We start from the raw sequence: 72089 nt of genomic DNA on the forward strand, positions 1-72089 counted from the left end.
CATGCAATAAAATAAATTAATTCTAATTTCTCCCACAAATTATTGTGTATTTTAGGATAACTATCTTTATTCTCAAAATATATATATATATATATATATATATAAGTCTAGATTAGTAATATATAAGTCTAGATTATTAAATTTTTACTCCATTGTTTCTTTTTTGTACATGTATTTGATAGATATATGCGAAGATATCAGTTAAGTATAGTGACTGAATTGAGTCAATAGTATGAATATTGTGAGGATTGTGAAAAATGTCAGGAAGATACAATGCCTAAAGACCAATTCACATATACTTAGTGTTTTTCATATATATATATATATATATATATATATATATTATTTTCATCTTCATATTATCTTTCAATTTTTAAAAGAGACTATACTATACTTAATATTTTAGCAAATACTATCTTTTAATTTAATAGCAATGTTTATCTAACAAAACTTTAAGACAAAACTAAAAATTTAACTTAAATGTAAGTATTAGTTTAACAAATGAATTTTAAGTATAATTAATTTTACACATAAAAGTTAACCAATAATTGTAAGTATATTATTTATTTGTAATTGTCCAAATAAAAGTGGAAAATTATTAACTTAAGTTTATAAAAGCAAGAGTTTATTTTTATGAGACCCATAACTTCTCCCCCTTCTCTCATTTTCCTTTTTCCCCTCTCATTTTTCTTTTCTTCTCGTTCCCTTTCTTGGCTGAGCCATGATGTGGTGGTTGATCTAAAAGTTTGAGCTGGTGAGAAACAAGGAAGCAACAAGGTTGTTAGATCCTCCTCCCGAAGCATTTTCATCCTCTTCTTCTTCATTCTTCTCTTCTTCTTCTTCGGGGAGCTTAAGATTGAGGAAAGGGAAGCTGGAAAATTTGAGATTTTTATTTGCATGTTAGGTTGTTGAATAAATTGAGACTTGATTCTAGGCATGGCAATCTAACCCGTCCTCGTGGGTACCCGCCCGAACCCACCCCGATTTGGACGGGGAAAACTCGTGTTTATCGGGTTCGGGTTCGGGTTCGGGTTTTCCCCGATTGATAAAATCGGGGGCGGGGCAGGGACGGAGATGTTAATACCCACCCCGCCCCCGCCCCGCTTAATAATATAATTAAAAAATTCTTTATATATACATATAAACCAAAATTAGAAATATTTATATGTAAAAATTTATATTATTTTTATTTTCTTTTATTTTTTTAAAATTGTTCATATTTATTTAAAAGGAAAAAAAAAAAAGAAGAAAAAAAAAAGGAGCGGGGGCGAGGGCGGGGAATGTAAAACCCGCCCCGTTGCCATGCCTACTTGATTTTGAAAAATTGTAAATAGGGGGATGAATCCGAAGTGATTTTCATGTTGAACATTGGGGTTTTGGTTTCTTGATAGAAGGTTGAACATTGATCATTTTCCTTGAGCTTTGGCTGCATGCATGTTGATTTTTTGGTGTTTTCTGGGCTGTATGAACAAATTAGGTAGAGATTTTGAGCGTAGATCATGTTTAGAGGGAAGATTGGTGAAGAGAAGGAGAAAATTGAAGGTGAAACCCATCGATTTTCTGAAATTCTGAGACTGATCACAGCCATGGCCGTGGATTCACAATCATGGTCGTGGAGGAAAAATGAAGTGGGTGAAACTCACAGCCATGGCCGTGGGGGAGAAATATGTGGTGGCAGAGACTTGCAGCCATGGCTGGGGGGAAAATGGAGTGGCAAAAACTTGCAGCCATGGTTGTGGATTCACAGCCATGGCCGTGGAAAGGAAATTGAGCTGGCAGAAATCTAGCGCTAAAGCTCTGATTTGAGCGCTACAGCGGTGAGAGTAGATGGCCGAATTTTCTCTTGAGATCTTCGTGAAATTTGTAGCCTTGGATGTTAGCTTTTCAATGGCGCTGAAATCACTCAAAAAGGTGGTCTAGAACTCTAGTTATGACCTTTTTAGTGAGCAAAGGTCAAGCTGTCAGCATTTAGGAGAATGGTTGCGGTTTTTAAAATTTTTAAAAAGGTAGATGATGGAATTAGGACTGGGTGTCTCCATAAGAGTTGCAGGAAATTCTTTTATCTTTCATATGAGACAGGGATGAGAATGATTTTAGTAGTAGAACACCCTATGGGTTGTTTTAGGTGAAGGTTGTTAGTGTAGAAATATGTGATTTTGATAAATTGCATGTGGTACAAGTTGTATGATTGGTGAAATTGGTGAACATGAATATAATGTTTGTGTCTATTGCATGTTGTGCATTATAGGATGATGAGAATGAACATTGATATGTTATCTTTGTGTACTTGAAATTATAATAAGCATTGGAATGTTGTCCTTGTGTATTTGAAATGGTGAGAACATTGGTATGTTATTCTTGGTTGATATGTTAAGCATTGGTATGTTGTTATTGGTTGAGATGTTAAGCATTAGTATGCTGTTATTAGTTGAGATGTTAAGCATTGGTATGCTGTATATGATTGATGTTGATGATATCTATATGCATTGATTGAATGTAATGTATATAGTAGATGTTTGATGAGGTGTGGATGCTAAGAATGCAGTGTGACATTATAGCATGATGGCTAACTTAGGATTTAAGGAGAGAAAAATATTTTGAAAATTGAAGATCCCGCATAGGGTATGATGGAGCTACTTGGAGGAGATTGAAGTTCCTTCAAGCTCTCCATGCTTAGGACCGAAAATGCTCTTGAGTTGACCTTGAAAGAGATCCGAAACTCCTTGAAGAAAGCTCCAATGGAGTAGAAGTCTTTGAAGATGATTCAGTTCTCCTTAGCTTGTTGTAGAAGCTTGAGGAACCAAGACAAAGTTTGAATAAACTTTGAGAGAAACCTAGAGTGGAAGTTCTCTACGGTTTAGGGACTCTTGAGTTGAGAGAAATCTGAAGATTTAATCTCATTTATGTTCAAAAGTGATTACAAATGTAGTGTTTAGGAATTTATAGGGAAAGGTAGCTTGTAGGAGAAGCTATCCTAAACCATGGTTCACTAGGAACCATGGTAGGGTAAGCTTTAACCCCCACGGTTTAGGAAGCTTGTAGGAGAAGCCATCCTTGACCATGGTTTACTTAAGAACCATAGTAAGGTTGCCTTAACCTTCCAAGGTTTAGAAGCTTGCAAGGCAAGCTTCAAACCTTGAAGAGTAACAAGTGAATTTCGGCCAAAGAACAAGTAGGAGAGCTAGGCGGCCTTGGTTCATATTTGCTCCTTGAATTAATTCAAAAATGTTTGATTTGGTTTAGTTAGGTTCATCATATGATGATGAGACCTAGCTAAATCAAATCTATGAAAAATTAGGAGCAAAATGAGTCCAATATGTAAAATTTTGCCTAGGCCCAGTTCTGGCCCAATTACTTGTCACACCCCAAGCTTTGCTAAATGTCACCCCCTTTTCCCTACTGAAAAAATAAAGAATGAGTGTGTCAACTAGGGAGGTTAAATGGAGTTAAACTCTCCAAGTAACCTACCTCAAAATCAATATACAAACACTAGAAAAAGCTAGTAAAGTGCCTCACAAATACAAAGGCAAAAATAACCTATACACAAGACTATGTATAAACTGTACAATATAAACAAGTAGAACTAAGGCCTTCTCTTCATGATAGAGCATTCCAAGTGAAGATTATCTTGGGCCTAACAAGCCCATTAGTCTTCTCAAGATCCAGCTCTTCCTGTATCCTCCTAGCCATAGCTCTGGTCACTGGGCCCTTGGCCCATGGTCTATCATCCCCTCCTTCTTGAGAAGGATTTGTCCTCAAATCTGTAGGTTCTTCTTCCTCATCATAACCTGCAAAGGGAATAAGATCACTTATATTAAAAGTGTTACTTACTCCATAATCACTAGGAAGATCTAACCTGTAAGCATTATCATTAATTCTTTGGAGGACTTGGAAGGGACCATCTCCTCTTGGGTTGAGTTTTGACTTTCTTTGAGAAGGAAACCTTTCCTTTCTCAAGTGAAGCCAAACCCAATCCCCTTCCACAAAAATGAGGGCTTTCTTTCCCTTGCTTCTATCTAAAGCAGTTCTCTCATTTTGTTGTTGTATTTGAGTTTTAACCTTCTCATGCAATTTCTTAACAAATTCAGCCCTCGATACCCCTTCTTTATGAAAATAATGAGAAGAATCTGGTAGGGGTATTAGGTCTAAAGGAGTAAGAGGGTTAAAACCATATACAACCTCAAAAGGTGAAATTTTGGTAGTCTTATGGACTACCCTGTTGTAAGCAAATTCAATGTGGGGCAAGTACTCATCCCAAGATTTATGGTTACCCTTAAGGACTGCCCTTAACATTGTAGATAGGGATCTATTAACTACTTCCGTTTGCCCATCAGTTTGTGGGTGACAAGTAGTAGAGAAAAGTAATTTAGTTCCTAGCCTACTCCAAAGAGTTTTCCAGAAATGACTAAGGAACTTAGTATCCCTATCTGAGACAATAGTTTTGGGTAGACCATGAAGTCTAACCACTTCCTTGAAGAAGAGTCTTGCTATGTTGCTTGCATCATCTATTTTGTGGCAGGGTATAAAGTGGGCCATTTTACTAAATCTGTCCACTACCACAAAAATAGAATCCATGCCTCTCTGGGTCTTGGGCAAGCCCAAAATAAAATCCATACTGATATCAACCCATGGAGAGTTAGCAACAGGCAAGGGTGTATAGATGTCATGAGGCATTACTTTAGACTTTGCTTGTAAACAAGCTATACATCTAGAGCAAAACCTCTCAACATCCCTTCTCATATGGGGCCAAAAGAATTTTTCTTTTAGAAAACTTAGAGTCTTTTCAACTCCAAAGTGCCCCATGAGACCACCCTCATGACTTTCTTGAACAAGGAGTTTTCTTATAGATCCTTGGGGTATACAAATTCTTCCCTCTTTATATAAGTACCCCTCAGAAATATAGAAACCTCCTTGAGGCTTTGCTAAGCATTGGGTATAATTTTCTTCGAATTCGAGATCATTAGTATACAATTCCTTAATGTGATTAAATCCCAAGATTTGAGATCCAAGGGAGATTAACAAAGTGTGTCTCCTAGAAAGGGCATCAGCCACAACATTATTTTTCCCTTTCTTGTATTTAATCACATATGGAAATTGTTCTAAGAACTCTACCCACTTAGCATGCCTTTTGTTTAGCTTGCCTTGGCCCCTCAAATATTTAAGTGACTCATGGTCACTATGAATGACAAATTCTTTGGGAATAAGGTAGTGTTCCCAAGTTTGAAGGGCCCTAACCAAAGCATAAAGCTCCTTGTCATAGGTAGGGTAGTTAAGAGAGGCACCCTTGAGTTTTTCACTGAAATATGCAATAGGGTGCCCACCCTGTAACAAAACCGCACCTATGCCAACTCCAGAAGCATCACATTCTAACTCAAAAGTTTTTGAAAAATCTGGTAGAGCTAGAAGTGGTGCATGAGTAAGCTTATGCTTTAAAGTTATGAAGGCATTTTCTTGTTTCTCTCCCCATTTAAATTCCACATTTTTCTTGACTAAATCATTTAATGGGGAGGCAAGTGTGGAGAAATTAGGAACAAACCTCCTATAGAAGCTTGCCAAACCATGGAAGCTCCTAATATCTCCAACACTTTTAGGAGTGGGCCATTCTTGGATGGCCTTGATTTTCTCGGGGTCCACATGAACCCCTTTTTTGCTAATTATAAATCCTAGAAAAACTACACTATCTACACAAAAGGTACATTTTTCTAAATTTCCAAAAAGTTGATTTTTTCTAAGAATATCAAAAACTTGCCTTAAGTGTCCTATGTGATCACTTAGGCTCCGACTATATATGAGGATGTCATCAAAATAAACTACAACAAATCTACCTATACAATCCCTAAGGACATGATTCATGAGACGCATGAATGTACTAGGAGCATTGGTGAGCCCAAAGGGCATCACTAACCACTCATATAATCCAAACTTGGTCTTGAAAGCGGTTTTCCATTCATCTCCTTCTTTGATTCTAATTTGATTGTATCCGCTTTTAAGATCAACTTTAGAAAATATGATGGCTCCATGAAGCTCATCTAACATGTCATCAAGCCTAGGGATGGGGTGTCTATATTTCACAGTGATGTTGTTGATGGCTCTACTATCACAACACATTCTCCACTTGCCATCTTTTTTTGGAACCAACAACACTGGAACAGCACAAGGACTTAAGCTCTTTCGAACCCAGCCCTTCTCCAACAAATCTTGGACCTGAGACTCAATTTCTTTAGTTTCTTGGGGGTTGGTCCTGTAGGCAGGCCTATTAGGTAGGCTAGCTCCAGGCACCAAATCAATTTGATGTTCTATTCCTCTAGAAGGAGGAAGGCCCATTGGACCCTCAAGAGGAAATAAATCATCAAATTCCTTTAAAAGTGTTTTTATCCCCTTAGGTAAAGTCTCATGTCCACTAGATGTGGCAGTGCAAGAAAGAGTTCCTTTACAGAGAAGGAAATAAGAGGGTTGTTGAATCAAGAGGGTTTGTTTGGAAATTTTATTCTCTTGACTATCTAGGGAGGGAACTCCTTTCTCCCTAGATTCCTCTCTATCCTTAAGTTTCACAGACTTTTTTTTCTCTCTCTTTTCTTCTTTTTTTATAAATCTCTTTTCACTATCTCTTTTGAGTTTCATTTGTGCTTGATCCTCAGCCACCTGTTGAGGAGAAAGAGGATGAAGCACAAATTTTCTTTCCTTATGTGTAAAGGTAATCTCGTTAGTAAGGCCATTGTGCATGGTTTTCTTATCAAATTGCCATGGCCTTCCTAATAAGATGTGACAAGCTTCCATTGGTACTACATCACATAGCACCTCATCTTCATAGTTCCCAATGGAAATTTTGACCTTTACTTGTTGGTCAACTGCTAAATCACCATCCTCATTAATCCAATGGAGTTGATAAGGTTTAGGATGGGAATTAGTAGTTAAACCCAACTTCTCAACCAGCCTAGTGCTACAACAATTACACCATGAGCCACTATCAACAATGAGAGAACATGCACTGTTTGAAACTTTGCATCTAGTATGAAATATGTTCTCTCTTTGTGATAGAGTATCACTAGGTTGGTTGTTGAGGAGTCTCCTAATCATTAAGAGCTCCCCTTCATAAGGAAAAGTAGACTCTACACCTTTCTCTTGATCACTTGCTTCTTCCTCACTATTACTAGAGGAAGTAGTAGCCTCATCTTGGCTACTATAAATGTCATGCCCCCTCATGATCATTACCTTCTTTGTGGGGCATTGGGAGGCAATGTGGCCTCTCCCTAAACATTTAAAGCACTTAATATCACTAGTCCTAGAACTAGTGTGTGTAGTGTCCTTTCCCTTTCCCTTATCTTTTTCTGTGGCTAGATTTTTGGAGGGTTCAAAAGATTTCTTCTTTTCAAAAGTTTTTCCCTCCTTCTTGGAATCTTTCTTTAGAAATGAAGAGTTGGAGCTATTTTTGTAAGATTTTCTCATTCTTTGTTGTTCTACCCTTACACAAAGTTGGACCAAGTCATTTAGGTCCCTGTAGGGTAGTAGCTCCACTTGGTCTCTTATTTCTAAATTAAGACCACTCAAAAATCTAGCTACAGTAGTAGCTTCCTCTTCCCTAATACAAGCCCTCATCATTAATAGCTCCATTTGTTGCCTGTACTGTTCTACAGACATGTCTCTTTGTTGGAGCCTTTGGAGCTTATTCATAAGCTCCCTCCCATAGTAGGTAGGAATGTGCCTCCTCCTCATTGCACTTTTAAGATCATTCCAGTATTGAATTGGAGGATCATTGTGGAGGCGTCTCTCTCTCTCTAGGGCTGTCCACCAATACATGGCATGCCCTTGGAAGCTAAGGGCAGCCAAAGGTACTTTCCTCTCTTCACTTACCCTATGGCAAACAAAGAGTTGCTCAACTTTCATTTCCCAATCTAAATAAGACTCCACATCATCTTTGCCAAAGAATTGTGGGAGGTCAACCTTGACTTCCCTTGGCCTAGTAATTCTCCTAGGAGTATGTTGGTAGTGATCCCCTTGATTCATGCTTTCATTAGGGGATGTGTATTGGGAATGTGAGCTCCTACTCTTTTTCCTATGTTTCTTCATATCTTCTTTCAATTTTTCCTCCTCTTGTCTTAAAATTCTCAACTCTTCCTCAAGATAAGCAAGTTGTCCTTCTCTTTCAATTCTTTCCTTCTCTCTTTGAATGGACTCTTGCTTTTTCCATAGTTTAAGTGATTTGAGCTCTTTAGTAATGTAAGAAAGACTTTTTGGAGAGCCATCACTTTCACTATGGGAGGAATCTTGAGACATTTTAATTCAAGAGATATTTTTCACACAAAAATAGTTTTTATGAAAATAAGGTTTTGGAGTGCTTTAGACTTGGCACTTAGAGGTCTAAGAGTACAAATTGAACTTTGGAGGGAGGTGAGCTACTAAAGAGCCACTTAATAACCAAGCCTCTTCAAGTAAAAATCTCTAAACCCCCTTGTACTTTTGTCTTGCACAAAACAATTTTCACAAAGAACTTTTCTAAAGAAAATAACAAGCAAGTGCCTATGTGTACAATTTATAAAATGCTTGAAAACATAAAGAGCATGAAAACATAAATTGCTTGAAAACTTAAATGACTGAAAACATAAATTGCTTAAAACATAAATTGCTTGAAAACTTAAACTAGACGTTGAAAGCAATTAAACCTAAGTGAGAGCTTGAAAGGCACCAAAGACCTTCAAGGACCACTCTCACAAGTACTACACGTGATTACTATAAAAGTTCTTAAGAAGAGATGGAGATACACCAAAGGCACTCCAAGACACTCCTTAATAAAGGCCTTGTACAAAAAATTTAGAAAATAAAAATTACAAGGTAAATGAAATTCAAATTTGCTTCAAATGAAATGTAAATTTACACTCCAAATGAAATGTAAATTCACTCTCAAATGAATTTAGTGGCTGCACCTAATTTCAAGGAAAACAAATTAGCCACTAATTTAGAACAAATTTAGAGACGGATTTTGTAATGAAAAACTAGGTTTTAGAAACCAAAATTTCCGTCACTAAATTTAGTTCTAAATTTTCACAAAAATTTTCACAATTGGTTTAGTTTCTTGTTGCTCCAAATCAGCCACCAACTGCAGCCTCACAAGGTGTTTCACTCCTCTCTTTAGAAGCAACTTTGATGTTAGTCACTTCTAGGTGTTTCCAAGAGCCTAGCCACCAAGAGAGAACAAACTCCCTAAGCAACCACTAAAGCCTTCAAGTGGATGTCCTTTGCCTTGGCCTCCTACACCTTTCAAGAAGCACTCAACCACCTTCAAGACTGAATATTAGTGCTAAAACTGAAAATGAACAATTTAGGAAAGCTACACCAATTGGTAGAAGAGAAATGAGACAAAACTAGAAAGAGTTCCACAAAATTGACAAGCAAAAATTAAGGCAAATTTTGAAGGCTAGCACACAAGGATTAACCTAGGAATGGTACTAGAATGGATTACCAAATCAAAAGCTAAGATTAGAAAACAAAATAAGACTCAATAATGTGGCTGGTCACAAAGAAGTACATGTAAAAAAAAATATACCAAAACCGAGAGCAATACAAACAAGTTTTCACTCCTATTTGGCTTTTTCTTTTGCTTTTTCTTTCTTTTCTTTTTAGCAAAATATTTTTCACTTATTTTTCTTTTGATGTTCAGGAGTTTTTAATGCCTTTTTATCACTTATAAGTCTCGGTTTCAATATAGAAAAACTGCAGAAAAAATTCACACAAAACAAGAGGTGTTCACAAGTAGGTTTTTCACTAGTGCTTCACTATTTTGTAGTATTTTTTTTAGGTCAAATTTTAAGCACTTTGTTTCTTTGTTTTTCTCATGCAATTAGGACACATACACCTCTGTTTTGCCTCTGTTTTATAGCTCAAAAAATTTCAATAAGTTTCAGCCACACAACAAATCACAAAGGAACCTAATAGGAGAGTGTTTATGAACTTTTCTTGACAAAACTTTTAATATGACATAAAGGAAACCTAACTCTAAGAAATTTGCTAGAACTAATAGCAAATTAGGAACTCAAACATGTAAATCAAAAGCACATTTAGGTAGGTTCAGATTTAATAAGGAAAAGACTAACAAAAATCGGACTCAACAAACACAAAACAAAATTAGGTCAAACAAGCTAGTCTAGGAATTTTCAACATGTAAAAGGACTACACATGACATTCTAAGACAAAACAAGTGATTCAAAAACAAAATCTATGCAATATGAATGTTGTCCAATCACGGACACATGTTATAGAATGGATAGACTCAAGAAAAATAAAATGCACAAGTACAAGAACCTAGGCGCACAACAACAATTGATTCAAGAAGAATAGGAACAAGTAAACAAGAATCAATCACTTCATATATGACATATAGGATCCATCAAAAATCATATTAGAACTATATCCTTGCAGCAAACATAGATTTAGACATAGACAAGGAAGAAACAACACGGATTCAAGTAGGAAAAGTTAGAACAAAAAACCTCAAGAGCACTAGGCTCTAGATACCAAAAATGATGGAGCTACTTGGAGGAGATTGAAGTTCCTTCAAGCTCTCCATGCTTAGGACCGAAAATGCTCTTGAGTTGACCTTGAAAGAGATCCGAAACTCCTTGAAGAAAGCTCCAATGGAGTAGAAGTCTTTGAAGATGATTTGGTTCTCCTTAGCTTGTTGTAGAAGCTTGAGGAACCAAGACAAAGTTTGAATAAACTTTGAGAGAAACCTAGAGTGGAAGTTCTCTACGGTTTAGGGACTCTTGAGTTGAGAGAAATCTGAAGATTTAATCTCATTTATGTTCAAAAGTGATTACAAATGTAGTGTTTAGGAATTTATAGGGAAAGGTAGCTTGTAGGAGAAGCTATCCTAAACCATGGTTCACTAGGAACCATGGTAGGGTAAGCTTTAACCCCCACGGTTTAGGAAGCTTGTAGGAGAAGCCATCCTTGACCATGGTTTACTTAAGAACCATGGTAAGGTTGCCTTAACCTTCCAAGGTTTAGAAGCTTGCAAGGCAAGCTTCAAACCTTGAAGAGTAACAAGTGAATTTCGGCCAAAGAACAAGTAGGAGAGCTAGGCGGCCTTGGTTCATATTTGCTCCTTGAATTAATTCAAAAATGTTTGATTTGGTTTAGTTAGGTTCATCATATGATGATGAGACCTAGCTAAATCAAATCTATGAAAAATTAGGAGCAAAATGAGTCCAATATGTAAAATTTTGCCTAGGCCCAGTTCTGGCCCAATTAATTGTCACACCCCAAGCTTTGCTAAATGTCACCCCCTTTTCCCTACTGAAAAAATAAAGAATGAGTGTGTCAACTAGGGAGGTTAAATGGAGTTAAACTCTCCAAGTAACCTACCTCAAAATCAATATACAAACACTAGAAAAAGCTAGTAAAGTGCCTCACAAATACAAAGGCAAAAATAACCTATACACAAGACTATGTATAAACTGTACAATATAAACAAGTAGAACTAAGGCCTTCTCTTCATGATAGAGCATTCCAAGTGAAGATTATCTTGGGCCTAACAAGCCCATTAGTCTTCTCAAGATCCAGCTCTTCCTGTATCCTCCTAGCCATAGCTCTGGTCACTAGGCCCTTGGCCCATGGTCTATCAGGGTATCTTGGAGTGGTGCTCAGGTAAGCCACTGTTTGGAAAACCCTTCTTGAGTAGGTATATCTCTTGGAGTAGGTTTTGAGGTTTATTGAATCTCCTCCAAATCCTTAGTTAGTGGTTGAGTAAGGTAGACGGTCGAGGGCTACAACCTTTAACCAAGTACCTGGAAAGGTTGTGTGGTTCCTTGAAGATAATCAGTGGGTGAATTCCATATGTGACTTGGTAATGCATGCCAAGGTCGTGGTAAGCCTAATTAATATGTTTACTCTTGACGGTGGAACCGGACTTTTCTAGTGTAAGTGATGAGACCCAAGAAACCAGAGGAGGGATTGGTATCTCATTTTGTTGTGATCGAGCTGGCGCTTTGGGCGTGAAAACGATTGGGTTGGTTTGGTAGGGTGGAAATCACTTAGAATGCTCATGCTGTTAGGAGATCTCCTAGTTGTATATGCGTGATGACGCATTAGTTGATGTTGCATGTGTTTTTGCATTCAAGTTGCATATAATGTTATATGAATGAGCTGATAGTTGAATTATTGTGTTAAAAACTATGTGATTGTGCTATGATGATGAGTTGTTGATCACTAGGACTAGAGGAGAAATTTTCGAAGTTGCTCATCCCATTGTGCGGATTGAGATAGTTGTGGTGTTCTAAGAGCCAAATTTGTTGAAAAACCCTCCTTAGAAAGTTGTCCCTTGGAGTGGATGATATGTTGTTCTCCTCTATGACTTAGTCGGTCCCGTGTGTGGGCAAGGTCGAGGCACACGTGTATGAAGCGACCACTGTATAGGGGCCAGGCCGAGCTATACCGATTACAAGCGGCCAATTTGAGTAAAGTACGATGTGTTGAAAATGTTGTTGCTATTATGATGAGTTGTCTAATAGTTTGCATTGAGGTGTTCATACTGTGTTGATTAGTGTTGATGTGTTGAATTAAGTTGAAATGATCTTAAGATGTGTAGTATATGTGTTATTTGTCCTTTGTGTTGGACGTGAAGATGATTATATAGTTGTTGTGTTGCATATTTAATTATTATGAGTTGTTTATTATTTCTAGCTTACCCTTACATGTTTCCATGTGATTTGGACTGCGATAATCATACGATGTATGGGAGCAAGGCAATGATAGGCTGAGAGATAGCTGCTAGAGGCCGCAGGAGGTGCTTGGAGTTGGATTTTTATTTTGTAGACTAATGGTTGTTGGTAGATACTTTTATATATATGTTTGTATATAGTTGTTGGACAAACAACATAGTTGTACATATTCATGAGATGTAGATATGCTTATATTATATTACTGTTTCAGTATATGTATATGCGTAATTAGTTGTGTGTTGCGTAGTGTAACGGACATAACAGGTCGTTACAATTTTTATTCTACCTTTCAATAATTCTTCTCCCTTAATACTTCGTACCTTATTTTCATATAAAATTAATTTATCAAGATTTAAATTGAATAAATTCATGAATATTATATGATACACCATCACACTTAAAATGTGCATTATAATTCAAGTCACAAATTATAATATAAAACTTTAAAATATATCTTAATTTTATATTACTAGTTATAATTTTTTTTATATATATTTTTTGAATCCTTTAAAAATTATTTTACTATATTGTAAGATAAATAAATATATGATTTAGTTTAATATTATAATAATAATTATTATATTAATCAAAAATTTATTTTTATCATCTAACTATATTATTTGTGTTTTTTTATAGTACATTAAATTATTTTATCATTATTATAGTTTGACTTGTATAGTACTTTTAAATTTTAATTATTATTTATTCTTATTGATAGTGTTAGTATGAACTAGATTTACTTAACAAATAACTAATTTCTACTTTAGGTATTTAAGATTTAACTTACTTTTCACTAAAAAAAATCAACTTATATTATAAGATTCGATTACAATTACACAAGTATATGTTATGTAGTTTGATAATAACAAATTTGGTAGGAAATTAATGTTAATGATGTAATCTTAATATTAAAATTATATTATTAATTTAAAAATTATACTTGATAATTTTATTAATATAATTGTCATTAAGTTATGTAATTATTATTATAATTAACCTTATATTTGTACAAGTTATACTTTGAATTCATTTTATTTTAGAAAAATGTAGTGATTTTTTAATTTTTATTTTAAATTCGATGGTGAGTTATGTCATAAGGTAAGCAAACTAACTCATTCTTTAGTTAAGACATTTAGCTTTTATGTTAACAATTATTTAGTCGAGCCTATTGCAACATATATTTATGATATTGTAATAAATAAAATAAATTCTTTTTCTTCTAAAAAAAATAAATGAGAGAAGATTTCCCAATTATAATATTTATTTTCATCACTCCCTAATTGATATATTGAAAAATTTTAAAAGTGACAATGAACAATAAATTACAATAATTGAAAGGAAATCTTCAATTATAATAATTATATTTGGCCTCTTTATCAAATATTTTAAATTAATTTTTAAAACATTAAAATACAGTAAATTCCCATGAATGAGAAGAAATGTTCAGTTGTAATACTTTTTTTCAACCACATACCTCTAATGTATTGAAAAGTTTATTTTTAAAAAAGATAATGTACATTAAACTATAGTAAATAAAGAACTCTTTAATTATATTATTGATATATAATACAACAATTAAAATTTATTAGATATTTAAATAATTTATTTAATATATAATTATAAATATATTTAAAATTTTAAAATATAAATGTAATTAATATCCATGCTTTGCACGGACCTTACCACTAATTAATAATATTATATATATATATATATATATATATATATATATATATATATATATATTGGGCAACATTTTAATAACATTTATATATGTATTAGGCAACATTTTTAAAATATTTTCATGACCTCTTTTTATTGCAATGATGTGACATATAGTTGAATGTTGTTAATTTTTTTTTATATAAATTAAAAAGTTTAAATATGAAGAAATTGATTAATACTACAAATACTTAGAGTGTGTTTGCATGGAAAATTTAAATGAAATAATTCATTTGTTTGAAGAATTTCAAATTCTTTGAGGTGAAGTACTTTGTTTGGATGGAAAATTTACAAAGAATTTGAAATTCAAGCATTTGTGAAATTTCTTGAAATAATAGAATTTCAAATCCTCTAAAAAAAGTAAGAATTTGAAATTTTTCATATTTTTTTCCTTATTTCACTTATATATTTTATCTTATCTCTTCATATTTTTAATTATTGAATATTCAAAAATACTTTAAAAACTATTAAAAATTATCCAATATTAATTTTTAAAATTATTAAATATTTAAAAATTGGCTAATATTTATTTTTATAAAATTTTATTTAAAAATCTCAACATATTAATATATTTTTAAAATTAATTTTACCATAATAGAATCAAATTATCGTATCCAAATTAACAATTTAAAATTTTAAAAAAATTAAATTCACTCATCCAAACAAAATATTTTAAGAATGATAGAAATTGAAATTAAAATAATTCAAATATCAAAAATTTTAAATTTCTTAAATTTGTAAAATTTCTAATCTAAATACATCATTAGTGATTTTGCACTATCTTTAATGTGTCTTGTTTGAATTTCTTTACGTACATTCCTCTATCTTTGCATTTCAAACATCGATAAAAGACGTAAAAACTATCTGGTGGAGCTTCGAAGTCTCGCATTTAAACTTTCACAAAACAAAACATAGCTAAATTTGCACAAAAAAGTTATATTATTAACTAATTTTGGATAAATTATTAACTTATCTAAAGTATTATTTAATTTTCCATTAATAGTGTATGAATAGCCCGCAGAAGGGAAGGAAAATGCATGATTAGATGAGATAAAAATGATGTATTGGAGATGGATATTTGGATACACACTTAGTCGAAAAATGAATGGATGTTCAAAGTGGGTCCCACTATTTATTTGTTAAATTTATGGAGGATGGTGTGCTGCAAAGGTACTAAAGTTGTATGCTTTTGTTGGCTCAAAGTGGAAATCACATAAGGTGTTTATACCTTTTTCTTTGGATTCATCGGAAAGGCTTACAAAAGAATATTAAACTTAAAGAATCTTTTAAAATAAGAGTTTTCAATTCAGAAGAAAGAGTATCCCATATCAATAATTCCTGGGATTGGATATTTAACGAACTGTGATGGTTGTTATACTACGAAACAATACTACATATTACTAGAATATATAATAAAATAGTATAATAAATATATTTACAACACAGGATGCCAAGCAAGCAACTAATAACACCTAGCTATATACAACAAAATATGCTACTATAAGGTAGCCTACAAAAGAAAACATCAACTCCAAGCACCTCTTATGGCCTCTAGGAGCTATTTCTAAGCCTATCCCTGTCCTGCTCCCATACATCATATGATCATTGCAGTCCAAACCATATGAAAACATGCAAAGGTAAGCTAGAAAAAATAACCAACCCATAAGAATTAAATATTCAACACAACAACTATATAATGATCTTCACATCCAACACAAATGATAAACAACACATATACTACACATCTTAACATCATTTCAACTTAATTCAACACATCAACACTAATCAACACAGTATGAACACCTTAAAGCAAACTACTAGGCAACTCATCATAATAGCAACAACATTTTCAACACATCGTAATTTACTCAAATTGGCCGCTTGTAATCGGTATAGCTCGGCCTAGCCCCTATACCGTGGTCGCTTCATACACGTGTGCCTCGACCTTGCCCACACACGGGACCGACTAAGTCCTAGAGGAGAACAACACATCATCCACTCCAAGGGACAACTTACCAAGGAGGGCTTTTCAACAAATTGGGCTCTTAGAGTACCACAATTATCTCAATCCGCACAATGGGATGAGCAACTTCGAAAACTTCTCCTCTAGTCCTAGTGATCAACAACTCATCATCACAACACAATCACATAGTTTTTACCACAATAATTCAACTATCAACTCATTCATATAATGTAACGACCCGCCATAGCCGTCACACTACACAACACACAACTAACTACGCATATACATATACTAAAACAACAATATATAATATACACATCTACATCTGATGAATATGTACAACTACGTTACTTGCCCAGCAACCATATACAAATATATATATATATATATATATATATATATATATATATATATATATATATATAAGTATCTGGCAACAACCGGTAGTCTACAAAAATAACAAAATCCAACTCCAAGCACCACCTGTGGCTCCATTGCTATTCTCCAGACTATCCTTGCCCTGCTTCCATACCACGTATGATCATCGCAGTCCAAACCATATGGAAACATGCAAGGGTAAGCTAGGTAAAATAAACAACTCATATAATTAATTATGCAACACATCAACACATAAAATCATTTTCTCATTCAACACCAACAACAAACAACACATGAACTACACATCTTAACATCACTTCAACAACACAACATGAATCAACATTGTATCAACACATCAACACATATGCGTCGTCACACATTTTAACTCAAAGATCTCCGACAACACAGGGTGAGTAGTCTAAGTGGCTAGGTTCTACCGAACCGGCAAAACATAATCTTTTTGGGTTTGCTAGGTAAACAACAAATTTGGATAACAATCCACAACACAATAACGGTTTCTCAGACTTTTCCACTTAAACAAGGAAGTATAGTACTATGTCAGGATAGGACCGCTGGGTTTAGGTCTACCACGACATTAGCTAGTTTAACTAAGCCACCTATGGGATTAGCCTACTGACTATCCTCCGAATACTACAATCCTCCGTTGGGTTTAGGTCTACCACGACATTAGCTAGTTTTTGGGTGATTTTGATGCACCAGATGAGTGCATGAGGATCTGAGGATGTTTTTGGATTCTATAGAGTCTGGTTGTTGAATTTCATGTTGTTGGTTTATCTGAAATTGCAAGTGTTGCTAGAAATTTTTGAACTTGGTATGCTGGTTTTTGAATTCATGAAAAGCGTACCTTCATGGCACCAGGCGAGCATTCATCTAGGGGTGACCATTTCAAAATCACAATGGGCGCGAGGTTAGTCTCGTTGGGCGTGATTTGAAATGGGGGCCTCTAGATGAATGATGTCAGGCGTGAAGAAGGTCACGCTGGGCGCAATATCAAATAGTGACTTGTATGGAATTTTACTAATATGGCGCCGAGGGTATGGTTGGTTGCGTCGAGTGTGGATGCCCTTGGAAGTCTCTGACTTGGTTGTGCTAGCCGCAGGGATGACTACGTTAGGTGTGGATGCCACTAGTTTGGGTGAGTTTCCTCTAAGTTCTTAGCTAGTGTTGGAATGGGGTATGAGGTCGAGGATTATTCCCTTAACCAAGTATTGGGGAAGGTTGCGTGGTTCCTAGCGAATAGGCGATGGGCGAAATCTATAAGTGACTTGGTAATGCTTGCTAAGGTCGTGATATGCTTGTACCCAATTGTATTATTCCAAACAGTGGAACCGAACTTCCAAGTGTGTAAGTGACACTATCCGAGTAAACATCTAGGGGGATTTGATATCCCGGTTTTCTATTGACCCAGTACGGCGCTTCAGGTATAAAATTAGTCAGGGGTGATTTCGTTAGGATGAGATGTCACTTATATTGCTATGTTTTTACAAAGATCTCTTAGGTGAATGTGTGACGACGCATTAGATGGTTGATATGCATTGATATATGTCATGAGTTGTATTTACTAGATGATTAGTATATGATAGAGTGTATGATGTGACTCAATGAGAATGGTTGGTGATTTGATGATGGTGTAGCATAGATATTTATTCTTATGCTTACATGATTGTTTATTAAACTCTAATTTACCCTTCTGTTTCCATGTGGATGGACTGCGATGATCATACTGTGTATGGGAGCAGGTCAGGGTTAGGTTGGAGCTAGTTGTTGTGACCGTTGCGAGATGTGAAGTTTTTTCCTAGTGTCAGAGTTACTGTCTTTGGTAACTGTTTGGTTGTGCTTGACTGACACTAGGAGGGTATTGTTATTTTGGATGATTGTATATGCATAGTATTCCAATTTTTGTACATAGAGATGTGTTTTTAGTATTACTCTTATATACACATATATATATGTTATTATTCAATCTAATAGTTCCTCTTAGTTGATTAGTATAGCTAATATGATACCTCTGAGTGTAAAGACCATGACAGATCATTATATTATTAGATGAAACTTATTAAAAATGAATATATATACATATATATATAAAATATGTCTCATTTAGTATTTTTTTTCAATTCAATGATAAAATCTACTAAAATTTGTGACTTTCAACTAATAATGAAGTATTAAAGAGAGTATGTTTTTGTGCTATAGTGATGGAAATACTTGAGGAGGTGATTGATGTTCCTCTCCAAGCTCCACCTTCAAGTCCCAATCTAGCTCTTGAGGTCTTCAATGGTGACTTTGATGAAGCAAACACAAGCTCCAAAGCTTGTAGAAGCAACGTGAGAAGGTTCAGTTTCTTCCTTGAAGAGGAAGAAACTTGAGGAACCAAAGAACAAAGGAGGAATTCCTTTGTTGAGAAACTTAAGGGAGAAACTTCTTCTCCATGGTTTTGGACTCTTGAGAGAGAATTTCAGTGTAAAATTTTGATTTCATATACTTAAAAGTGAGGGAAAATGGAAGGTTTACAAATTTATAGAAGTAGGTAGCTTATGGAGCAAACTAACCTTAACCATGGTTCAAGAGAACCATGGTTTGGTTGCTTGACCGTCCAACCTAGTTTAGGAGGCTTGTGGAGCAAGCTAAGTTAGAAGCTTGTAGCACAAGCTTCCCAATGCTTTAAGGAAGGAGAAGCAATTCGGCCAAGGAAGGAACAAGGCAAGCTAGGCGGCCTTTAGACTATTTTGCTTACTAATCCGTTTCAAAAATGTTTGATTTGGTTTAGTTAGGTTTATCCAAAAATAATGAGACCTAGCTAAATTAAATCCTTGAAAAATTAGGAGCAAAACAAGTCTAATATGTAAAATTTTGCCTAGGCCCAATTCTGGCCCAATTACTAGTCACATCCTCAAGCATTGCTAATTGCCACCCCACTTCTACTACTGAAAAAATAGAAAAAGAGTAACCTTCAATACAAGGTTAAATGGAGTCTAAGTCTCCAAGTAACTTACCCTAAAAACAATATATAATGGTTTATAAAAATGAAATAAAGTGCTTCACAAATACAAAGACAAAATAAATCTATACAAAGTAACTATTATATTTACAAACATAAGAAATGGTCTTCAAAATCATCTCATTCCTCTTAATTCCTTTAATATATCACTTCTTGAATTATTTGACTTTGGCATATTTCTATCATATAGTGATTAATCAAACATGAGTTATTGGCCAACATTGATGAGGTTTGTTTGTTTCATAACAAGAGATGGCTAAAACAAAGGTATGAGAGCCATTGTTGTTCATTCATTATTAACCAGTAGAGTAAAAGAAGTAGTATGTGTCTCCGTGAGTTTTTGAAAAATAAAAACAATGAAAGTGGGTGACTGATTAAAAGTATGAGCAATTTTATGAATGAAATTTATAAAAAAAATGTTAAATAAAAATTGTTATTTAATATTATAGTTATAGATATATATGCATTATTTTAAGTTTAAGATCGTCTGTCCACGTCAATTAGCAATTATTGCTTGTCTCGATCGTATTTATATTCTTCTATGATTAATATGTGATTAACATTATGGCCATTACATATTCATCTATACTTGTTTCGTAGTGAGATGCCAAAAATATTTTGAATTCCTAATTTAAAAAATTGTATTTAATGTTGAATAGTGTCTCAAATAAAATTATTTTTAAAATATAATGCCTATGAAAAAACATGTATATATATATGTATATATATATACAAAAAGAATATGCCTTAATGACGTGATATAATTATTTATATATAGAATTAAATCTTTCAATTTTTTTATTCAAATAAAAAAACCATACGTTATATCGCCCTCTAATAATTAATATGTTTTTGTGACGTGACTGATTATTTATATATAGTAATTTTTAGATAAAGAAAAATAAATCTATGGCCTCAAAAATGTGAGTTTTAAAGCAAAAGACCAAAGAGCCGTTGGGTTATCCACCAACTGATACTTGAAGCCCAAACTCGGACCAATAAAGCTTTACTATATTGGTATTTTAGTAAATTAATGGCTAACTTTAATTTATTTAATTCCTTAATATAAATAAGTTAATATAAAATTAACGTGCTTAAAAATAATTAATAAATGAATAAATAACCGCGTTTTAAAAAATAAATATATAAATAAGGCGTTATGTCACACTCGATGTATTATTATTTGACTGTTTAAACTTCAAAACATTAGTGTTTCTAAAATAGAGTGCTTTTTTAAAAAAATTAGACAGACGTTTAAGAAAAAATTGCTTATTTTATCAAAAAATTCTAATTTTTTTAAAAAGAAACTAAAAAACCAATCTTAATAATTTGAATTAAAAAAAATTTATTGCATGCATTAATTTGGGAGGGACCGGTTTATCAATAAATACAATTTATACAAATGTATAAATAAATTTACTAAATCATTGACTTGAAAATACCATTTTTTTTATATAAAATCTGCTTTATTTTTTTTCTGACGTTAAAAATGAATAAAGATAATATAAAATCAACTTAGGACAAAAGCAAAGAACTTGAAAAATCAACATTGAAAAAATTGTCATTGCATGGGTTCTAGTTGAGTTTTTACATGATACATTTTTTTGTTATGATGATGACAAAGTAACAATGAAAGCAACCAATGATTTAGCTTTCTATTTCATAGTTTCATGTTTCTTACTGAGGTTTTTTGTAAAGTTTGTCTTAATTTTGTTTTTGAATCAGTGTATGTGATCCTTGATTTACGAGTTAAATATACTTATCTGTGAACTTGTTTTGTTCAACAGTTTTGCTATATGTTCCTTTAATTATTCCTCGTTTCCATTTACCGAACCAACTTCTGAGATGCAAGCAAATATAAGAGTCATTCACTTTGAAATAGCCATCAAAATTAGTTATTTATACACTTTTGCAACCAATATCATTGCCATTATATTCAACAAAAACATGTAAATGCATACCACTTGCACCCTTTAGCATCAAATTTTCCCTATCCCTTTCTCTCTACAAAATTATTCGAGAGAAGTGAAGAAGACTATATTTACTTTTAATACCCAATAATTAATGCAATGAAGGGGAAAATTGAATTTATGGTTATTCACTCTAGTAATGTAGCATAAATATTTTTTTATTCATCGAAATCGAATTTGGTACCAAGAGGTATCCAATAACTCACACATTACTCAATCAATTGAGGTAGACCTCATGGGACTGTAGAATCACTATCAATACTGGCAAAAGGTTTTAACATGAGAAAATCTGAAAATTTCTAAGTTGTTCTTAGTCCTAAACAGTTGAAAATTCTGTAGGTCATCTAATAGGCTTGCATCAAACATGGACAAGAGATCCGAATTGCTGTGTCCAGTAAAAATGCTTCCAGTCTTCAATATCCACCATGGCTGCTAAATCATGTAAAAACATTGGGATAACGCATGTTTGATATGTATAAAATGTTTAAGTTTCCATGGCCTGTGCTGCTACAAAGATGTTGCTCCCAATCTTGACTTTGTATAGCCCAGACTAATGAGTTTCCTTATCAATATTTTCTCAGCTTCTGTCTGCAATCCATGAAAGTTGCCATAAATAATCAAATAATAGAGAATTTAAATATAAAAAAATGAAGCAAGTAAAGTGAGAATAGCAATTGAAAAAGGGTAATTACTGGAAAATTTTAAAATCAATCATAAGCTACAAGCATTTTATTTTATTGCAATCCACTGCCATTTACATAATGCCAATGCCTAATACTAGGTAACACTAACAGCACATGGCAGGCATGACATTGGCTTACATTGTTACTATGAGTCTTTTTAAATAATTCTTTCCAAAAAGTACTTATAAGAGAAAAAAAATAAAAATTAAAACTAGAATAAGTTTTTCATAAGCTAAAACTAGCTTATATAAAAATAAGATTTTGAAGAAGCTAATAGGAAAGAGCTTCTACAAATTAGTCAATGCATGAATTAATTTTAACTTATGAATAAACTTATTTTATTTTTCTGTCTTATTTTTCTAAGTTACACGTGCTCATGGAGAAGCTTACCTAAACAAATCCTATATAGAAGAGCATGTGGTAAGAACAATTCTTATATAACAAAAGGAGGAGACTATATTATTAACAACAAAGTAGAGGTAAATACAGAAAGTAAGAGCAAATGCTCCCAGCAATGGTAAATCCCTATGGCCCCTAGCTATAAACCCAAACTGAAAATGAAACATGCATACCCCTCTCTCCCTCTGAACTATCCAATATAACAGGGTTACCATCCTCTTTCTCCCCTAACAAACTTTGCCTCTTATTTGTTATTTACAAGTTAGTCCCTCCCCTAAATGGAGAATTGGTCCAGAATGGAATCCAGGAACCTATCGGTATGTTCAAATTTCTATGTATTAGTAAATTAACTGAGTAATTGAATATGCAAGAGATGTAAAATGATTACATATTTAATTTACTGTCAAATTAATGAAACTATATCCAAGTAGAAAATTGGAACAAACAACAATATAAATTAATACTTATGTTTCTGTTGGGATACTACATTCCTGTTTTGAGAAAGTATACTTAAATATAGATACGAATATTCTTTTACAGCAGCAATTCTAGAAATAAAGCAAAAAATATAACATATAGCAGCAAGAAAATCATTTAGAAAGGGCATAACTTCCCTATACTAAGTGTTAACATACATATGTGAGAATGAGTGAGAGAGAGCAACCAGACCTCAATCATGGGGCTATTTTTTGGAATACTGCAAGACAAAATTACGTTGAGACCAGTCTTTAACACTGCGAGAAAAAAAAGTAAGTTAACCACTTATCCCATGAACCAGAGGAATAACATTTTTAACTATCAAACACGACAATAGTTACCTAATCGATGAGCAATGCCGGACCCTGTATTATCAGAAACCCCTCCAAGTATGGAAGTGACAGATACCATATTGTTCTGTGTGAATCACCATAGATCACAATCCATACACAATGTTTTAACATACTCATAATGCACTTAAAGGACTGAGACAACTTACAGGACGAGTAGTAGCTGCTGCATACATGTGTCCCAATTTTGCAGTGTTGTAACCAATCCACACATATATCTACCATAACCATTCGTATCAAAAGAAAGTTTGGAAGGGGAATAAAGGTTTGTTTGGATAAACTATTCCAGAAGCACTTCAAGAGAGGAAAAAATAAAATAAGCTTCTTTATAAGCTAATTCATAAAAGTTTTTTCCTATTAATTTTTCCAAAATCTTGATTTTAACTTATGTATGAAATAGTTTTAGCTTAAGGAGAAGTTTTATCTAATCATACCCTAAAAATTAAAGTATTGAAAGACAATAACTTTCAATAGCACATTCATATTGGGTGAATTGGTCTAAGCCTATTTTGTGAGTGACCCAAATGAAAAAACATAATTTTTTTTTCTGGGTTTCTTTTTTTTTAAAAAAAAATGGGTGTATTGAAACATGAATAAGAGAGATTGATGTGGGGAAAACCTGTTTGGGAAATCGAATGATCTGAAAATGGAGGCTAACATCATTGATGAGTTCAGAAAAGGTGATGATCTGCAATTGCCCTTGTGCCTGGGTTTGCACATTTCCATTCTCCTCCTTCAGCTTCAACTCTTCAATCTTCTTCTCCAATCCTTCAGAATCCATCATTATGACGCAAAACTGCAAAACCCTAAACCCAACACTGAGCTTCCCAGGACACATACATATGCAACACAAAAAATCAATGTTGAGATTGCAATATTTTTCTAATTTGTTCTACATATTAGAAGATTATTAAAAATAAAATAAAATTATGGTGAGTTACATGAAGCAGATAATTGTTACCGCTATGCTCTATAGTTGATGGTATTTGGACCTTAACCACTGTTTGTACTCCTCCCTTCTCCAATTCTAACGCTGTCTCCTCTGTTTCTGAGACTGTAAAATCTTCACAGCAGGATTCCTCTTCTACTTTGACCCTTGAAAATTAAAGTGCTTCCCCGTTTGCAGTGTTTTAAAAGACCGGTGATCACCTATTAAACCACATGACCCGGTTTCTATTAAAAAAAATTAAAAAATTATTTATTATACATATTTCATACCTATAAATTTCAAAAACAAAAAAAAATCACATCATACCTTAAAAGAAACTCCAAAAAAATTACAAACCCATTTTAACATTTTAACATTGTGGAGATTCAGAGTTGGTTTAACTATAATTTTTGGCAACGAGATGATCCAAAACCCAAGTTTGAATAAAATAATGTTCAAGTAGCCGTAATAATATTTGATTCATGATACCAAACAGTTCAAGATTAGCTAAACAGTTGAGATTCTAATTAAGGAGCCGCCGACCTTTTGGGGATTTGAGGAATCATAGCACACATACAGAACAACTCAGATAGTCGGCGCTACCTCCTCTTCTAATTCTCTTTATTTCTTTTAATCCTTTTTTTTTTTACAATTATCATAATATTTTAGAAAATGCTACCAATATCTTAAAGAATCAAAAAAATCGCACATTTTTCTGTGATTTTATAATTTAATGAACCTTATAACTTGAAGCAACGGCGTGGTGGTGCGACGAGGCGGCGGTGCGGTGGTGCGAGTATGCAGTGGTGCAGCGGTGCGGCTGTGCGGCTGTGCGGCTATGCAGCAGTGCGGCGGTGCAGCTGTACAGTGATGCGACGGTGCGACGAGCGACGTGCGACGTGCGGGAGGGTTGGGTTCTGAAAGAGGAAGCTTAAGCGCAGCGTGCAGCAAATGAGCAGAGGCATTTAAAAATCGAGGGTTTTATTTTTTAAATTAAAGAAACGACGTCGTTTAATTATTTTTTTTCGAAAAAAGTTATGACCTGGTTTGGGTCATGAGACTCGCGGGTCGATGGTTCAACCGGGATTTTAATCGGGTCATACTGAGTCATACTGAATTAGCTCCACATCCGGTCTGATCGCTGGTTCAGCTCGGTCAAACCATCAGTTTCCGATTTGACCGGTTTGACCGGCTAGTTCGAATCGAGTTTTAAAACACTGCCTGTTTGTGTTAAAATTAAAAAAAATGACTTTTAAAAATAGGAATTATATTTTAAAAAGTAGTTTTTTTTTTTTTACAAATGTGTTAAAATAAAATATAAAAAAATAGATATTTTTACCTTTATATAAAAGCATTCTTTATTATGACTTAAACATTATTTTTAAAATTTTTAACTTTTTATAAACTTGTGTGAATTATATGATAATAATTAATCAGAGATAAAAAGATTTTTTTTTATAAAAATTTTATCTTTGAAATTGTGGATAATGATATACTATTCCAGTATTCCTATTAATATGTGTATTAAAAAAAGACACAACTTCTTTTCTACTAGTTTTATTAAAATAAGTATCTTTTTTTAATAAAGAAACACATTTTTATTTATATTAATAAGATCTTACAATGATGTGTAAATGAATAACTTTTGTAGTTTCAGAAGTGTAGATAATTCCACATTAAACTAGATTTGTTACTCATGTGATATCCAGATTATTTTAATAACCTGTGTAATATGATATTCAATTTTTTCCCATCATATAATAGTTGTATGATTTTTCTTAATTATTTTTCTGAAATATTAGTTTCTTTAATTAATAAGAACATTGCATTACTTTTTATATTGTATGATTTGATAAAATTATATTTCAATTATAATATATATTTTAAAAAATTAATTTCATTTAATTAATAATTTATTTCAAAAGTGAAATATATTCATTTAATAATAATACCATAAATCAATCTATTATGATAAGAACTCGTAGAATATCATGCTAATTATGAAGATGGTGAGAATATTCAATACGTTCTATAAAACAAAAATATTAGTCAACCTTGATTTAAATTACATCAAATATATATATATATATATATATATATATATGCTAAGTAAACAAATATTTACATATTACACAAAGAATTTTTTATGTGAATTTTGTATTATGCATGGAACGACTAGCTCTCAGAATTAATGAACTGAACAGTGAGGGCAGCTGGAACCCAATCCATCTCTCTCCAGGAGGACTACCCATCTCGCACCTCCTCTTTGCAGATGACGTCATACTTTTCAGCCAAGCAACAAATGATCAAGTCCAAGTAATGGCTTCTGTGCTAGAGAACTTTTGCACCGCATCGGGTCTCAAGATAAATCTAGAGAAATCAAAATTTGTGGTCTCAAAAGGGGTGCCCAGCGCGAGAATTGAGCAATTAGAACAGACACTGGGTATTGAACATACACCTCGATTTAAAAGATATCTCGGGATACCAATGTTCCATGGGAAAGCCAAGATTGCAGATTTCCACCATGTAATTGACCGTATTAATGACCGCCTAGCGACTTGGAAGGGACGTCTTCTTAACAAAGCGGGTAGGTTATGTCTCATCAACTCAGTCGTCACATCTATCCCTCTATATAGCATGCAATCTCTTTGGTTACCCCAAGCAGTTTGTAATAGGATCAATCAAGCCAGCAGAACCATGCTTTGGGCCAAGGCGGGTTCATCACAATATTGGTCTTTAGTAGGCTGGAATACTGTCACTCGCCCGAAAGAGTTCGGAGGGTTAGGTATCAGGGAGTCTCGACAGGTCAACATCTCTCTCATTGGTAAATTGATATGGGACCTTCTCCACTCACCGCAAAAACCTTGGGTCAAGATTCTGCAAGCAAAATATTTACATGGGGCATCCGTATTGCAAGCGAAGAAGGGTAACGGTGCATCTCAAGTGTGGAACAGCATTGTCAAAGCCTCCCCTATTTGCGACAAGGCTTCTTTCCAAAGCTTGGTGTAGGTAACTCTTCTCTTTGGTATGAAGATTGGTTAGGCACAGGGCCTCTTTGTAGAGAAGTGTCATATGTCCACATAAGTGATACCGATAGAATAGTTGCACATTGCTGGCAACAAGGAGCTTGGAATTTTGATTCACTCTTTACTCGTCTCCCTATGGAGTTGGTTAACCGTATTCAACAAGTTCCCATCCCTTCCTCTCCGGCAGGCGCTGACATGTTCTCTTGGGCAGGCGACTCTTCCGGATGCTATACAGCAGCTTCAGGCTTTAGGTTCCTCTTTTCACCCGACCATGGTCTTGCAGACCCTGTATGGAAGCGTGTTTGGAAACTGCATGTCCCAGAAAAAATTAAGTTCCTTTTATGGCAAGGCTTACACTCATCCATACCGACAAATCACTTTTGTTCTCTTCGCCATTTAGATTCTGTGGGAAGTTGCCCCCGCTGTTCCTGCCCACAAGAAACCATTCTCCATGCCATTCGAGATTGCCCACACTCTCAGGAAGTATGGCTGCAGGTTGGTAATACCCCCTCCCAGATTTTTTTGCAGATGGATTGCTTCACATGGTTTAAGGGAGTCATAACTAATCCAGCTTCTAAGAAACTAGCAATAGTTATTTGGTGGATATGGCGGCTACGAAACAACATGGTCTTTCATGGTAAGAACTGGTCAGTGCAGTATGTGACACGAATGATTGCTCTATCGATTGCACAGAACAACATATATCTAGAGAAGCATGAATTATGGAAAGAGAATGTAAAGTGGTCCCCTCCGGAATATCCTTGGATTAAAGTGAATGTGGATGGTAGCTGGCTTGGCCAATCGAGGATCATGGGAGTAGGAGGTGTAGTGCGAGATACGGTGGGACGTTGGAAGGGGGGATTTGCTCGTTCTTTTGAAGATGGTGATTCTCTCAGAGCAGAGATCCTTGCTCTAGCGGAAGGTCTGTCTCTTTGTTGGAATGCAGGATTTCGGTATATAATCTGTGAATCGGACTGCATAGGGGCGGTGAAAGCAGTGCAGGGACCCACACTTGATAGAGATAACATTCACAAGCATAGTGACATCATTGGTGTAGTTAAGGACTTGGTGGCTAGGGATTGGAGTGTTAAGATAGTCAACATCCCTCGGGAGATTAACTCAGTAGCTCACGTTTTGGCTAGTTGGGGAGCAAAAAACTCGCCGTTTAATGTAATATGGAGGAGTCCTCCAAATTTTGTTTTACAAGTAGTAGGGGAGGACATCTATTCCCCTTTGTAATTTTCTTTTTTTTTTCCTTGTCTCTTCGCTCTGTTTAATTTTCTCACGAGATAAAAAAAAACACTTATACAAACTCATCACTTTTAACAAATGGATCTTTATAAGGAGAATTGTCTGATCAAAGATATTAAGTAATTATATATTGAACTATTTTTATTTAATTTTTATAATTTCATAAAAAAAAACAGTAAATATAGTATTTTGTTATATAAATCTATGATAATTTGGATATAAAATTTATAAATATCTAACTTTGATATTAATCTTTCTTCATATATACTTGAATATTTTCATATTATAAAATTTTATCACAAATAAAATATTTTAATATGAAATTACAATTAAAGAAGACATACTTATCATAATAACTTAAAAAATAATTTAAAAATTACCTTCTCATCGAGCACTAACATATCAATATTAGAGAGATTATTGTATTCCTATGATCACTATAAAAATATTATATAGGTTAAGTCTCCATTCAATTTTTTCATAACAATGTTAATTATAAAACTTGTCCTTAATATCATTGTTTAAGGTCTTTAGATTCATGATTTATCGCGAGACTTTCATGATTTCATATGATCTGACGATCAATTTCATTAAAAATGTAAAAATAAAATACAAATTTAAAAAAGCAAACATAATAACCTTATTCTTTTCCGCATTGAAACAAATGAAAAAAATAAAACATAATATAAATAATAATGAAATAAAAAAAATAACAATATAATAAAATAAGAATTATGTGATAAAAAAAATAGAGATAAACATATGCAAGAATATAGAAATATTTCTATAGTTGTACTTCAACAAAAAAATATTATAAATTGATTTATTTTTGTATTATTTTATTTATTTTTATAAAACATTTATATAAATAAATTAATATTTCAGTAACCACTAAGTGCACAGTGATACTTAATTTGAAAATTTTCAGCATGTCATCGACTCTTTATATAATAGTTATGAGGTTTCTTCTCTTATTTACTATTTTACTCGTAAAAAAATAAAAATTGCTTAATAAATACTTTTGCACCCAAAAATTCTCTTTACTTTAGATCGGACATCATCCTTTTCTAAACTTTTATTTTCTAAAATGAAAAAGAAATAGAAAGATAAAAATTAATAAATATTTAAGAAAGAGATAAAAAAAAATAATAAATATGATAGATAATGTTACTAAAATATTAGAAAATTTTTGTGATATATTTAAAAAAAAAATACTTATTAAATATTGCCAAATGATAAAACTAAATTCATGTCATAAATTGAGTTTAATTTTTATTCATTATCAAAAAAATATATATAATCACTACTTACTTAGATAAAACTTTAAAATAAGTTTTTTTTTAATTAATAAATTTACTATATGCAACAATATATCATTAGAAAAAAGTATAATCTTTTCCCATTATTATTACATTTTAATTGCATTCGATCTATATTCCTGAATGAAGTTAGCTTTTGTCCATAAGAATACCTTCTAACCAAAATAAGCATTATACAAGTTCTCCCTATTAAATATTATTTTTTGTCAAAACATAAAAACTAAAACGAATATAAAATATAAAGTCCCACTAATCATTTCAATAGTTAATTGACAAATTGACATTTTGAATAGTCACTATTTTCATGACAATGATTGATGAACCTTCATCCTCGTTAATTTTTCTGCATATTAATGAGTATATGGTCATTTCTATCCTAAATTTAAAAGACGTTATTATAATAATTTTAAATTTAAAAATATTAAATAAGTCTTTAAAAATAAAAATCAATAATAACAATAATTCAAAAAATATATATAATATAATATAAAAATAAAATAATAATATTGATACATAATTCAGACATCAAAATATTAATACGTAATTAAGTTTTTAGGAATATATCTGACATGAACTTATTTGAAATTTTTAAAGACTAATGTGACTATGATTAAAATAACTAATTTTTAACAAAATAACTATTTATTCTAGATTAACTGTATTTAAATTTAATTTTTATATAACAGGTTTTACACATGAGGAAGAGATAAAAAAAAAAAAAAAAAAAAGAAGAAGAAAGTATATATAATAAGATCAATAAAGACATGATGAAAAAACTGTAAAACTTATATAAAAAATGAAATCAGAATAAATTAACCATTTTTTATTTTGTATTTCGCCATACTTGTATCTCACTCTCTCAAATAAAATATATACAGGTCTTTGAAATAAAAATGAAATTCAATATATTTTTGGTTCCTACAAAATCTAACCATTTTAATTACAGTCCTAATATTTTCTTCTCTTTTTTAATCTCGTATTTATTTTCCACCCATATTAGTCACAGAAGTTTAAAATATTGCCCTTTTTATTTCTGCTTATTTCAACAGGGATTAACTGATATTGATGACAAAGTATAAATGGGACTAAAATAATAGACAACAAAATATGAATACTAAAACCAAAACTTTGAAATTTTATAAAACCGAGAAACACATTTAATCCTTAAAAACATATTATTCCATACTATGTTATGATTTCATTCACTCATCCTTAAAGAGATCTCACGCACATCACATGTTGAATTTTGATAGTGTACTGAAAAAAGCTGTCATAGATCAATAAGCTTTGAGTCTTCAATTTTTGAGTTAATAATTTTACAAGTACGACAACTGGAAAGTTGGGTCATTCTGCCGACAAAATTTCAAGCAAAAACGAGGGTCACAAAGATACATGAGGGCAACCACAATTTGAATATCATTTTCAAACACCACAAGCATCAGGTATCCCATTGTAATGCAATTAATATAATATATAATTATATAACATGAAAAATAAAGCATGTCAAATCAGTTTATAATTAAAACAATGCCTAATTTCAGAATTTTAGCATAAAAAATTATCAAACAAAAAGTACCAATTTCATCTCTTCATGAAGTTAAAATTTAGACCGAAGCATAACAATTAAACCACTAGATTGAAATAAATAAAGATAGATATATGCAGACTTAAATTCAATTTTTGTTATTGTCGTTATAATAATAATAAAAATAAAAATAAAAAAAAAGACAGAAGCATAAAAACAAAAAAGTGACTAGATTTAGAAAGTTGCATTCATTAACTTAAGGAATAATTAAATAACTGGGCTTCCCAACCAGGAGACCTGGATATACAGAGGCCAATCTGTCTCCTATCTATTGACAAAAACCATAATTCAGAAGGGTAAATCAGAAATGATGCATTCTACACAGGCAAGTAATTACAAAGAACAAGCATATGATATCATTATAAATCCTACTGCCTAAAAAGAATGAGTGGAATAGGGGTGCATTTCACTCAGCTTCCCCTTTCTAGTTCTTTTTTCAAAAGGGTACTCTAAAATAATCTTGTATTTAGCTTTTCACTTTCCTATTGCATGGTTTGTTAGCTGCGTACGTCCAATATGGGATAACCTTGATGATGAAATTAGTGGTGCTTCTTCATCAATGTTCATGTCAGAAGCAGAACCATTGCCTCCACTGCTTCCCTCATTGTCACCGATGTTATCTGGCACATAAATATCAGAAGACTTCTTTTCGAATTTCCAGTCCTGCATGTCATACACAATTTACTAAAGAGCTCAATGAACACTTTAACAAGACCAGAGAAAGAAACTAAACACTGAAATAACCTTGTTAAAACAAATGTTGACTGTTCTCACAGTAACAGTTTTGCATTTTCTTAGAACACAACACTAGTATCTTAATCGATATTTTATGTTTAAACAATTGTATCTTATATTTTTTTTCCCATTGAAGTTGACATATGTGACACAAGGGTATTTTAAATTTAAGCTTATGTGGCACAAAGGGTATCTTATATAAGATACAGTAGCTTATAAAAAAATATTTAAAAAAATCATTTTTACACCACCAAATTAAGAAAAAGAGGGGAAAAAAATCAGTAAATCATATTTAGAAGATTTGGTAAGGATTGCTTAAAATTTTACCATTGGAGTAAAAATATAACGAGTCGCTTATGGATTGCTTAAATGTGATGTGACGATGTGAGACCCGATAAATTAAAGATACATGGTTGTTAAACAACTTGTATTGTAAATGCTCTTAGTAGGATTATACATTTATATTATACTAGAAAGTAGAAACATGTTAAAGATATTAGGAGATGAGACCTTTGAGATCCGATCAGGTATACTTTCAACAGGCAATTGAGAGGCACGGACATCCTTAACTTTTATGTAATTGTACATCACAACTCCACATAGTGCTGCAGGAAAAATATCAAATGGTAAGAGGAAGGAGGGAAGATTGAAATTTGAAAAGAATATCATGATTCAAACAAAACTTACCAATAGCATAGCCAATGATATTCAACCCGGTTATTGTAGATTCAGGAAATATAACAGTTGAAAGAGCTATCAATATCCAGTCTTTAAGCACACCAGCGACCCGGATGGTTACAGCACCAGTTCTACCAATGACTAAGAAAATGGAGAAATTCAAGGCTAGAGCACATACTGCATTGGAAAAGAAGATCCAAAAATTAAACTGAATCTGTGAAACTTCCATCACAGGCTGCTCCAGTAGGTACCAAGGCACAAAGAGAAACACAAAACTGCATATAACAAAGAGCCAAAGTTAGCAACTCACATGGCAAAGCGGCATGCAAGGTTTGTTGATAAGCATGCATTGATACCTTTAAACAATTGTGTATTAAAGAATAGATTGATAGAACAGTATTTACATATGAATAGAAGTTACTACACGAGTCCAGATGATCGTGAATCAATCAGATGGTTAATATTATATGCCATATTTTCTCTTTTGGTTCAGTATTTACGACACTTGTACAGAACACAATGGTGTGTCTTAGAGAAAACTACTTCAAAAATTAATAAAAATACCTGCACGGAGCTATGTAATATAAGCTTGTAATAGGATTTAATGTCAACCCCTTTTTCTGCAGAAGAACTTGCGTTAAGACCAGTCTTAAAGCTTCTGCAAAGATGCCTGTGACCTGGTAAACTGTACCAACTATATTAAAATGAATTTCCCCATAGGAGGAAATGACAACTCCAACACTGACCAGCAACATGTTCGAGAACACATCACACCTTGCTTTGTCAGTACCGCACAAAACAGCCATAAGGAAAGTTGCCACCGGCACTGAAATATCAAGATTTAGAATTAAGGAAATTGAGCTCAGATAGTAAGAGAAATATGTGAAGTTCATAAAAACATACTCAGAGCTTTGAGCATCTGGATAAAAGCCACAGAGATGTGCAAGTAGGCAGTGTTACCAAACCTGCATCATCCAAAGACATTACATATTGCTCGTACATATAATTGTCTCTTCAAAACTATTGAAAATGATATTATTTAATTATTAGCCATGTGAAAAAGCATGTGAAAAATCAAAAAGACAGAAGTATTTGATACCAAAGTAATGTTTCAGTTTTAGTATCATACAAAAGAAGCATCCATAGAAATTTCATACTTTGAAATTTGAATTATATATATATATATATATATATATATATATTAGGAAGGATCTACTTACAAGAGTAAGTCTACCTTACTTCACTCAATAATTCATGTTCTACACTAAATTTCAATGATTTAACTGTTGAATTAAAAAATTTTAATGCATAAATCAAGTCTGCAAAGTTTTAAAAAATATGAGAATTATTCAATACCTCGTTTCATTAATTTAAATTGATAATAATCATAAAAATAATTTATACGTTGATTTGAATTAACGACACAGAATATCAAATAATTTTCAAAATTTTTAAAAATTTTGCAAATTAGATATATATATATATATAGATATATATATATATATATATATATATATAGATATATATATATATATATATATATATATTCCACAAAATGAACAATTCAAAATATTGAAAAGTGATAATGGACAGTTAACTTTAATTTATGGCAATCATATTATAATAGCTTCAGGCCAAGAATTATAATAGCCCACAGGAAACCAGCGAACAATCTATTGTCTTCACTAATTGGCCTTTCATTGAGTACAGAATGCAGAGTAATTCTAGGCACCGAATGATAATTATGATTATACTATATTCTCTAAGGAGGGTTGACAATTGAAAACATTGAACTTCATAGTAATAATATCCATCTAACAGGTTGGCATAGTGGATGCTAGAATAACAACTCCATGCTTATAAAACATTACTATGGACTATTGGGAAATCGTTTTACAAAGCTGACGGTATAAGAAGTAGTACTATCCTCAGGTGGGGGTTCCATGAGCAAATTTCCAGCAATTAAGCATAACTGCTTACGCTGATTCATGCATCATCAATGTTCCTTCTAGAACCAAATTGAATGAACTAAACTTCACAAATTTTGCATGTTATTAATTCAATGGTGCGACATTTCAAACGTCACTGAATCTTGAACATGGCTAACCAAGTTAACTTTTCACATCTCAGAACATAAGAGAAAAGAGAGACATAAGTAATCCAACAATGGCCAAATAAGCACAATTAAGAAAAACATACACAAGAGGCATGTCCCAATCCCATTAATAAAATCTGAGAATCATGTTCTGAAAAAGTACAGCTAGCCCATGTTTGCAGTGCTTACCAAAGACTTGATGCAAAGAAAGCACTTATTGGTACCACACAAGTTGCATATCTGCCACAGAAGGAACTGTTTTAGAAAGAAGATTGACAAAGGAAAAGTAGAGCTCAAGAAGGATTTAAATCAATGGCAGACTCACATTTCAAATGTCATTTTGACGGGAGTCACAATCTGCAATAACAAGACAAAAGAGTATTGGTTAACATACCAACCAAATAATCAGACCATGAAATGTAATCAAGCAAGGGAGTGGTGGATGGAAAAAGTTCAAGCATAGAGGATAGGTTTTACATATGGTTTGGAGTATAAAATCCTAGTGAGTGCAAAACATCTGTGCATGTGCTCATATTAATAAATAAATAAATAAAACAGAAAGAAGATCATCTGTACTACCCAGAAATTCATAAATCATAACATTCTCCTGTCTACCATACCGTGCATTTGCTTCCTAATTCCTATTGTTTGGCATAAGTTACACATAACAAAACACATTTAAAGAAATAACCCATCACATACCAACTTGCACTTAATGTCAAACACTGACAAATCTATAACATTGCATTGGATGTGTTATTACTTATTAGCCTTAATAATTTGACACATCATGCATACAAGACACATTTATGGAAATAAAAGATCATCGAAAAAACTCTTGTATTTAATATTTCGTGAATGTTGTTGACTGGAAAAGGAAATCAATAAGTTTCCTTTTCACACTTATTTAGGGTCATTTAAATAATAATTAATCATCCATACACTGTTAGTGTAAATTTTTTTACACCGGCAACCAATCATATCTTTTAAATTATTTTATTTTATTTTTATTTGATTAAATGAGCAAATGACATGGCACAATTAAGAAATATGATTGGTTGCCAGTGTAAAAAAATTTTACACTAGCAGTGGGTGATTAACTCTTTAAATAACGTAACCAATTAGCATCACTTATTTATGGTCTTCCTCCCTACAAAAAATGAAGATATTGGACTACTGAGGTTCGATGGCCAATACAAAGCTAGCTGAGATCTCACAAAACAAATCATATAATATATTAAACACCCTGAAATAACTCCTCCTGAAGCTAAATGTACCAATATTGAAGACACTAAATGGAACTAATAAGTTACTATAACTAAATTAAATCGATTGTCACCACTGAAGGAATCCAGTGTACACAATGTTAACCCTCCAACACACACAAGAACACAACCATCGCTCTCATCTCACACACGTGAGTAGCACTAACCAACAAAAGACGTGACATGACATGCCAGCTTGACGAGAATCAAGGTGTTACAGACGTACACGTCCACGAATCATCAACAACAATCACACACAAATAAACAAAAACTAAATAAACAAAACGAAGATTTTGCACAAAGAAAGTAGCAAGTAGAAGAAGATGGGTTACCTTAAAGACCCTCACGAGGACAAATGCAACCGCCCCAGAAAACCCCATGTGGATCATGGTGAGCGTAATGGGGAGGGGAAAGTTGAAGTATTTGGGCGAAAGAACCCACTGCCCCAAAACATGAAAAAATCCATTTTTTTCAGTGAAAAAACATTGTCAAGTGAAGAAAACGAAGAAAAGGGAAAATGGGTACCTTGTTGTACAAAATGACGCCGGAAGAGAGCAAGATGTAGATGAACAAGTAGACATAAGTGAGGAAGAGCGTTTTGTTGATCATTGTTTTGGGTTTGGAGAGAAAAGTGAAAAGGGTTCAGCAGTGAGCAGAGTGTAATGACATGTTATGGTTGGATCGGATCTGTGGGGTAGGGTACCCCCGAAGAGGAAAGAGAATGAGAAGAAGAAGAAGAAAAAGAGGGTACCCAGAAGAGGATATGGAATTGCAAATTGGTTCCAAATCTGAGAGGAAGGAAAGGAAGTGGGTGTGAACAGATAAACGAGATGGGTAATTGGGGAAGTGGCAGAAGAAAGTTACCACTTTCGAAACAAAGTCATTAATGGGAGCTGATTCCTACCATGTGCGATGTGCCTCTTCTCTCTCTCTCTTACTATTCTCATTCTTTTCTCTGCACCAATTAAGACAAAAATATCCATGTAGAGTTCAAGACAATAAATTATCGAGGTATAAACTAAAGAAAAATTACTACTACACTATTTTTTTTTTTTTTGTTGATAAATTACACTTATGCTTCTTAAAATTTCATAAAATTGTATAAATATTTTTTTTTCTATTCTATGATAACTTCTTTTAATTCTTTAAGAAATATTATACTAACATTTTTTCTACATTACTTTAATTTCTGTTCAATTATTTGAAAATATTATATTATAACCTTCTCTTAAGGAAATTTATATAAGCTTTTTTTAAAAAAAATAGGGATATTAGTATAATTTCATAGAATTTCAGGAGTTTCGGTCTACATTACTCTTCTTTTAAGAGTAAAACATCGTTCAAATCTTTGAATATATATATACACATACGTTGTTAGTATTTTGGTCTCTAAAAATATAAAATTTTAAAAAAAATTGTAAAAATATAAAAACATTAATTCAATATAAAATTTGAAAGAAATGCATGGCTTAAATAATAATATTAATATAGATTTGGAAATTAAAATGATAATAAATAATTATTTTTAGAAATTTAATTGAAATAATGAAAAATTTTAAAAATTTATTTTTTAATTTTGATATGTTCACAAACTAAAGTGTTAGTATTATACATCTTCAAGTCTTTTACCTAATTTTTTTTATTACGATATTTGCAATACTTTCATATATATATATATAGGAAATGTTAATATACTTTTACCTATTTTTTAGTTAAAGTATGTTAGTAACCTACACTAAAATTTTATGACAAAAAAATCACTCATTTATTTTGATTTGATTAATTTATATAAAAGATATTATAGTAATTTTATTTTATTTTAAATAAAAATAAAATATTTTTTCTTTTTTATTAATTTCATTCTCTAAGTCATTTCTCTCTCCTATTAAATTCCTTCTCCAACCTATTTCTCTTTCCTATTAAATTTCTTTTCTAACTTATTTATTTCTCTCCTATTAAATTCTTTCTTTAACTCATTTCTCTCTCATCTCTCATGATGTTTCCACTCTCTCTTTGAACAAATAAAAAAATAATTAATAGGAAAAAAAATGAGTTGGAGAATGAAGTTAATAAGAGAGAGAAAATATTTTTTTAATTAAATTAAATTAAATTACTATAATATCCTTTATACAAATTAACCAATTCAAAAGAAATGAGTAGTTTTTTTATCCTAAAATTTTGGTGTAGGTTATTAACATACTCCAACTAAAAAATAGGTAGGAGTATATTAGCATTTCCCTATATATATATATAGGGAGTATATCAAGTGAGGAAATGGATCCTCTAACTTTATGGAGGGAAAGTTATGGTAACTTAATACATTTAAACTGTTGAATTTGCAATAATAGATCAGATTGTGACATGTGTACATTTAAGTCAAAATATATATTGTAAAATTTGGGGATTCGTAAAATTAATCTAAGGGTTATATTTTAACTCTCTCATCTCTCATAATAAATTTCCTCTCACTTGATACACTCCTTATATATATATAAATGTGTTTACAGTAACATGGCACACTTAAAACTTTACACTGACAGTGTATAGGTTATTAACTTATATATATATATATATATATATATATATATATATATATATATATATATATATATCATTATGGTTCTTTTTTATATAAATTTTCTATAATTAGTTAAAATTTATTAAAAAAAACAAATTTTTTTATAGATCTTTTGTAGTTTTCAATAATTTTAATCAATAAGAGTAAATGATTAAGTGTGTTATAAGAGGAGTGTGTTGATAGCACTACTCTTACATATAATGTAATCTAAAATAAAGTAATAATAAAAATATATCACTTTTAGTGTTCACTTTTTATTTATTTTCATTTGTATCCTTTAATTAATTATCATAAAAAATTGTCCATTAGAAAAAAAAAACACTTATCAATTAATTACAAAACAAACTCACGTTCTACTACAAATACGAAGTGTCTTTTTTTTCATATTAGTATAAATAGAAGAAATAATGAGAAAAGTCAAAACAAAGAGATGAAAATATTAAAAAGGGGTATGAAAATAATTGTTGATTTTTTTTATTTCTTCAATTATTTTGTATAAATTAATATTTCTTTTATTGTATATTATTTTTTAGGCTTAAATATGTTTAGTTTCTCAAATTTAGGGTAAGTATGTTTTTTGTCTCTTAAATTTAAAATAACAATATTTAGTTCCTATAATTTTCAAAAATCTTGTTTTAATTTCTCAAGTTATCAATAACATATCTGAAAGTAACAAATTGAGACAGTTATGTATCACCTAGGTTTAATGTGATGTTTTTACTAACATGGACACCAATAGATAGATTTTATGCTACAATATTTAATAGATTTTCTTACAAAATTTTAGCATAAAAACTAAAACAAAATTTTGAGGCTATATTTGGCAATAATTGTGGTGGCCTTTTTGGGATACTCTAACGTAGTTAGCTTAAACGAGTTGTTTGACCGACAACTCGATATTTTTATTTAGTACTAGAATATTATATATATTTATATACTTGTATAGTGTTATTTTATTTCATTCAGTTATTGTTTGAAAATTTACGTGTGTGTGTGTGCGTGTGCATGTGCGTGTGCGTGTGCGTGTGCGTGTGCGTGTGTGTGTGCGTGTGTGTGTGCGTGTGTGTGTGCGTGTGTGTGTGCGTGTGCGTGTGTGCGTGTGCGTGTGCGTGCGCGTGCATGTGCGTGTGCGTGTGTGTGTGTGTGTGTGTTTGTGTGTGTCTGTGTGTGTGTTTGTGTGTGTGTCTGTGTGTGTGTGTGTCTGTCTGTGTCTGTGTGTGTGCATCTATTCAAATATTGTATACATATTAACTTTTGGTATATATTATTCAACTTTCATTTCTAATGTCTATCTTTTCTCTATAACACTCTTAAGGTTTTAGAAAACTAACACATTATGACCTAACTCTTTTCTCCTCTCTCTTATTAATAAGGCTTTAGGTTGGATTCAAGTGTCCAAATCAAAAGGCTTATCACAAACTCCTAATTCATCTCTATTTTTTTTTAATTATTAAAAACATCCTTTTATTTATGTTATAAGCTCTATTAAATAAATTAATTAAATCTGTTATAAATATTATTTAAGAAACTTTATTTTTTTTTACTTTGAAAATCAAGATATTACAACTCTCCCCCCTTACTAAAAATTCACCCTTGAATTTACCTGTAACAAACAACTTTGGGTATGCTTCCTTCATATTGCTCTCAAGCTTCCAAATAGCACACTTAGAAGCAATTCCTCCTTAGACAACCTCAAATCAAAGGAATATGGTTTCCCTCTAAGCTTTTTAAGTTTAACCCTTAGATCTTCAACACTTATTGGTAAGGTCTCAACAATCAAGTTATGTTTTACTTCAAGATTGTTTAACTCTATCACGTGTGATAGACCATGGACATACTTATGAAGTTGGGATACATGAAAGACACTATAGAGATTTAAAATATGTGGAGGTAAAACAACTTGGTAAGCTACTTTATCAACTCATTTAAGAATTTGATATGTATCAAGCAAAGTGTAAGTTTTCTAGACTTTAAGGTTCTATCAATCTCAGTCCATGGAGTGATTCTCAAGAATACATGTTCACCTTCCTAGAATTCTAAGTTCTTCTTCTCCTTATTCACAACTTTTTTCCTGCTCTAGGTTGCTCTCACTCTATCTTGAATCATTTTAATAACTAATTATTTTAAATATCATATCCTCTCTAAATATAAATTAGTATCATTATTTTAAATGATATTATTTTTGAATAGTTATTTACATATACTAATTATTTATTAAAAAAATAATTGTATAAACTAGACATTCATTTTGTGTATCACACAAATTGAAATATTAAATTTAAATTTAAATTTTGTTGATAAAAAGTTTTTTTTTTTTTTTACTTTTCTTAGTTTTTATGAATATATATAAATTAAAAATATCAAAGTGTTTAAAGTCTTAAATATTATTTTTTTAATCCATCGAAATTTGAAATGTTGTTTCAATCTGAATGTGAAATTTTAGTGTAATTAACTTATTAAAATTATGGCTTTAATTAAAACATTTAAAACAAATGAATTGAAAGGTAAGTATTGTACAGAAAAGATAGACACTAAAAAATGAGTTAAATAGTGTATATCAAAAACTCACATGTTTTCAAGTATGTGAAGTAGTATCTGCAATAAATGAAAGGTCAGTAAAGGTAATAAACATAGTGTTTTTATACTGCTCCATTTCAACTATCGAGACTACGTCCAGTTCTTAATCCAATCAGATTGGGTTCCACTAACTTTTAGAAAAGTTACAAGCATTTTTTTACCAAGCCACTTCTATCTCAAACAAGTGTTCTTCGAGTGACCTCTTCAAACCATTACCCAAGTATTCTTTTACGAACAAGCCTTTCCAAGATCAACCCCAAGTATTCTTTTATAGACAAGCCTCTCCAGGCTCAAACCCAAGTATTCTTTTACAAATAAGCCTCTCCAAACTCAAACTCAAAGTATTCTTCTTCAGTCAAGTCTCTCCAGGCTCTACCTTATAACAATGGTTATAAAGGTATTACAAGGTTGCAGTTGTTGTCTCTTTTGGAAGTTATTACAACAAATCAATTTTTTTAGTACAAGAAAACTCTTGAAGAAGATTTTCTAAAAGCATCTACAATTGGAGTTGCTTATATCCATTTTAAATGGGCCCCACTATGCCACATCACTCATAACCAACTCATATTATATTTTTACAATTTTTGCTCTAATGAGAATTGCTTACAAGCACCTCTACTTTTTGACAACTCATACTACACTTTTTGACAACTCACATTACACTTTTTGATAAATTAAAAAAAAATAATTTCTTTTTTCACTCAATGTCTCTTTTTGCATTTCTCTAATTTTTATTTTCATTTACACCAACGTTCCCTAACTCTCAACGGTTCATTTTCAAGGTGAAGGAATGGAAGGGAAGGGGCATGGCAAGGATTAGTTGCCAAGAACATGGCAAAGAGTGGCTGGTGCAGGCACGATTGCCATGGGGAGTGGCTGGTGCAGGGCCGACGACCACAGGGAGTTGCTAGTGCGAGGGCGGCGACCACAAAGAGTGGCTAGTGCGAGGGTGACGACCACGAAGAGTGGCTAGTTTGGGGGTGATGGCCACGGGGAGTGGCTGGTGCCGGGGCGGTGACCATCAAGGGTGACTGGCACGAGGCTGGTGGCCGTGACACAGATCCAGGAGCTCTCCAGCGTGGCTCCCCTACTTCGCGCTCCTCCGCATAGATCTAGGTGCTCTCTCCAACACGACAGTTCGAAGCTCTCTTCCTTTAACATGACAGTTCGAGGTTTCTGTGGTTTCTATTTACGAGTCTCCGTGCATATTCCAGTTTGGAGGGTTCATGAACCGGATAACCATTCACACCTCTCCATTTAGAATTTCATAGTCACAAGAATGGTTACTTGTTGAAGCAACAGATATAAAAAAATTTGAACTTTTCTTGCCACGTTGGATCACTCCAATGGTAATTTCTTATATGCTCCGTTCCTTATTTTTAAGATACAGCTAAGCACCCCCCACTGGAGGTGCTCTAAGAGATAAGTACAAATCATTTTTCTATATTTACACTTCTATTATCTATCTTATTTTTTCTTAGTTTTAGAGCTTCTTATATAGTAGCTTTGAAAGAGATGACCTTTGTAGCTTCCTAAGTCTGATTCATAAAATTGCTTTATCTTACTCCTTCATCTGATCTAGAAAAAGAGGAAGTATCTAAGAAACTAGTGCATAAGAGGTGAGGTCCCGAAAAGTAGAATAAGTCTTTACTCTTTCAGTATTATCACCTAAGATTTCATTATATGGATAATGATGAGTGAATTTCCAATTTCTTTAGGGTTTTGAAACTTTATCCAGCTGATTGATCCTGCTTTCTAGAGGTTCCAACATTTGAGTCACAACATCTTCAGTATGCAAAATCATCCTCTAAATCTAATAGTTTCCTATCAGTCTTTTGTTCATCATTGAATTTTCACATGGAATGACTTTTCCACCATAGAGGTTCTAAAGTTAAACACCCTATATGCCTTTGAAGTTTCAGAGTATCCAAGGAAGATCCCCTTGTCCACTTTGGAGTCAAATTTTCCAAGTTGATCCTTAATGTTCAAGATGAAACACTCACACCCAAATGGATGAAAGTATAATATGTTAGGTTTTCTTCCTTTCCACGATTCATAAGGAGTGTGGTTTAACATGGATCTTATTAATATTTTGTTTTGAATGTAAGACGTAGTGTTAACAGTCACTACCCATAAATGTTTTGGTAAATTATTTTTGCAAATGAGAGTTATAGCCATCTCCTACAAGGTTATGTTCGTCCTATCAAATATCCCATTTTGTTGAGGAGTTCCCGGTGAAGAGAAGTTATGGAAGATACCTTTGGTTTTCACAAAAAGTTTTGAAATTAGAATTTTGAAATTTTGTTCCATGATCATTTTTTATAACAGGTATGCAAAAAACCTTTTTTCATTTTGAACACGCTTATAGAATATTTCAAAGATCTTAAACGACTCGTGTTTGTGGCCTAAGAAGAATACCAATGTATATATAGAATAATCATCTAAAATGACAAAACCATACTTTTTGCCTCCCAAACTCAATGTCCTAATTGGACCAAGTAGAACCATATGTAACAACTGTAGTGGTCTAGAAGTGAAAACAACCTTTTTAGATTTTAATAAATATTTAATTTGTGTGTTGCTAGGTTGCATTGTCTCGTGGCAAAGGCTTGAGTGGGTCAAGTCATAGTCAAGACATGTGGTGCTTGGGCTGCTACAATTAAGTAGAAAAAGTTACACCATGACTATCAACTATAACTTTTGGCCTAGTGATAAGCGCTTGATCGAACAATTGGTATCAAAGCTAAGGTTGCGTGTTCGATTCCCAACGAGAGCAATTGTTAAGGGGGAGATTGTTTGTTGTGTTGCATCAATTGCCCGTGGCGAAGGCCTAAGTGGATCAAGTCACAATCAAGACATGTTGCGCTTGGGCTACTACGGTTAAGTATAAAGAGTTGTGCCCTGACTATCAACTATACCTTTTGGCCTAGTGATAAGTGCTCGATCCAATAATTTTCTTCCCTTTCTGACACACATCACAAAGAAGATGAGTTTTCTAAAATATCGTAGGTAGTCCCCTTACTAAACATTTCTTACTTATTTTAGAAATATGTTTCATATGGACATGCATGAGTTTTTTATGCCAAATCCATCTTTCATCTTCTTTGGCCACTAGATATGTAACATTTTGTTTACTTAAACTAGTCAGATCAATCTCATAGAGAATATTCTTATTTTAAGCTACAAAGAGCATAAACCCATCATTTTGTTTGATTATACATGAGTCTTTGTCAAAAACTATAGTATAACCACTGTAACAAAATTAACTTATACTAAGTAGGTTATACTTAAAACCTTCAACATATAAAATATTATGTATAGTGGGTATAGAAGCATTACCTATCTTACCTATATCCTTTATGTTTCCTTTGCCACTACCAAAGGACAGAGACCTTTCATATGGTTGGAGGTGTAGGAACATAAACTTTTCTCCCGTTATGTGTCATGAGCAGCCACTATTCAGGTACTAGCTTGAGTCCTTCCTTCTTCCCACCAAGGAGATCTGCAATGGGAATAATTTATGATTTTGGTACCTAGATTTTCTTAGGTCTTTTTACGTTAGTCCCATTTACCTTAGTCTATCCCTTTCGTCTACCCAAAGATTTTACTCCTTTTCCACTAGCATAGGAGGTAGACTTAGGCTTTTTTGAAGGTGTCTTGGGATCGAGATCAAACCAAGACCACTTTTGTTTGATGGAAATCTTCTATGTCTTAGCAATATACCTATCTTTGAAGATCCTTCTACAAACTTGGTTAGATTCTTCTTGAGTTGAATATTTTTAGCCTCTAAAGCTATGATCTCAGGAGGTACATAACCGGTGATCTTGTCTTTAAGACCCCTAACTTCTGCTTCAAACCTCATTAGATTTTTCTTGAGTTCAAGATTTTCTTTTTCAAGAAGTTTTTGTTTTTCCTTAAGTTTGTTGTACTCAAGAGAAATCATATGAGAGTTGGAAAGTAAGGTGTCATAAGACATTTTCTCTCTGTCAAAGTTAGATGAAAAGGAGTTGGATTGAAAGTTTACCTCAACATTTGTCTTAGTGTCTGCCATTAGACAAATGTTTGTCTTCTCGTCATCTAAATTGTTGTTGTTGTTGTCCAAGTCCTCCCATGTGGCCATCCAACTCATTTTGGTCTTTTTCCTATTAGACCATCCTTTATTGAGGGAAGGACAATTTGCCTTCACGTGTCTAGGCTTTTTACATTCATAGTAGACAATGTCTTTACTCTCAAAAGATTCATGTTTCTTAGATCTCTCCTTCTTTTTGTGGAAGGTCCTTAGCCTTCCCTTATTTTTCAACATATCCTTGAACTTTTTAGACATGAGAGAGATCTCATTGTCTATAGAGTTCTCTAAGCTCTTGTCTAAACTTTTTATCCCAAACTCAACTTTAAGAGTTTTATTGTGTTCCTTCTTCTAGCTAGGTTCACAACTCTTCAAGGCATTTGTATTGTTTGCTTTACTGTGATCCCTATTGTTAAGGTGAACTTCATGAACTTGCATGGCTTTAAGAAGTTCATCAAGCACTAAGGTCTTTAGGTCTCGAGATTTAGTGATTATTGTGGCTTTGGGCCCCAGATCTTGGGTAGGTTGTCCAAGATCTTCAGATTTGTTCTAAGCTTTTGAAAACTCAGTTCTTAGAGATTTTAACCCATTGAGAATTGTTTGGAAACATTCAAACATATCATCAATGGTTTTGTTCTCCTTCATGGAGAACAACTCATAGTGCCTTTGAAAAGTAATTGCTTTTCCAAGCCTCATGCCTTCAATGCCCTTATGATTTATCCTGATGGCATCCCACATTTCCTTAATAGTAGAGTAACTATAAAATTTGTTGTACTCGGTTTGGGATAATGCTTATGCAATGAGATAGCGTGCCTTGGTGTTGTTCTATAGTATGTCGTAATCTTTTTGAGTATATTGATCCTCAAACTTAGTGACCACAACATCACCTTCTGTTATGATCCTCCAAAGGGGGTACTAGTTGGACTTAATGAACATTTTTAATCAATCTTTCTAGTATGAGTAGTCTTCTCTATTGAAGGCTGGGGGCCTTGTAAAAAAAGCTTCTCCTGGTAGATACTATCCTTCACTACTTCTCATCTAGATCTTTTTTCTTTAGCATAGTTAGATGCTTAATCCTATCAAAGACTGAGCTCTGATACCAAACTTTGGAGAAAAGATAAACACTAGAAGGGAGGTTGAATAAAATATATCAAAAACTTGCAGAATTTCAAGTATGTGAAGTAGTATCTACAATAGACCAAGGATCAGTAAGAGTAATCAATAAACATAGTGTTTTTATACTGGTTCACCTCAACCACTGTTGCTATGTTCAGTTCTTAATCTAACTAGATTGAGTTTCACTAACTTTTAGCAAAGTTACTAGAATTCTTTTACCAAGCCACTTTTGGCTCAAACAAGTATTCTTTTACTAACCTCTTCAAGTCATTACTCAAGTATTCTTTTACGGACAAGCCTCTCCAGGCTCAACCCCGAGTATTATTTTATAGATAAGTCTTTCCAGGCTCAAACTCAAGTATTCTATTATAGATAAGCCTCTATAGACCAAACTGAAGTATTCTTTTTCAGTGAACCCTCTTTAGGCTCAAACCCAAGTATTCTTTTTTAGTCAAGCCTCTCTAGGCTCTACCTTATAACAATGGTCATAAATGTATTACAAGGTTGTAGTTGTCGTATCTTTTAAATGTGATTACAAACAATCATTTTTTTAGTACAAGAAAACTCTTGAAGAATATTTTCTAAGAGATAAGTACAAATTATTTTTCTATATTTATAGTTCTACTCTCTATTTTATTTCTTCCGAGTTTTAGAGCTTTTTATATAGTAGCTTTGAAAGAGATGACCGTTGCAGCTTCTTGAGTCTGATTCATAAAACTGTTTTGTCTTACTCCTTCAACTGATATAGAAAAAGAGGAAGTATCAGTTGGTGCATTAAATGTCTCAATTAATGTCTTTCACCTAAATATACTCCTTATCTTTGATAAATCAAGCTACTTATCAAAGCACAGTAGCAAAGCAAGAACAACAAGAAGTAAAGCCAACATTCAGGCGAGAATCCAATCCTTTTTCAACATCTTTTCCGTTAAATCTGGGATCCTAGTCCTTTGTTTTGTTGCTCTTCATGCTTTTATACATTTTTAACAGAATGTAAGTTTTAAGACAACAACTTTTGATCTGATAAGGTATAAAACATTCATTTGAACATTTAAACTCGTCAGTCACAATAAATAATGATTGTTAGAAAAGGTTTTATGTTTCATCTTACAAACACTACTTCGTCTTACTCATTTTGAAATAACAATTTTTATAACGTGTTTTCTTATTAAAAAAATGTAATATTTGTTATCATTAAAACTTATAAACATGAGGAATCTAAAATCATCTTTGAACATAACACGTACCATATTAAATGGTAATTAATATGCTTAGTTAGCATGAGTTGACAAAATTTTAACAATGTTAGCGAGTGGAAGATTTAATTACAAAATTTTTAAACTATAAAAATCTTTTTAAAGTGTTTTTAATTATAAACACTTAATTAAAAACTTGAAAAACTATAGAGATTAACATATTAATTTAACCTTTTAAAACGAGAAACATTTATTATATGTTTGTTGCAAAATCCTATTCCAATCACTGATGTCTAGATTCACATCATCACTTATCCCTAGAAGGATAATATATGTTTTGAATAGTTATTTTTTTTTCTTCCTGATCTTAGTTCTAGTTTCTATGCATTAAAATTATAATTTTGTGAATCACTAAAATTTTATTTAGAGATGAGAGTTAGAGTAGCATATACAGAATCTTAAGTTTGAATTTTATTATCATTATTCTAATTCATACTTATAAAAAAATGCATATAATTTTGTTCTCATTTATTTTTGCATTTGTTGAATTTTGTCCCATATTTTAGTATCTTAAGTTTTTTAAAAAGGAGACAAATTTCATCGATTATTAAAAAGAATATAAAGATAAAAGATTATCACTTCTAAAATATAAATGTTAAAACAAACTTTAACCAAAAAATAAAAAGCTTAAAATTCATTTTTACCTTAACTCGAATTAAAAAAGGTAAATTCACCCAAAATAAGATTGGTAAAAAAATGAGGAAAAGATATGAGATATATCTATACCTATATATATAAAGGTAATATATATATTTTTTTATAACTTCTTTTTGCCTTTTAGTTTTTTATTAGAGACTTTTAAAGTATCTTCATGGTAGAACCTATTTTTGGATCTTTTGATCCACTTTTCGTGAGTTTCATAATGACATGTAGGATTTTAGAATACTTTTTTTATTATTTTTAATTTTATGTGTGTTACTAGATTAAGTGAAAATAATAAAAAAAATATTTTTTTTATTACTTAAGGACCAATGCTTGAAAATTCTTATATAAGGACAATTCTTACACGTGTCATTCACATTATCCTACTCTAATGATAAAATTTATAAAAATTGGTTCTAATATTTTAGAAATTTGTTAAGAACCATTATTGGAGATGGCCTTTCCTAAATTCATACTACACATTTTATAATTTAATTTTCATAACTTTTACAACCATTCACTTTTTTTTTTTTTTTTTTTTTTTAAATATCCTCTCTTTCTAATTTGTACTCTTACCTACTAGTTTAAATATCCTCTCTTTACTTCTATCTTCTCCCAAAACCGCCAGAAAAAAAGAAGAAAATAATGTCTCTTTTCACACAACTCTTTCCACTACTAGTTAAGAATAAGATAATGATAAATTGATAATAATATTCATTCCATTATTGGTGTTATTTTTTGGGTCTATATTATGGTTCATGATATATATATTTCTTTTTTTTTTAATAAGTACACCTCTATTTTTTTTTTTATAAAAAATAATTAAATTTTTTAAATATTCTTAATTTTTTAATTTTTAATTTTTTAATTTTTTAATTTTACACTCACAACATTTAATTTAGTACCTTTTTTTACACATCTTTCCTCATTTTTTCAATTTTCAGATGCACCCCCTTACCTTTCTTTCACTTCACATATTTTGGAAGGTAATTTTAATTCTTTTGGTTTTACATTACTCTCCCCCCTCCTCTTTCAGTTTTCTTACTCTTATCTTCCCTCTTCCCGGTTTTAGTTTTCACGCACATGTAAAACGTAGAACTAATTTTCAATAATATTATAGGTGTGTGTAGCTTTCTCGATAATAGATAAAAAATTAGAGAAAAATAAAATAGTACATATGAAAACTAAAAAAGAAAAAAAATGTGTGAAAAAGAAAAAGAAAGTAGCAAATTAAAAGTTGAAGATATAAAATTAGAAAGAAAAAAAAAAGAATTTACAAATATTTTATAATTTTTAAAAAATAAAAATAAAAAAGGTGTACTTATGAAAAAAAAAAAAGTGTATATATCATGAGCCTATATTATTGATCCTTTATTTTTGAAAGCTGAAATAAGGGCCCATTTAAATTTCCGGAAGCTGGAGGCCATTGGGCTCAAACCGAGGATGGGAGTTCATTTCATGCTAAGTGTTTCTGTTCAATGGACCCTCTCCTTAAATTTTTTAGTTAAATGACATTTGCACCTCTCTTTATTAATAAATAATAAACATGTTTTTTAAAAAGTAAATAATAAATATTAATACGATCCTTCTTAATTATTCTTTAAATTTTTTATATTTATTTTTTCCTCTCTTTTTTTATTATATTTTTATCAAAGCTAAAATTATACCGTAATTTTATCTCCTAAATTAAATACAAAATATAAATTAATGTGTTAATATTTTTCATCGATAAATCTGTGATTCATTTATCATAACACATACATAATAATATTGATATCTTTGGAGATTAATTTATTAAAAAGGAAAGAAGTTCAAACATTTTAATGAAGACGTTGTCATTAGTTTTTCAAAGTACAAATATTCGTCGTTTCTTGCATGTTATATATATATATATATATATATATATATATATATATATATATATATATATATATATATATATATATATATATATATATGTGTGTGTGTGTGTGTGTTTGTCGTTTTATATGTGTGTGTTCGTCGTTTCTTGCATGATATATCTATATATATGTATGTGTGTGTGTTACATAATAAGATTAATATCTTTAGAGATTAACTTATTAAAAAGAAAAGAAGTTCAAACATTTTAATGAAAACGTTGTCATTAATTTTTCAAAGTACAAATATTTGTCGTTTCTTACATGTTATATATAAGTGTGTGTGTGCGTGCGTGTTAAATATTATTTAATAATATATGTTATCTTAAAAATTTGAATTAAACAATACCTCCTCTTAACCTAAGAAGAAAAAGAAAAAGACAAATTTTATATATATTAAAAAATTAATTAAATATATTTAATTTTCAGATTTCAAATACAAATATATATTATGTTTTTTAAAATATATCTTCAGTTACATTGATAATTAAAATACTAAATAACATCGAATAAAACAAAATTTGATTATATTTCAGTCCAAAAATTTTAAGTATTTTTTATTTATATATAAATCTAGAAAAAATATGTATTTTGGATAATGTAGACTAAAGGAGAAAATTTAAAATTAACAAACAGACAAAGTTTTTTTTTTAAAGTAAGTGTTGGGTTTGGCCCAATACCTCCAGTATAGTCATTAGGATTTTGAAACTCATTATTTGAGAGAAATTTTTATATTGAAAATAAAATAGCTATATATTAAACTTTTTACTAATATATATAGTTTTTTTTTTTACTTTTCAAATCCTAATAGCAAATATATTTTAGTTGATAAACCTAAAACTTAAACTTTAATAATCTTGCTTTAGACCGGATTTCATCATAATTGCTGTAAAAAAATATTTACGTTAAATTCTCAAAACAATATATATATATATATATATATATATATATATATATATATATATATATATATACTTTGATTGAAAAATATAAAAGTATTTTCAACAGGTATTAATTAAAAATAAAACCTATAAAATATCTTTCGTTTTTATTGACGTTGAAACTTGACCTACGGAAGCAACATAGAGGGTGAAGATAATTTAGACATGTAGCATTTTTATTGAACTTCTAAGATACCTCCAATCTGCACAAACTCACCTTTAGGTAAGAGATTTTGTCAACATCATAACAAATTAATTCCTACTAAAGAATATATATGTCGCTAAAATATATTTTTAACTCTTACAAACATAAATAATTTTAATTTTATAGTTTGATTTTTATAAATTTTAAAAAAATATTCACTACTAGAAAAATGTCATTTTCTTGCGAATTTTTCTGAAAAAAATATTCACAGAAAATTTTTGCAAATTTATTTGTGAAAAATAATTTATAGATATTTCTTACAAATTTTGTTACAATTTTAATAATCATAGAAATTTTTTTTATGGTAAAAATTTGCAGAAAATATTGTAAGAATTTATTTTGTTTCTTGCAGATTTTCTTGCAAAAATAAATTCGCAAGTAATGTTTACTAAATTGGTAGAAAAATTTTGCAGGTAACTTTTCTTGCGGATTTTCTTACAAATTTTAATCCGCAGGAAAAATAAAAAAATATTTAAATTTATAGTTTAATATTTTAAAAAAACTTCAAGTCCCACATCAATTGAAAATAAAACAATTAAAAAATATATAAGTTGGGATAACACTTACCTTACAAGTTGATTTGTATGGTTGAGTATTAAGCTTATAATCTACAAGCTTAGAATTTAAAAGATTATGTATCACATGTTGGAGGCATGGAAACAAATGTTGTGAATTAAAAAATTATTGATAGAATTTATAGTAATTTCTTTAATTTTTTTTTCGTAAAAATATTCCTGCAAAATTTCTTGCAAAAAAAATTCGCAAGAAACTTTCCTGCGAAATTATTTTTGCAGGAAACTTTCTTGCGAATTTTAAAATTCGCAAAAATATATTATCTACGAAGTTATTACTTACAGATAAAATTTCGCAGAAAAAATTGCAGGAACAACTTTTCCTGCGAATTTTTCATAAAAATTCGCTGGAAAAATCGCATGTAATAAAAATAATTTAATAGTGATCTGATCTAAATTATTAATAACATGACTTAATAGTTGAGATATGTCACGTCATATATCATCCAAAAATAGGTGTTAACCACGGGACATGTCTGAATAAATATTGCCATTAATAAATTAATGAAAAGAATGTTTCCAGAACTTGTTGTTTTTGAATTAAAATCATAATTTTTTAAGGATTTAAACCAAATTTAATTGTATTTATAAAGATTAAAAATTATTTAAGTCTTGGATAGCTATATTATTAATATAAATTGTAAAGTATGTACCGATTTTATCAATGATTAATTTTTATTAAAAATTTTTACTACTAGAATTTTTTTTATTACATGCGACTTTTCTGCGAATTCGCAAGAAATATTGTTCCTGCAAATTTTTCTGCGAAATTTTATCTGCAGGTAATACCTTCGTGGATAATATATTTTTGCGAATTTTAAAATTCGCAGGAAATTTTCTTGTGGAATTTCTTGCGAAAAAAATTCGCAGGAAAGTTTCCTGCAAAAAAAAATTTGCAGGAAATTTTCCTGCAAAAAAAATTTCGCAGGAAAGTTTCCTGCAAATTTTTTCGCAAGAAATTTTGCAAGAATATTTTTACGAAAAAAATTAAAGAAATTACTATAAATTCTATCAATAATTTTTCAACTTTCAAATGCTCACAATGAATTTATCCGAAACATTTATTTCCATACCTCTAACATGTGATACATAATCTTTTAAATTCTAAGATTGTAGATTATAAGCTTAATACTCAACCATACAAATCAACTTGTAAGATAAGTGTTGCCCCAACTTATATACTCTTTAATTGCTTTATTTTCAATTGATGTAGACTTGAAGTTTTTTTAAAATATTAAACTTATAAATTTAAATATATTTTTTTATTTTTCCTGCGGATTAAAATTTGTAGGAAAATCCGCAGGAAAAGTTACCTGCAAAATTTTTTACTAATCTAGTAAACATTACTTGCGAATTTATTTTTACAAGAAAATCTGCAAGAAACAAAATAAAATTCTTACAATATTTTCTGCAAATTTTTACCATGGAAAAAAATTTCTATGATTATTAAAATTGTAGCAAAATTTGTAAGAAATATCTGTAAATTATTTTTCGCAAATAAATTTGCAAAAAAATTTTGCGAATATTTTTTTGCAGGAAAATTCGTAATAAATTTCTGCAAATATTTTTTTTGCAAGAAAATTCGTAAAAAATTTCTGCGAATATTTTTTTAGGAAAATTCGCAAGAAAATGACACTTTTCTAGTAGTGTTTACTAATTACTTTTTATAGATTTTTTCTTTTTAATCATATTTCTTCATTTATAATATTCGATTCTTAAACCCTATTTAAGACATTTATCTTTAGAATTACTCATACTAACAACTTATTAAAAAAATACATCATAAATATAATATATAAAAAAACTAAATTCACATCTCTTAGTAATTAAGGTAAATAAATAAACATGCATTTGGACATTTACAAGGGAAAAAGACACATTTATAACTACAAGTACACATAAAATTATGGAGGGAGGAAATTAAATTACCTGAATGCTACGCCACTAAGGTCCCTAAGTAACTAAAGACAAAGCAGTTTCAACAACTAGCAGCACAAACAAACGTTGAATTCCATAATCACCATAGTGGCATTAAACCAGAATGTTAATGTTGCTTGCATGTGTGGTTTGCCAATAATGAAATGGGAAAATGTCTCAAATGAAGCAGCCACATTCAGATTTTGATGTAGCACCTTCCACCCTAATCTGCTTCTGATGCATGATTGAAGAATCTCTTGTAATAGATTATAGAACTGAGATCAGGCCACACCATATAGCTTAGCTATTTCTAGGAAAGCTTCTCTAGGGCATCACTTCCCACACCATAAGATTCTTGTTGTCCATGAACTACCAACAAATCTTTTGAATTATTAGTCCCACCATCAGGGTCACTTTTTTAATTGGTGGCAAATCTATGCTAGTAGACCACATAATCCAATTATGGTTGGTAATATTTTGGGTTTCCAATTACTGCAATGTTGGAAACTTTTTCTTCTGTTATTATATATTTAGAGAAATGTTGGTGACCTATATGTTAACACTTTTTTATTAGTATTTTTTTTTATTATCGGTTAAAAATCATTAATTTTTACGAGTTTTATTACTAGTTTTTATGAAGTTTATCATTAAATGAATAGAAATTATGATCAAATAAGATATGAGACTTGTGATATTTATCATTTTAATTAGTAATAAAAAAAGTTGTGAGCTAGAAAGTATAGAAAAAAGTATCATTAACATTTTTTATATATATTATTTTGATCTATAAACATAGTTATATCATCTCAAAATTGATAATTAATAATTAATCTATACATACAAGACGAGATTTTCATTTATCAAAAATTATTTTAATATTATATTATTTTTATATTTAAACATGCATTTTGTTGATATGCGACTTTATTGACCATTAAGCATATTAATTTAACTTTAGGATGGGTCCCAATAACAGCTGTGCAATGAAAATGTATTAGGACATGGAGGACCCTTTAAGAGGGTCATGATCACAGAGGCAAGCCCAAGAGATATGAATTGAGGGATACTTTTCTTTTTTCTATGGGTAAAAGTGATTGTAATAAATTGTATTAAAGAAGTGAACGAATCGTGCACACGTCTTGATTATTTATTGTGTTATATACAAAGTACAAAACAGACTACTTTTTGAACCAAAACTTGGGATATGAAATCCAACCATAGAAAGCAATGGTGGCTAACAACAGGTTGACTCTCATTTAACTTTCATGTAAAATTATATATTAAAATTGTCGGCAGAAGACACGACTCAAATCAACAATTGTTTATTTCATCTTTATGACCAATGCTTCCTTACCCAATACAAGTTAATCAAGTTGTAGAAAACAAAAGAAAGAATCCATCGGAATATGAAAATTAAAGAAAGAAAAGTTTTGATTGTGTTTCTTTGCTGAATTTTTTATTATTATTTTATACCAACTATTTGATTTTATTTGAAAATATAAAAAATCAATTTTATTATGTATAATAATGAGTGATTAAATTAGTGTTTGATTATTGGAACATGGACAAAGAAATAAAAGTGGATTTTAAAAACAAAAGGAGCTGATTCATTCTTAGTTAAAAAAAATATAAAAAAAAATTCTTCCTCTAAAGCAAACGAATCAAAGTTTTGAAATTCTTATTATTGCAGAAACATTTTTCAGGTAAAAAAAGTGTTATATCTCGCTATCATGGGTGCGGATCAGAATGAGGGTAGTAGGGTACACTTCAATCCCATAGATTTTCTATTTGATCATAATGTTTTTTGTTTAATTTTATGAATGGGTTACAAATACGCTAAAGAAATTTAGTTGATTTGTTTTGGATCGACTGCATTACTTATTGGATTATTGAATTTTTTATTTTATGGAATTGGATGATTAGGATTCTCAGTGAATGAGTTTATTATTGTATTATAGTTAAGTTGTATTGGATTTGTGGTAATCTTGTCTAATTGAATTCCTTGTATGTCTCTATATATCTATATTTATAGAATTGAAAACATGATAAAAATGTGTAGAAGGATATATGAGACAACTAGACATTGGATGAGTCTTTTCATAGTGTTTCATATGTTCTAAACATGTGAAATTTGTGAGTTTGTGTTAAGTGTGGGTCACCTTCACTAAGCTCAAGGCTCCTAGTGGATTAGGGTTAGTCTTTAACACTTTAACACTATGCAATACCATGCATTCTTCAAGCATGAAAGCTATAGAGAGCACTAGTGACTTTGACACTAAGTATAAATGTCTTGATGCTAAGTGTGGAAGTCATAGAGAGGGTGATCCTTTTTTAGGTGTTTAGTGAGATCTCATTTTTGCTAAGTGCTGTAGACCCCTAAAATTGTCCGGGTCGGAAATAAGACTCGAAGACTCTCAAAGATCAAAGGAAAGTCAGCCAAAGGGACTCTTAGAAGACCGTGGGATGACAATCTGTAGGTTTAGAGGTCTTAGAGTAGCAAAAAATAAGAAAGTGGGAGGAGTGGAGCTCAATACGGCCTCTTTGGAGCTCAGTACGGCCCGTATTGCATTTTTGAACTGCAATACGGCCGTACTGAAACCAATACGGCCGTATTGAAGCTTTTGAACCTCAATACGGCCGTATTGAATTCAATACAGCCGTATTGAAGTTCAAAACTTCAATACGGGCCGTATTGACCCCAGGGACCGTATTGCGCCTGTTCCCTATAAATAAGACGTCATTTGGACGTCATTCTACACTTTTTCACACAATTTTGACTCTCTCCTTGAGTATTCTGGGGTTTTTGAGCAGTGTTCTGCCCTAGAAATCGCTCTGAGAGTCAATCCGACGAAGTTCTTGAGTCACGAGCCATTTGCTTGAGTCTCGAACTTAGTCGAAGGGAAATCTTCTGGATTTCCATAGTCAAAAATTATTTTTTTAGGAAGGAGCGAGCGAGCTTGTAGAGGGAGGGAGCGCCAAAAAGCCTCCTAAACTTCATTGATATATAAAAGGCACGCTTCAAGAGGTTTCTTCTCTAAAAATCCCTTCTTTTACCGCTTTCTGATTGTTGCATATTTAAATTCGTCATCATGTAGATATTTAATATATAATCGCTTATAATAAATAGGGGTAATTTAGTAATTTTACGCTATTATTTAATAAATAATCCGTCATAAGGAACCCTAATGGGGCGTTGTGGGGGTGCTAACACCTTCCCCGCACGTAACCGACTCCCTTACCCAACTCTGGTTGTAATGGCCAAAGTTGATTTATAAAATCAATTGCCTTAAATCTTTTTCCAATGTTTTGAGTAAAATATTAGTGGCGACTCCAAGAACCCTACCTTTTGCGAAAACTACTAATCCATGGAGGGTCCCGCTTGGGATTAACATGGTTTGGTGAATCATTTTAATAAAATTGTTAGTTCGACAAGGTCTCAGTTTGAGAATAAGTCGTTCTAGCAATCCATCATTTTTCCAAACATTAAAACGAGTCCGACCATCGTCGCGAATGCCAAGCTCCGTTTCGGCGGGTGGCGACAGATGGCGACTCCACTGGGGAAGCCTCGAGAGTCAGTCCCATTTAGTGATGGATTATTTCTAAAATAATAGTTTAAAATTACTTTATTACCCCTCACTTGTATGATAACATGTTTATCTATTTGGCTTTAATAACTGTTGTATGTTTAAATTTCCGCAATTGTTTGGAATACAAACTGTACACGAACCTTTGCACACAACAGTTCCCTCTATACCCGGGGGCATGAGTGGAAAGCCATAGGGAGTGGATGTTAGTACGGCCGGTTGTCGAATGGGTCTATAGGTGCCCGTAGACCGTTGTCGGAAAACATCACTCAAGGTGATAACCATGAACTCGAGTCCGACAGTGCGTTGGAACTTTCCATCGACTTACGACAAGAGGAATTGGGTCCCTATAATGGGGGCACCTTGGGGGCCTCAGACCAGTGAGAACAGTTAGAACCTCCTTGAATATGCACTTTTCTGCAGGATACCCCTACCTCGTGATTCGCTCGTGACTGTTCGTGGATGAGTGAATTGTTTGTGCATTGTTTATGTGACATTGTTTGAGCATACATTGCATTTCTTTAAACATACAACATTCCTTTTTAAAATAAGAATAAATAGGAATAAGAATCTTCCATTGCATGGTGTTAACATCTACCTTCATCACATTCATATAGGTAGTTTCCCTTTTCACCCAAAAAAAATATAAAAAACAAAATACCCAAAAAAAAAAAAAAGAAGAAAAAAAGGGTTATTTATCCAAACCAAGCAATATCATGCATCATCTTAGGGACATCCTAAAAACATGATAATGCTTAGTTGAATAAACACAATGCATGCATATTCAACGTCATCATCTCATATCATGCATTCTCATCAAAGATCATGGAGGGATCTAGATTTGCATTTCATACATCCCTCCTAGTAATTCATTAATAAACATTAATAAAAAGAAAGAATTAATCGATGCGTATATTCAAAGAATGGATCGCACGCCGTTCGTTATCAAGTGTAAGCCAACAACCGCGCCAAGCGAACACACGTCAACTCCGTTGTTGGAAATCAAGACAAACAAGGGGGAAGGTCCAACACCATTAAGGATCACTACTCCAAGGCCTTTTCCCTACGAATCAAATAAGGCTGTGCCATGGATATACGACATCCATTCTTCTGCCGACAGCGATATCTCCAACATCGCTGGACTTGGGGGCATGACTAGGAGTGGCAGGATCTACACTCCCGAAGATCTTCATGATAAAGCTCCCAAGAATAAAGGAAAAGAAAAGGAGAAAACTGAGGAAAATAAAGAATCCGAGGAGGAGACTGATGAGCTGTTAAAGTATATCCGACAGAGTGAGTACTCCATCGTGGATCAACTTCATAGGACGCCCGCAAAGATCACCCTATTGTCGTTGATCCTAAGCTCCGAACCGCATCGACAGGCTCTGTTGAAAGTCTTGAACGAGGCATATGTGTCGCACACTATCTCCCAAGACAAGTTTGAGGGGATTGTTAGTCACATCATGGCTAGTGATCACCTCTCTTTCACCGATGAAGAGATCCCCGCTGGGGGACTAAATCATAACAAGCCCTTGCACATCTCTGTAAAGTGCAAGGAGTATCACATCGCTAAAGTCTTGGTAGATAATGGATCTTCCTTGAACGTAATGCCAAAAAGAACGCTCGATCAAGTGGCAATCAAGGGAATCCAAATGCGCCCGAGCAACATGATCGTCCGAGCTTTTGACGGTTCTAAAAGAGAAGTGGTGGGAGAAGTCAATCTCCCAATCCAAATTGGACCCACCATCTTCAACGTCGAATTTCAAGTGATGGACATTACTCCCGCATACAGCTGTCTCCTCGGCCGACCTTGGATTCATGATGCAAAAGCTGTTCCTTCTACGCTCCATCAGAAAATCAAGTTCATAGTGGGTGACAAGCTGGTGACCGTACAAGCTGAAGATGACATACTCATCAGCAAGCCATCTGCCATACCTTATGTGGATACAGCGGAGGAAGCTTTAGAAACCGCCTTCCAAGCATTGGAAATTGCCAATGTCGAAACGTTTCCCCGAGAAATGAAGAAGGTAGCCTCCATGCTCACCAAGAACGGATACTTGCCAGGATAAAGACTTGGCAAGGATTCCCAAGAAATTCCCGAGCTACCCATTATCAAAGATAATCCGGGGAAACAAGGGTTAGGATACAACCCTAATAAAGATCAAAGGACGAAGAGGAACCAAGATCCTTCTCGACGTTCTTTAAGCCAGATCTTTAGGAAGGCCGGTTCACAAGCGTCAAGGCCGGTCGTCGTCATCAAGTTCTCTTCTCCTTCCAATAGGGATGTATAGACCTGATGACTATTAGAGATTACTCCTCGGGGACAGCCCGACCCCCGAGCCTCGATAGGGCACATGTTTCCACTATGATTATAATAAAATCATTCTTTATTATTTCTTATTGCTTCTTTTCTTGCTTGCAATAAAATTCTAAACCACATTATTTTTAACCCTGTTTGAATAAACATGAATGAGGTTAAAATTGTCTTAATAACAATAAACCCGCATCATTTTTATGTGGAAGTGTGTATGACAACTTGGAGCACCTTCCCTTGGCCTCGACAAGTGCCATCATGGATAAAAAGAAATCCTTTAAAATAAAAGAAAGCTCGGCAGGAAACCCAAAAAGGGGGCTGCGCAAAAATAAGAGCAAAAGACCCGCTAGGAATCCCACGAAAGGGTGACCTAGGCAAAAGTTAGGGTTGCAAAAATGAACAAAAACAAAAGTCCGCTAAGACGCCACAAAAGGGTGTTTTAGGCAAAAATAAGGACAATCAAAAAACGAAAATAAATCCATGATGGTACCATGAACTGAATTCAAAAAGAGAGGTTCAAGGGAAGCTATCTAAGTTGTCAAATCACAGCGTCAATAAAAAAAAAAAAATTTGCTTAACTTCATAAGTGTTTAATCAAACAAGCCTAAACGCATAAGCCTACCTTGGCCAACCATTCTTACAAAAACCATTTCCAAAAAAAATAATCCCCTCTAAAACACAAACTTCTGAACAAAAAATATCTTTCCTTTCTTTTCTCTCTTGTCCCAAACGATTTTAGGATAATCTAGTGGAAACATTGAGATATAGTGGTCAATAGGAGGGTTGACATGTCTTCTAAAAGAAGGGAAGAATCACTGGGTTGATGACGCCCATCTCGATATAACACGCATCATTCCTCGGTTATGTAAATCGGCAGCGCACAGTCCGTCTTGAGGAATGGCAGAATCCAAACAAAAACGCATCGGTTAATTCTTTTGAAAGATAAATCAAATAGAATTAGGTGCATCATACATCATACATGCATACAGATGATAGGTGTAATGGAAGATCACTTATTCTCTGTTTATCTAAAAAAAAAAAAAAATAAATAAATTAAAATTAAAATTAAAATTCAATACGGGCCGTATTCCTTTCAATACGGGCGTATTGAAGCTAGGGTTAAGGCAGCCCTTCAGCTTCAATACGAGCGTATTGAGCCCAATACGCCCGTATTGACCTTAACGGTCACACCAATACGGGCGTATTGAGTTCAATACGGCCCGTATTGGTTCCCTGATTTGCACACCAACGGCCAAGTCAGTACGGCCGTATTGAATTCAATACGGGCCGTACTGACGTAAATTCTTCTATAAATAGCCCATTTTTTCCCTCATTTCTGCACAGCATTCTTCATTCCTCTGTCTGTATTCTCTGTGAGTGAGCTCAAGGTCTTCTAAAATTCAAAGACATGGCCGAATCTTCAAGGAAAAGGCAAAGGGTCCCCGCCCAAAGAGAAATGACCGCAAAGCATCAAGAGAGGCTGGAGCTCTTCGAAACTTTTGTCTTCAAGCCGTCGCGGGTGCTAGACTTGAATATCCTCCAAGCGATGGAGTGGGATGTCGAGGTCCTAGGCTACATCAACGCCATAGGATGGGGGTTCCTCCTTAACCCCCACGCCAGGATCTTCCCGACAGCGACAAAGGAGTTCTTGGCTACCGTCGGCGTCACTGAGTCGACAAACAGCTTCGGAGAGACAGTCTACTCAGTAGACTTCTGGATGAACGGGGGGTACCGTTCTTTGTCATTGGACGAGTTCAATGTCCAAGCCGGCTTTTTCTCACGACAGGATCAGTTGGAGTATAGGGATGCCGTGTGCGAGTGTCCGGATGGTCTGACCCCGAATGAGATGTGGAGAGAGATTACGGGTCAGTCGGACTATCACGCTGGAGTGAAAGGCACTCGGCTCCCTACCGCGCTTCGAATCTGCCACAAACTGATCACCGGCTCCATTCATGCAAGGCAAAAGAGCCCAGAGTCGGTGACACGGCAGGACCTGCTGGCTTTATATTGCATGGCCACTGGACAGAAGGCCAACCCCGGATTCTTCTTCCTTGAGCACATCAAGAATCTAGGGGTAAGAGAGGGAGGCGAAGCTCGACGAGGTTACATCCTGGTCTCTACACTTATTTCGACACTCGCCGAGGCTTGGGGATGTCCCGACGGCATAGATGCGGGGGATTTGGCGCCTAAATCCATTGGTGCTTCCACCTTAATCAACATGAAGATGATTGCCAAGGTGGGAAGGCAATACGTGCGGGCCACCGACGAGTTCAGTGAGCTCTTTGCAGACATTCAGCTCCCGGGAGATGAGGACCCGCAGCATGAGGCCGGCACCTCCCAGCACGACAGGGCCTACTTCGATGCCCGCTTCGATGCCTTAGAGCAGAGCATCGACAGTCGATTTGATGCCACTCAGCATAGCATCAGTGCCTTGCAGCAGAGTTTTGATGCTCGCTTTGATGCTCATCAGCAGGGTATCGAGGCCCTCAGACAGGGGTTTGACAGCATGTCCGTCTGGATGCATCGCCGCTTCCCGGACCCGCCACAGGACCCGCCGGCAGAGGAGTGAAGACCGGCTACTCTTTTCTTGCTTTTCGTGCATTTGTTTGATTGGGCTTAGCCCCATTTCTTAATTTTCTTTGTACAAATTCATTTTTAGTAATGAAATTTGCCACTTTTGAATTCAAATTCTTTAGCATTTTTTATTTCTGTACAGCAAAAGCCAAAATTAACAAAAAAGGCAAGACACAGAAAAAGCCAAAAAAAAAAAATCGATAAAAGGCAAACATAAAGATCCCCAATTGTACAGAATAATTGAGCCTAGAGAGGCTTGCCGAAATAATACTCTCTCAGAATAACTAAGCCTGGAGAGGCTTGCCGAAATAATACTCGTACAAAATAACTGAGCCTGGAGAGGCTTGCCGAAATAATACTCGTACAGAATAATTGAGCCTGGAGAGGCTTGCCGAAATAATACTCCCCAATTGTACAAAATAACTGAGCCTGGAGAGGCTTGTCGAAATAATACTCCCCAGAGACATCTCAGCTTCCACTCACGGGCCAAATTCCCCAGTGAGAGCTATCAAACCAAGATCAGCAAGATTCCCCAAGGAAGGCTTGATCATCCAAACAGAATATCCAAGTCGAAAGGACTCATACTTCCTTAGTGGAGAATAGCTTTCCAACTCAAGCAATGAGTGAAGCTAAGCCTGAAGAGGCTTTCTAAATAAATACTCTGGGATACATAAGATTCTTAAAACCCCAGTCGCCTACTCAGAGGCACTCCTCCAAAAAAGGAAAATCCAAAACATCAATAACCATTCCCCAAGCGGAATCCGGCACTCAGCCGAACACTGAACATCAAGATCATTCGCCTACTCAGAGGCACTCCTTCAAAAAGAGAAAAATCAAAAAGATCAATAACCATTCCCCAAGCGGAATCCGGCACTCAGCCGAACACCGAACATTAAGATCATTTGCCTACTCAAGAGGCACTCCTCCAAAAAAAGGAAAACCCAAAAAGATCAATACCCGTTCCCCAAGAGGAATTCGGTATCCAATCAAACGCCCAACGTCAAGATAATCCGCCTAACAGAAGAGGCCAATCAAGATCATCACAATAGAATCCCCCAACGGATAACAGCCTACACAGAGGCAACAAAACTGAAAAATCAAAAGAGTCACCCGAATAAGGATAACCGGGATACTCCACCAACGTCGAAAGGACGTCAGCCAATCATAAGGCATCGCTCACATCAGAAAGAGCATCTTCGTGTCTACACCCCAAGGAAACAGAAATTCCTCAATGGGCACCAACTACGAAAGTTGGGACACAAGAACCTATGAATAACTGCACATCCCCTAGACGGATCCCTGCGTTATCCAGCCCTCAGCGGCATCAATATCAAAAACAAACTGTCGAAGCAGCATCGTGGACTGTGGAGACAAAACCATCACAGATCCCTGGAGAGGGCAAACTCACATTGCCAGTGTCGTCAAGAACACGCTGGTATAGCCTGGAGAGGCGGTACTCGGCTACCCCGAGGTTGTCAAGAACACGGAGGTATGCAACTACCACGAGGTTGTCAAGAACACGTTGGTATAGCCTGGAGAGGCGGTACTCAGCTACCCCGAGGTTGTCAGGAACACGGAGGTATGCAACTACCCCGAGGTTGTCAAGAACACGGAGGTATAGCCTGGAGAGGCGGTACTCAACTACCCCGAGGTTGTCAAGAACACGGAGGTATAACCCTGGAGAGGGCAAACTCAACTGCCTAGGATGTCAGAAGCACCGAAGCAGAGCCTGGAGAGGCGGTACTCACAGCTTCCAGCTTGGGCGGCAAGCGAAGCTAAGCCTGGAGAGGCGGGTACTCACAACTTCCAGCTCGGGCGTCGAGTGAAGTTGAGCCTGGAGAGGCGGTACTCACGCTACCAGAGTGTTCAGAAGCACGGAGGTATGCAGCTTCCGGCTCGGGCAGCGAGCGAAGCAAAACCTGGAGAGGCTACTCATCAATTTTCCACTGGAAGACACTACAAGTCGGAAGGATGGCCTTATTCCCCGGACAATTGGGTCAACTCCTTTACTTGTCAACCGGTACACTAAAAAGCCGTTTGACTAAGTAAAGGGGGGGCAGCTGTAGACCCCTAAAATTGTCCGGGTCGGAAATAAGACTCGAAGACTCTCAAAGATCAAAGGAAAGTCAGCCAAAGGGACTCTTAGAAGACCGTGGGATGACAAACTGTAGGTTTAGAGGTCTTAGAGTAGCAAAAAATAAGAAAGTGGGAGGAGTGGAGCTCAATACGGCCTCTTTGGAGCTCAGTACGGCCCGTATTGCATTTTTGAACTGCAATACGGCCGTACTGAAACCAATACGGCCGTATTGAAGCTTTTGAACCTCAATATGGCCGTATTGAATTCAATACGGCCGTATTGAAGTTCAAAACTTCAATACGGGCCGTATTGACCCCAGGGACCGTATTGCGCCTGTTCCCTATAAATAAGACGTCATTTGGACGTCATTCTACACTTTTTCACACAATTTTGACTCTCTCCTTGAGTATTCTGGGGTTTTTGAGCAGTGTTCTGCCCTAGAAATCGCTCTGAGAGTCAATCCGACGAAGTTCTTGAGTCACGAGCCATTTGCTTGAGTCTCGAACTTAGTCGAAGGGAAATATTTTGGATTTCCATAGTCAAAAATTATTTTTTTAGGAAGGAGCGAGCGAGCTTGTAGAGGGAGGGAGCGCCAAAAAGCCTCCTAAACTTCATTGATATATAAAAGGCACGCTTCAAGAGGTTTCTTCTCTAAAAATCCCTTCTTTTACCGCTTTCTGATTGTTGCATATTTAAATTCGTCATCATGTAGATATTTAATATATAATCGCTTATAATAAATAGGGGTAATTTAGTAATTTTACGCTATTATTTAATAAATAATCCGTCATAGGGAACCCTAATGGGGCGTTGTGGGGGTGCTAACACCTTCCCCGCACGTAACCGACTCCCTTACCCAACTCTGGTTGTAATGGCCAAAGTTGATTTATAAAATCAATTGCCTTAAATCTTTTTCCAATGTTTTGAGTAAAATATTGGTGGCGACTCCAAGAACCCTACCTTTTGCGAAAACTACTAATCCATGGAGGGTCCCGCTTGGGATTAACATGGATTGGTGAATCATTTTAATAAAATTGTTAGTTCGACAAGGTCTCAGTTTGAGAATAAGTCGTTCTAGCAATCCATCATTTTTCCAAACATTAAAACGAGTCCGACCATCGTCGCGAATGCCAAGCTCCGTTTCGGCGGGTGGCGACAAGTGCAAGAGTCACATTAATCATAGTGTATTTTGATGTTAAATGAGACTCATTTCTCATTAAGTGTAAGACTTAAAGAGCTAAGTGCATTTGGATACTAAGTGAGATCAAGGCTTGCTAAGCGAAAAAATAACAATGGGTAACATGTATTTTAATTAAGGATGACAATAAACTGAGCCAACTAAAAAATAGTTTGAAACTCAATTCAATAATTAACTTATAAACTTAGTTTAAGAATCAAATGAGTTGAACTTATGCTAAATATTGAGTTCAATAAAACTTGAGTTGCGTATAATTTGATTCATTTGTTTCATGAATCGACTCAACATATAAATATATAATTAACTTTCTATTTAATTTCAGTTTATCAAAATTTGAATGAACCTTCAAAATTTAATAATAAGTTAATAATAATAAAAGAAGTGAACACTTTATAATTTCAAGGTTATGGATTGAGTTTTTTATTATTTTATCTGAGGTGAAGTAATTTTTATATATGCAGACTTTGGTTGTAATTATATTTTTTTAGTCATACTTTATAACCTTGTAGAACTAATTGAATAAGTTATTTTTTATCTTTGAAAAAAATTAAACAATCATTTTATCTAAAATATATTATTAAATTGAAATTTCAAATGTATAAGATTTAAAAAAATTGACTCTTGTTTCATGTGATTCAAGCTAATAAGTTGAATCGAGTTGACAACTTAAACTAAGTCGAGTTCAACTTGGAAAAGAAATTATATCAAACTCGAGTTGAGCTATGAGTTGAGTAAAGTATTATCGAGTTTTATTGAGCTGATAAGAGTTCGACTCAACTCGATCATTTCCAACCCTAATTTTAAGGCTAAGTGCAAGGTGATTTGTATTAAGTTTGAGACTGACAAAGAGCAACCCTTACTTTCTAAACTATCCTTGCTAAGTAAAGGGCTTGTGAGCTAAGCGCGAGGCCTCAGAATGTCAATAATGCTTAAGAAACATGTAAAATTGATTTATATAAAAATACTTAAGTTGTTGTGAATTAAGAAGTTTTGTTCTAGAGGAATAATATTTTGACCTAAGATATGAGGATTGAGTATTATGAGGACTTATTGTAGCAAAATAGGATCCACAATGAGGACACTTGATGTGTCAAAAAGTATATATGAGAATCTTGAGATTATATGAAAATTCTTGTATGAGACATGCATAATATGCATATGAAAACCAAGTTTATGAGGTCCATGATATGAATCATATGGTAGGTCATGAAGGATCGGAGAATCTTAATATTGAGGTTGTTCTTAGTTGGGGTCTTCGTATGACCCATGCAAATCCTATGTTATTGGAGTATCCTTGTAAAACTTTGTATCCTTAACAAGTCATCGGTAAATTTCATCCTATTGCAGAGTAATATTGTGGAACATCTATAATATGGTGTTTTGTCAACATGTACTCTTAGGCTACTTTATATTTGAGATATGAGATTTCAAACTTGACACCACATACATTAGAATCTAGAAAAAAACATTGCATAACATGAAATATTATTTGCTTATGTGTATGAGCTACAATTGTTATGTTATTGTTGTTTATATGTTATGTATTGAGCTATCTATAAGGTTGGTCCAAGCATGAGGCCAATAAGCTCCTTACTCTTGGCCCCTTCAAAATATTATTTTTTTATTGATATTTATGTAATTTTTTCAAGGCTTATAGCTTAAAAGTCACTTTACATATTTTTAAAAACTCACTCTAAAAAGTTCATCTCTAAATTAGCTATACAAATATAATTATTGTTTATTCAAGGTCCATCTCTAAAATATTTTTTTTTATCAAAAGATATATTATTAATTTTAAAAAATGTTACTTTAAAATTTGTTTTAAGCTTAACAATGCGCTAGGTCAATTTTGGCTCTCCAGCTTTGTTTTACACCAAAAGCACATAGGGAGATGTATCTTACTCTATGCTTTGAGTTGTTTTGTTTGTAATTGAACTAGTTGCCACTTAATTGAAGATGAAAATTAGTTAGGTGTTGAAGTCGAAGGAAAGGCTTAGGCATCAATGCTTGATGTTCGTGATATTGGAACATGTGGCTTAATCTTGTTATAATTGAAATACACACACACACACAGACACACACAGACACACGCACACACACACACACGCTCACACAAAAATAAGAGACCCATTTACTCTAGGAGTAAATTTACACACACAAAAAAATAAGAGATCCGTTTACTCTAGGAGTAAATTTACTTAAACCTACTTTGTTCAATAACTTATTTTCTATATCAAATTTTAATGATTCGACAGTTAAATTTAATTTTTTAATGATATATCAAATTTGTAAATTTTAAAAAAATTTAAAAATTATTTGATATTTTGTTTCATTAATTCAAATTGAAGAATAATCATAAAATCATTTTATACATAAATTTGAATTAATGAAATAAAGTATCAAATAATTTTCAAATTTTTTAAAAATTTGTAAACTTGATCTATTCATTTAAAAAATTTAATTTAATGGTTAGATCGTTGAAATTTGATATAAAATATAAATTATTTAATAAAATAAGTTTAAGTAAACTTATTCTTGAAGTAAACAAATCTCTTTTCACACACACACACACACACATATATATATATATATATATATATATATATATATATATATATATATATATATATATATATATAAGTTTTACATTTCTATATCCTTGGTTCTTAAAACTTATGGATGGTCTTTGAAGTGTCCATCACTATTTATTATTTTCATTTCTTTTAACTAATTTTGGACTTTTGGTTAGAAGAAAATGTGAATTATGCAATTAAAAGATGCCACATTTAAGGGTTTGTTCTCGAATCCTAATATAATTATAATTAATTTTACACAAATGATAGCATTCTCATAATGAATTCAATTATCAAATATCATTCTCAATTAATCCAAATCCCCAATTTTCTCAAGTACTCTAAAGACAAACAGAATTCACAAAACAAACAATCATATAATTAAATCATCCATGACAAAAGTCAATTGCTTTGGGATATAACCACAATCCATCCAAAGGAATTAAACAGAAATATATAATAGGACACAACTTTTAAGGGTTTAGGATCAACCTCATCATAATATTCTCACCCATGAACTAAATTAACTTTTTTACATTGAAAGACACTTTCACAACAACAAAGGTGCAAGGAATGTTCGTTCCTCAAACTTCTCGCTCTTTCGTTTGCATCTAAGCAGAGACAAAAAAATAGTCAATAGGCAAAGACTAAGTCTAAAAAGCCTATTTACTCTAACAATGAGTTGGACTCACAAGATCAAAAACAACTAATTATTACTAGGAAAACTCATCATCAACTCTTCTTGTTTTTAAAGACTCTTTTTATTTCCAAGAATAATAATTCAAAATTATTTATTATTTAATTAAAACCAACAAAATAAATATTTATTAAATATTATTGAATGAATATAATTTTTTTTTAAAAATTAGGCTGTTACAACATTGATCGAACAACATGTGAAGCATGTTGTGATGCCATGTACAAAGCTTGTGATCGTGTTAAACAAATTTCAAAGTTCACTGTGCATGGTTGCATGTGACTCGACATAAATTATTTTTAGATTAATGTAATTTTATATAATTAATTGTTGTTTATTTAGATAATAGTTATAAAAAAATTTCTTAAGAATAAATTATTTGATACTTAAAATTAAAATTGATTTTGAATGCCTAATTACTAAAATGAATTTTAATGTCTATGATTATTTCTTTTTATATTATAATTAGCTATGTTGGTATATACTTTTACAAATTAAAAAGTAAATAGGTATATATATATATATATATATATATATATATATATATATATATTACTTCATGTTAATTATTAAATTAAAAAACACATGTATAATATTTTAGTTTTGAAAATATAACCACAACTCTTATAAAAACATTAAAGTTAGATGAAATAGATAAGAAAAATATCTTGTAAAAAAAGTATTAAATTAGCATAAATATCAAAGACAAAGGTATTTAAATTTAAAAGTACAAATACGTAGCATAATTTAAATTGTAATACAACTTTGATACATAAGCACAATATTAACTATTTTTTAAAATTGGTGAAGGCATAAGAATAATAAATAGAGAAAATACATAACTATAAGTTCAAAATTAATTTTAAATGAAAAAAAAAACTCTTACTTCAACTCTAACTTGATTTTTCTCAATTAAAAATAATCTTTAATATAATTAGAAATCAAACATCTTAATTTTAAATCAAATCAAAACTCACCAATATAATATTTCAGAGCCAAACTAATGCACTGTGAGATTTGCTAATTTGGTTTGCAGCTAGCTCATAATAATCCCTGAGATAATCGTATCTATTACTAAGTGAACAAATCATAGGCTTGTACTTTTTCTTTGAACCAAATATTAATTCATTCATCTCATATTTATAAAGAACACACAAAAAAATACTGAATTAAATCATCATATTATTATGTGTGCTTGTGACACTCCAACATTGATTACTATGAGCTCTCAAAAATCATTTTGCAGATTAGTAAACTAAAATGAGTGCATCATAAAATAATACCCTCTTCTGTGCAAACTAGAGTTATTGATAAATGCTAAAAGAAAAAAGTCATATGAAAAGTTCCTTATACAATGACAAAATGTTATTCAAAGTAGAAAACATCATTATTATCAAAAACATAATAATTGTTTTATTATATTAAAATATAAAAATGACAAATTCTTATTATCAAGTAATTAAAACAATATACATAAAAACTCATATCCAGCAATAGCAAACACTCAAAAAAGAAAAAAATTAGAGATGAAATTATAAATATAAGTAATTAGTTACTTTTTTTTAGTACGATCTTTATCAAAGAATGAAATATTTGTAAAACACTTCTAAATAGTTTTAAGGATGTTGATATACGTGTATAAGATTAAGTTTTTCTTATTTTTTATTTTTATACTTTAACTTATATAACTTTTAATGTTATCTTCTATTAATATAAAAACTTAGATGAGATTAATCAATGATATAAATATCAAATAGATAACAAGAAAGCTTTTCTTTCTCAATATTCTTATTCTTATTCTTATTCACACATTCTATTCCAATGACATTTATAAAGATAAAATTAAGAAATAATAACAATTATGTGTGCAATTATTATGTTGAAATGTCTTAATATAATTACTCTTCAAAATATTTAGTATTCCTAAACCAAATTCTAAGAACACTTTCTAAGATCCTTAGAAAGAGTCCTTCAAATACTATAATCATAGCTTTGTAATAACCAATTTCAAAGAAGACTGGTTCTATCAATGTAGCTGAAACGTGAAGCAATAATGTGCACCCTTGAAACAATTGGAAATTCAGACTGCTAGATCCACGTTTTGCTGACTCACACAATACTCTGTTTGGACAGACACGTGGCAGTGAAATCGAAGCCATTTCAGTGTTGTTGATGAGTGATGAAGCATGCACGCACTTAACTTGTACTAGAACAACTTTCCTTAAAGAAGCAACAGCTAGGGGACCACACTACCAAAACACAAGCCTGTCTCCTGTGTCATACTAACGTATGCAATCTTGGGTCTTTCCAACCAATCATTACTTCACTGTGTACTACTAATAAGCTATGCTATGGTAAATAAATAAATAACATTATTTCTTAACTTTTGAACATATGACCACACATGTTTAGTAAATAACATTATTTTTTAAACTTCATATGATCAGATATTTAAACTTAATTAGGATACTTTTTTATTTGAAAGAATTATAATAATGCTAATATGGTTTGAATCTAAAGAATTATAAATAATATAACTTTTATATTAATTATCTTAAGAATGATATTGATATCAATAATGTTTAATAGTTGTTAAACTCATTAAAAAAACTTAACTAATTACATTAAATGTGTGAAAATCTCGAGGTCTTAATATTTGTAAATGTGTAAGTGGGTTGGATTGGGTTGGGTTTAGATAAATTTTTTATTTGACTCAACCAAAATTTAACGAGTTGGATTGGGTCAGAT

At 32.6% G+C, this 72089-nt stretch overlaps 2 protein-coding genes across 5 annotated transcripts; both read right to left on the reverse strand.

The window, feature by feature from the left end:
• Positions 1 to 21868: 21868 nt before the first annotated feature.
• LOC109803674 (proteasome assembly chaperone) lies at positions 21869 to 25557 on the reverse strand. 4 transcript variants are annotated; one of them, XM_020365352.3, is made up of 7 exons: positions 25345 to 25557; positions 24639 to 24826; positions 24297 to 24473; positions 23827 to 23895; positions 23669 to 23744; positions 23520 to 23584; positions 21869 to 22356 (listed from the first exon to the last, which is right to left on the reverse strand). In XM_020365352.3, the coding sequence occupies exons 3-7, from the start codon at positions 24459 to 24461 to the stop codon at positions 22276 to 22278; spliced, it is 456 nt and encodes a 151-aa protein (XP_020220941.1). In that variant the 5' UTR covers positions 24462 to 24473; positions 24639 to 24826; positions 25345 to 25557; the 3' UTR covers positions 21869 to 22275. The 4 variants fall into 4 exon arrangements, with proteins under 4 accessions (XP_020220941.1, XP_020220942.1, XP_020220944.1 ...); XM_020365353.3 differs by having other exon boundaries at positions 24297 to 24483; XM_020365355.3 differs by having other exon boundaries at positions 24297 to 24495.
• A 6398-nt stretch (positions 25558 to 31955) lies between these two features.
• Positions 31956 to 37529, reverse strand: LOC109804524 (putative sugar phosphate/phosphate translocator At3g17430). Its single transcript, XM_020366370.2, has 9 exons — positions 37085 to 37529; positions 36892 to 36999; positions 35620 to 35651; positions 35484 to 35534; positions 34103 to 34164; positions 33764 to 34025; positions 33209 to 33474; positions 33032 to 33126; positions 31956 to 32449 (listed from the first exon to the last, which is right to left on the reverse strand). Exons 1-9 carry the CDS (start codon positions 37166 to 37168, stop codon positions 32261 to 32263), a joined length of 1149 nt encoding a protein of 382 aa, XP_020221959.2. The 5' UTR covers positions 37169 to 37529; the 3' UTR covers positions 31956 to 32260.
• Positions 37530 to 72089: the final 34560 nt, after the last annotated feature.

This window comes from Cajanus cajan, chromosome 1 (genome assembly GCF_000230855.2).
Source record: "Cajanus cajan strain Asha chromosome 1, NIPB_CcT2T_4, whole genome shotgun sequence".
Classification (NCBI taxonomy): domain Eukaryota; kingdom Viridiplantae; phylum Streptophyta; class Magnoliopsida; order Fabales; family Fabaceae; genus Cajanus; species Cajanus cajan.

Bases quoted from the DNA above. Each gene is read 5' to 3' on its own strand.
- LOC109804524 (XM_020366370.2), bottom strand. From the start codon at position 37,168: ATGATCAACAAAACGCTCTTCCTCACTTATGTCTACTTGTTCATCTAC. The intron at 34,165-35,483 runs GTAAGCACTGCA...TGGATGATGCAG, and splicing joins TTCTTTGCATCAAGTCTTTG to GTTTGGTAACACTGCCTACT. The intron at 33,127-33,208 runs GTAAGTTTTGTT...TTTTTCCTGCAG, and splicing joins TATCATTGGCTATGCTATTG to CACTATGTGGAGTTGTGATG.
- LOC109803674 (XM_020365352.3), bottom strand. From the start codon at position 24,461: ATGATGGATTCTGAAGGATTGGAGAAGAAGATTGAAGAGTTGAAGCTG. The intron at 23,896-24,296 runs GTTTTCCCCACA...TGGTTATGGTAG, and splicing joins TCATTCGATTTCCCAAACAG to ATATATGTGTGGATTGGTTA. The intron at 22,357-23,519 runs GTCTGGTTGCTC...CATGGATTGCAG, and splicing joins AAAATAGCCCCATGATTGAG to ACAGAAGCTGAGAAAATATT.